The sequence below is a fragment of the Acinonyx jubatus genome, chromosome A2 (assembly GCF_027475565.1).
Source record: "Acinonyx jubatus isolate Ajub_Pintada_27869175 chromosome A2, VMU_Ajub_asm_v1.0, whole genome shotgun sequence".
Lineage (NCBI taxonomy): Eukaryota > Metazoa > Chordata > Mammalia > Carnivora > Felidae > Acinonyx > Acinonyx jubatus.
In genome coordinates, this window is record NC_069383.1 from 154,109,313 (window position 1) to 154,179,912 (window position 70,600).

The 70,600-nt window shown below is 45.6% G+C and overlaps 6 protein-coding genes and 1 pseudogene across 6 annotated transcripts; 3 read left to right on the top strand and 4 right to left on the bottom strand.

Annotated features, from left to right (window-relative positions):
* Positions 1-1,347: 1,347 nt before the first annotated feature.
* On the bottom strand, positions 1,348-2,608 carry LOC128314649 (olfactory receptor 10H4-like). The gene has a single exon (XM_053217767.1). It carries the CDS (start codon positions 2,562-2,564, stop codon positions 1,557-1,559), a length of 1,008 nt encoding a protein of 335 aa, XP_053073742.1. The 5' UTR covers positions 2,565-2,608; the 3' UTR covers positions 1,348-1,556.
* A 55-nt stretch (positions 2,609-2,663) lies between these two features.
* On the top strand, positions 2,664-11,537 carry LOC106989066 (olfactory receptor 10H3-like; annotated as a pseudogene).
* Positions 11,538-18,191: 6,654 nt separating this feature from the next.
* LOC128314650 (olfactory receptor 10H3-like) lies at positions 18,192-19,208 on the top strand. The gene has a single exon (XM_053217768.1). The coding sequence runs from the start codon at positions 18,207-18,209 to the stop codon at positions 19,134-19,136; it is 930 nt and encodes a 309-aa protein (XP_053073743.1). The 5' UTR covers positions 18,192-18,206; the 3' UTR covers positions 19,137-19,208.
* A 9,788-nt stretch (positions 19,209-28,996) lies between these two features.
* Positions 28,997-29,956, top strand: LOC106987565 (olfactory receptor 10H2-like). The gene has a single exon (XM_015085857.3). The coding sequence runs from the start codon at positions 28,997-28,999 to the stop codon at positions 29,954-29,956; it is 960 nt and encodes a 319-aa protein (XP_014941343.3).
* A 10,955-nt stretch (positions 29,957-40,911) lies between these two features.
* Positions 40,912-41,859, bottom strand: LOC106987568 (olfactory receptor 10H1). Its single transcript, XM_015085858.2, has one exon. It carries the CDS (start codon positions 41,857-41,859, stop codon positions 40,912-40,914), a length of 948 nt encoding a protein of 315 aa, XP_014941344.2.
* A 13,129-nt stretch (positions 41,860-54,988) lies between these two features.
* Positions 54,989-56,147, bottom strand: LOC106987564 (olfactory receptor 24-like). The gene has a single exon (XM_015085856.2). The coding sequence runs from the start codon at positions 55,913-55,915 to the stop codon at positions 54,989-54,991; it is 927 nt and encodes a 308-aa protein (XP_014941342.1). The 5' UTR covers positions 55,916-56,147.
* Positions 56,148-60,397: 4,250 nt separating this feature from the next.
* LOC106987570 (C-type lectin domain family 4 member G-like) lies at positions 60,398-65,684 on the bottom strand. Its single transcript, XM_053219709.1, has 7 exons — positions 65,596-65,684; positions 65,320-65,425; positions 65,036-65,089; positions 64,865-64,954; positions 64,375-64,526; positions 63,406-63,509; positions 60,398-61,631 (listed from the first exon to the last, which is right to left on the bottom strand). The coding sequence occupies exons 1-7, from the start codon at positions 65,629-65,631 to the stop codon at positions 61,505-61,507; spliced, it is 669 nt and encodes a 222-aa protein (XP_053075684.1). The 5' UTR covers positions 65,632-65,684; the 3' UTR covers positions 60,398-61,504.
* Between the last annotated feature and the right edge of the window lie 4,916 nt (positions 65,685-70,600).

A 70,600-nucleotide genomic window follows, 5' to 3' on the forward strand; every position in this document is an offset into this window, starting at 1 on the left:
CCATGGATGGTTTTTCCAAGCTCTCATTGTCAGTGTTCATGAGCAAAAGTGTCTCATGAACTCCTCTGGAGTCCATGTTTCCCTCTGGCTGTGTGAAAGGGGTGTGTGCCTAGGGCTGCACCTGCCCTCCTTCCCTGAAAGGGGTCTCTTCCTTCTAATGACAGCCTTCTCCTCCTAGTCATGACCTCACTTCTCTCTGTAGACACCTGAGAGAGGCGGGTTCCTATTCACCAACTGCACACACGTGCACATTGTAATCGATTCCTGCTTCCCCCCTTCAAGGTGGTGTGACCCAGGACAAATTATCTATCAGATTTGCATTTTCTGTGTTTCAAAATTGTGAATAATAATAGAAGTGGGTCATATCTAAATGCGGAGAAATAATGATTTATTTTGAGACTTAGAAGAGTGAATGCATAGGAAACCCTTTCCACAACGTTTGGCAAATGGCAGGCACTCATATGCAACAGCCCTCCCTTGGTTTATTATTATAAAACACCTTCTGCCTGCAGCTCAAATATCTGGCCACAGCTTAAGTAAGAAATTTACATTAACAGAAGACCCCCTCCTGGATGCTCAGACATATGATTTCCCAAACCCTATCATGGAAGTTAGACCTAAAGTTGCATGTGACCCCTTCCTTCACATGTTGTGTGACCTTCACCAACATTTCTCATCTGCCAAAAGGGGTACCCACACCCTTGACCTTTCTTTGTGCTATCTTGAGATAGCACTGTGTCCTCCAACAGAGCCCGCAGATAGATGTAAGTACACAGGAATGAGAAATTGATGTTTTATTGAAAGTAATGTGGGGAGAAACAGAAAAGGGTTTCCATAAGCAACACCCTTTAAACATTCTGTATGTTCTTATCCAAGCACTGAACCGTCTCCTCCCCTCATTCTCTTCCCCTCCCTTCCTCCCACCCTCCCTCCCTCCCTCCCCCTTTCCCTTCACTTCTCATTCTGACATCCTTCACTCAACACCGATCAAGGTAGAAAAACTCCCTTAGGGTCTATCCTCTGCTAGGACAGAAGGAACTATATACACTGTCAACCAACTTCTTGGAGAGAAAGAGTTTATTTACTTTTTGTACATTTTTATATTAAAGGGTATATAAAACACTGGACACATGCCTGAAAGAAAAGCTGATGGCATTTATTATTATGCATACTTTTGTTCAGCCGTATGGTGATGAAGGGAAAGTCTTTCCTTCCTTCTCCATTTGAGAAGAACCATGGGCATCAGTGCCCAGACACGTCCATGTGATGCCCCCCCAACTCATCCACAGGTACATAACACATTTGTAGACAGAAGTAATGGGATGGAGTTCATCACATGGGGTCTTGAACAGGAGATCATGATCTCTAGATCCTATGCAAGAGGGAGGCACACAAATTGGAGAAAAACGAATACCTAGCAGGTATCCAACACCTATAGATGCATTCAACAATACTTACTCAATATTTTCTTATGTAGAATCCCTACAACAGGCTTATGGAGATGGACTTTATCATCCCCAACCCTACTGTCATTTTCCTCACCGCCAAACTGGCTGTCAGGAGCTTAGGGGACTGAATTTTCTCTGGAAGCTTTTCTTTATGGCATTCTTGAGCTCCTTATTCCTGAGGCTGAAAATGATCGGACTGAGAAAGGGAGTGAAGACTGTATAGGTGGTGGCCATCAGGGTATTACTGTCCATAGAATGGGGGCCCTTGGGCTTGAGGTAGATAATGGAAGCAAAGCTGTAGTGCACAATGACCACCGTGAGGTGGGACACACATGTGGAGAAGGTCTTGTGCCTGCCTTCAGCAGAGGGGATCCGCAATATGGCGGCCACGATGAAGACATAGGAGAGGACGATGAGGAATAAACAGCCCATCAGAGCTGAGACACACACCAGGATCACACCCAAGGTGACAGAGGAATTCTCATTCCCACAGGCCAATTTCAAAAGGGAAAACACATGGCATAGAAAATGGTGGATCACATTAGACCCACAGAAGGTGAGGTGAAAAACTATCAGGGTCACCATCATCCCCATGACTGAGCCACCAGCCCAGGACAAGGACACAAGGCGGGCACAGCTACGGTTGCTCATGAGCACATTGTAGCGCAGGGGGTGGCAGATGGCCACATAGCGGTCGTAGCCCATGATCATGAGCAGGAAGGAGTGGGTGAAGCCGAACGTGAAGGAGAAAAACATCTGGCTGGCACAGGCCGTCCAGGTGATGGTGTGGTGGGTGGAGAGCATGTCAACCAGCATGCGAGGGGTGATGGCAACGGTGAACAGAATCTCGGAGGTGGACAGGGCGCACAGGAAGAGGTACATGGGCGTGTGCAGGCTGCGCTCGCTCCAGACTGTGGCCATGATGAGCAGGTTCCCCAACAGCGTGAACAGGTACATGAGCAGGTACAGCAGGAAGAAGGTGGGCAGGAGATGCTGTGGGAAGTTAGAGAATCCCACGAGGATGAACTCAGTCACCATGCTATAGTTCTGACCAGGCACGGGTGCTGCATCTGGTGAGATCAGAAGGGGAATGAAGGTGACCATCATGACAATCATGAGTGTATACAACAATATATGAAATGGGGAGACTATAGACGCAGTATGTTAGGATTGGGAAAGTGACCCGGATACTCACTGGTTCTGCTGTTCTTTAGCATGGAACTGAAAGTCATGAGCAGTGCTATAAATAAGAAAAAGAAAGAAGGTATGTACGGATGGGAAGGAAAGAGACATGCTCCTTCACCCAGAAAAAGTAAAGAATGAAGACATAAGGTACCACAGCAATAGAGAGCACCGTCTGCAGAAGACAAGATCGGCTCGCAACACTCAGTATTTCTCACAGAATTACTCCAGCAGTAATCATTCAAAGTATAAGCTTTAAGCAAAACTAAGATAACATTCCCAACGGTGACACAAACTGTAAAGACACGGCTCGCCAACATTGTGGTCTGGTGATTTCTTAACACTCAAGAAAATGTGAGACTCTGATGGGTTCTTGTTTGGGTGCAGTACAACTCTCCGTTTTCACCATATTAGAAGTTAACACCGAGATTCTTTGAAAATACTTATTATGCACACATTCAAAAGAATAGTCACCTGCTCAATGTCAATACAAGTAACATGTTTTTAGAAAGTAACTACGTTTACAAAATTAACATTTGGTGAGAAGAGTTGCTGTTTTTTGTTTGTTTGTTTGTTTTTACATTTTAACAAACTTGGATGGGAAACAAATTGATGGTCATACCTGCCTCTTCATTCAGCCTGTGGCAACATGTTGTTTTAGTTGAAGCATATGATGAAAAATGGAAAAGTAAGGAAGTGATGTTCCCCCAGAAAGGGTCTCCAGGACCCCAGGGTCCTCATATCACACTTTGAAAACTTTTGCTATAAAATATCTAGGAATTAACGAAACACATGCAATACATCCAAATTCAGAAATGTTAACCATTAGTAAAAATGTAGGAGGTGATCTGAATATATGGAGGGCAATCTACACTCTTGGGTGGATGAGTGAATATGGTAATGATTACATCATCAACACACCTACATTATGTCTATAGTGAGTCTACTGTACATTTGATAAAAGTTTCCTTAAGTTCCTTCTGAAAAATAAAGTCAGTGCAAAACTATACCATTCTTGCAAAAATCAGCCCTGACCAGGTACAAAAAGATTGAGATCATACCATGCATATTTTCAGATCACAATGCTAGGAACTTGAAATCAACCACAAGAAAAAATTTGGAAAGCCCTCAGATATATGGAGGTTAAAGAACATCCTTCTAAGGAATGAAAGGGTTAACCAGGAAATTAAAGAAGAAATTTAAAAACACATGGAAGCAGGGGAACCTGGGTGGCTCAGTTGGTTAAACATCGGACTTCGGCTCAGGTCATGATCTTGCAGTTCATTTCAAGACCTGCGTCAAGCTCTGTACTGACAGCTCAGAGCCTGGAGTCTGCTTTGGATTCTGTGTCTCCCTCTCTCTCTGCCCCTCCTCTGCTCACGCTCTGTCTCTCCCTCTTTCTCAAAAATAAATAAACATCAAAAAACTAAAAAATAATACATGGAAGCAAATGAAAATGAAAACACAACAGTCCAAGCCCTTTGGGATGCAGCAAAGACAGTCCTAAGAGGAAAATACACTGGAATTCAGGCCTGTCTGAAGAAGCAAGAGAGGTCCCAAATACACAACTTAACCTTACACCTAAAGGAGCTAGAAAAGGAGCAGCAAATAAAGCCCAAAGCCAGGAGAAAAAGGGAAATAATAAAGATTAGAACAGAAATAAATGATATAGAATAAAAAAAAAAAACCCAGTAGAACAGATCAATGAAACTAAGAGCTGGTTTTTTGAAAGAATAAGCAAAATTGATAAACTCCTAACCAGACTTCTCAAAAAGAAAATAGAGAGGACCCAAATAGATAAAATCACAAATGAAAGAGGAGACATCACAACCAACGCCACAGGAATACAAACATATATGGGAATACTATGAAGAATTATATGCCAACAAGCTGGACAATTGGGAAGAAATGGACAGATTCTTAGAAACTCATGCACCACCAAAACTCAAACAGGAAGAAATGGAAAATATGAACAGGCCCACAGCCAGGAAAGAAATGGAATCAGTAATCAAAAATCTCCCCAAAAAAAAGAGTCCTGGGGCAGATGGCTTCCCAGGAGAATTCTACCAGACATTTAAAGCAGAGTTAACACCTATTATTCTCACACTGTTCCAAAAAATAGAAATGGAAGGAAAGCTTCCAAATTCATTCTATGAACCCAGCATTACCTTGATTCCAAACCCAGACAAAGACCCTCCTAAAAAGGAGAATTACAGGCCAATATCCCTGATGAATCTGGATGCAAAAATTCTCAACAAGATACTAGCAAATCGAAGTCAACAGTACATTAAAAGAATTTTTCACCACAATCAAGTGGGATTTATTCCTGGGCTGCAGGCCTGGTTCAATATTCACAAATCAATCAATGTGATACACCACATTAATAAAAGAAAGGATAAGAACCCTATGATCTTTTAAATAGATGCAGAAAAAGCATTTGACAAAATACAGCATTCTTTCTTGATAAAAACCCTCAAGAAAGCAGGAATAGAAGGAGCATCCCTTAACATCATAAAAGCCATATATGAAAAGCCCACTGTTAGTATCATCCTCAGTGGCGAAAACCTGAGAGCTTTCCCCCTGAGATCAGGAACACAACACAGATGTCCATTCTCACCACTGTTGTTCAACATAATGTTGGAAGTTTTAGCCTCAGCAGTCAGGCAACAAAAGTAATAAAAGTCATCCAAATTGTCAGGAAGAGGTCAAACTTTCACTCTTCACAGACGAATGATGCTCCACAAGGAAAATCCAAATGACGCCACCAAAAAACTGCTAGAGCTGATACGTGAATTCAGCAAAGTTGCAGGATATAAAATCAATGTACAAACATTGACTGTGTTTCTGTTCACCAATAATGAAGCAGCAGAAAGAGATATCAAGGAATCAGTGCCATTTACAATTGCACCATTAAAATGGATTAACTAGGAGAGAAATGCCCTGGCAGGGGAAGACGCATTATAGACATTATACACATCATTGTCAATTTCAAGTGTGACCCTGGAACAGACACCAACACCGATCAAGTTGGCTGCACACCTCAGAAAGTACCCCAGTGTGATGCAAAACTTGATATATGATAAAGGTGGGACACAAATCAATGGAAAAAGATGGATTGTGTAAGAGTTTGTGGTGAGAAAATCCGTCCCATTTAGAAGCAAAGTAAATGTGAATTTCTGCCTATAAACACATGCATGGGTGGAATCCAATTGGGTTTCTGACATAAATATGAAACATGATGCTATGAAGTTAATAGAAGAAGGTGGAGGAGAATAATTTTCTTGAACTAGGAGTGGGGATCTTCTTTTGTTTTGTGTTTGTTTTTGGTTTTGAGAGAGAGAGAGAGTGAGCAGGGGAGAGGGGAAAAGCCAGAGACAGAGAATCTGAAGCAGGCTCCAAGCTCAGTGTGGAGCTTGGCCGGGTCTTGATCCAATGGCCCTGGGATCATGCCCTGAGCTAAAATCAAAAGTTAGACACTCAGCCGACTGAGCTACCCAGGCATCCCAAGAAGGACTTTTTAAACAAACTCCAGAAGCACAAACCTTACATGATTTTGAAAGATACAACGACATCAACAAGAAGCATTTTTGTCCAACAGAAAATATTCTGGATCCAGTTAATGGAGACAGAAAGGTGAGAAAAATCATGTTCATTGTGCAAAAAGGACCAAGGAATACGATCTAGAATAAACAAGAAACCAGTTACATCTACAACAAGCAAAAGCTCCATACAGAAATAAGCAGAGGGAAAAGGAAGAAAAATGAGCAAAGGTTTGAGCAGAGAACTTACAGAGGGTGTAGCACAGGCAAATAAAAACATGCTAATAAGAAAAAAGAGAGAGAGGGACAGAGAGAGACAAAGGAAGGAAAATGCAGTGGAAATTCAGTGTATATCTATTCAGTGCCCCAAGTTAGAAGCTCCCTGGTGTTGATAAGTTTTGGGGAGAATGCAACCCTTGTGCACGGCCTGTGAGAGCGCAGAATAGTGGAAATGAGGAGTGCACACACTCTGTGCCCCAGCACATGTGCTCCTGAACATCTATCGCGATTGCTCAAAGGCATTTACAGGGGAGCATGTCAGAGGGGGTTTCTGTAGCACTGCTTTTAGTGGGGAACTGGAAAGCCTGCTTGTCCATTCTTTGGAAGGGGGCAGGACCCATGGGCTGGATGCAAACCCTGCAGCCCCAGCCAGGAGATCGATGCACGCACAGCAGCATAAATGAACCCATAAAATGTGTTGAATGAGTGAAGCAAAAAGCAGACGAACGCTCCAGCATAATAACATTTCGGCATATTAAAAATAGAGCAGCTGACACTATTCTGTAGGATGCTGTAAAGGTGGATACATGCCATTATGCATCTGTCAGAATCCACAGAACCCACGACACAGACAGTGAACCCTAATGTATCCTGTGGGCTCTAGTTAGTAATAATGTAGCCATATTGGCTCACCAGGAACAAATACACTATTCCAAGAGGTAAAAGAGGAAACTGTGTGAGGGAGAGAGGAAGTATGTGTTTTCCTGCAAACTTATAATTTTTCTATAAAATCAAAAAGTAAAAATTTTTCTATGAAATTTAAAAGGATACAAATAATTCACAGCACATATATGCACAGAGAAGACAGTACGCATGTACAAGAGCACATGCAAATCAAAGCGCATACCTTTAGTATGGGAGAAGGGTTGTTGACACTGGAGGGAACAGGTGGTCGAAAGGGAATGTGAGCAAAATAAGAGAAGGACGTGATGAAAACCAATGCTTGTCAAGCGCAGCGACCCAGAAATGTCATTGACTCAAACCTCTGCACCTGACATCCACCATAAAACAAAACAAAAATGTTTTTATGAATAACTTGAGCCTCGATGTCGCCCACAGCTCCTGACACCCTCGGCTCTGGGGCAGAACCCAGCCATAATTGCACCCCCTGGTCTTACTGATGTGTTGTTCCAAAGGATCCCCCACAATAGGGGTCAGCCTGGAGCCTAGAGGACACGGAACCAGCAGGACAGGGAGGGACTTTCCCAGAGTGAGGAAGCCTGGGCTGGTGAGCTGGAAATAAAGCCTTCTGACCATGCAGCCTTCCCCCCTCCCCAGACCAGGAACCGGGACACCCGTGTCAGCCCCCTTCTGTGCCTCAACCCCCATCACTCAGCACCCTCTCCCCCTGCTAAATAGCTGTCTGTGTGCTCTCCTCCTATCCATATGCATGGCTCCACCTCCCTCCCTGCACTGCTCACTGCCCCAGGCCCCTCCTCTACTCCCACTGCACTCTGGCTTCCAGAGAGAACTGTCTGAAACGCACCCCAGGTGTGCAGTCATCAGGGCCAGGGTTCAAGCCCCAGCTTTGGTATGTGTGTCTGAGAAAGAACGTTCTAGCCCTGAGCCTCCTCTCCCCAGCTGAAAAATGGGAGTAAGCAGAGAACTATCTTCAGAAGGTCCAGAGGATTCATGGAAAAGGCTCCATGTTTACCTAACATGGGGGGTTATCCCTGATGCTGATATCTTCCCTGTCCTCTGAGCTGCTTTCCTGTCATCAGTCTGTACCAGATGCACCAGTTGGTCACATTCCAAACTCATGGCCTCTGTAGTGCCATTTGCACTAGGCTGAGTGAAAAGCCCAGGACCCAGCATGGGCACCCTGAGAAGCCCCCCTGGCAGGTGTCCAGAGCTGAGAATCTGTCTTACAACCCTTCAACCAGGCCCGGTTCCCATCCACTGTCTGAGTCTTGTTCCCAACAAATGTCCCATTATTGCCACCTACCCTGTCCCTCCTGGTCCCCCTCGTGCTGGGCTGCCTCTTCCAGGAAGCAGCCAGCAGGGCAGGGAAGAAGACACTCTCCTGTGTTATTCTGTCAGCAGCACACAGGGGCAGGTGTGAGGCCAGACCTCTGGGCTCCTGGAACTGATGCTGTGTGCTTTATCCCTGCTGCAGCTTCCCAGCAGGCTGTTCCCCAGGGCCTCCTCAGGGTCTGGAGTGGCCAAGAGGATCATCAGAGGATCTCTGGGGATGTGCAGCCCCTACTCCTTCCTCCAACTCCCCAACACAACCAAGACTCCCTGCTGTCTCTGTCTGCCCTGAGAGCCCCAGTCCTTGCTGAGGACTAGGAGCTCCCAGTCTTGGGGGAAACAGGGCTGGAGTAGATGCCCTCAGTCCCTTAGGGTCAAGGAAGAGTCAGAGGGAAAGCAGGAGCTGGTGCAGCTCACAGTGGGAATCCAGAGCTCTGCTCTGGGGTCAGGGCAGCTGGAGGGTGTCCCAGAATAAGGGTAATTTAGAGCTGGGTCTTGGGGACTGATTTCCTTTGGTCAATAGAAGTTTTCAGTGTCTCCTGGTCACACTGGATAGCCCCACCTCCCCCCACTGGTCAAGTTCTACCCTATCCCTGTTGTCCTGGTGATCCGAGCCAGAACATCTCCATTAGTACGTGCATCCTTGGGCTATAATAACACATTTGGTCTTTGTCCACTTCATGACACACAGCTCCTAAAGCCCTTGTCTCAGGAGTGATGATACTGGATTTTGCATGCTAAGGAGATGCGTGGTGGTTGGGGGCTCCTGGATAGTCTAGGAAGGAGGCTGCTCCCCTGAACGGCCAAGGTGAGATCAGAGAGCTGGGACTTCCAGGTGGGGAGAGGGGCTATGGATTGATATTCAATCTCCAAGGACCAATGATTTAATCAATCATGTCTGTGTAACAAAACCTCCACAAAAACTCCCTAAGCAATGGGAATCAGAGACCTTCCCATTTGTCAACACGTGGAGGTGCTAGGAGGGTGGTGTGTCCGGAGAGGGCATGGAAGGTCCTCGGTCCTTCCTCCACACCTTGCCTGATGCACCTGTTTCACCTGGCTTTCCTGACTTGTGTCTTTTATAGTAAACTGGGAAGAGTAAGTGTTGCATTTTCCTGATTTCTGTGAGTCATTCCAGCAAAGTATCCAAAATGAAAGGGGGGAATTTAGAAACCCCAACTGTGAAGTCCCACCAGACAAAAGTGCAGGTACCCTGAACACTGAAAACTTGTCACTGGCATCTCCAGGTAGTTCGTGTCAGAAGTGAACTGAATTATGGGACTGCAGGTTGGTGTCTGGGAAGCTGAAGAATTGTTCATTGTTGTGGGAAGAACTCACCCATTCGGTCTTAAGTGTTAGGCGTAGAAACAGCTCACTTCCTGTGTCCCTCTGTCCAATCAGCAACACAGTCCATTCTGCCTCTGAAATCAACCTCCAGTCTGCCATTCAACCCAGTCCAGGATGCCCACGCACACCTCTGCCCATCTCTTCCTGCGTCTACCCACCCTGCTGGCCCTCAGCAGCCTGCTTCCCTCACAGTAGCCAGGGGGACTCCCTACAAACAGGAATCTGACCATGGTGCATGGGCTTAAAATGTACCTCTTGGTATAATTACTTTGGAAATCCATTTGGCAGAATCTATTCAAGCTGAACATAGGTATCCCCTATGACTCAGCATTTACACTGCTAGCTTCAGATCCAACACAACATGTAAGTATTAATCCACGAAGGAACATGTAGTAGACGTCATAGGACCCCCAAGTGGAAACATCTACAAATATGTTGACATACTCAATTACCATACACATCTTTTCTGCGTATTTAAATTTTTTTTTAATGTTTATTCATTTTTGAGAGAGAGAGAAAGGGAGACACAGAGTGTGAGTGTTAGGAGGGGCAGAGAGAGAGGGAGACACAGAATCCAAAGCAGGCACCAGGTTCTGAGCCGTCAGCACAAAGCCAGATTGCGGGGCTTGAATCCACGAACCGTGAGATCATGACCTGAGCCAAAGTCAGATGCTTAACCAACTGAGCCATCCAGGCTTTCCATCTTTTCTATATGTATTTAGAGAGTATTTAGAGTTCCTCACTTTCCTTGGAACAAACTCTTTAAGTGGACGCCATGGTCTTGCATGATCTTGCCCTACCCACCTATCTGCCTTCACATTCCAGAATTCCCCTAGGCACCTCCAACTCTCTGGGCTGTGCTAGACAACGATTGTCCCCAAATGCACCATGCCTCTGTCACCCTGAACCTTTGCACATGCTATACTGTCAGGAAACCCATCTTCCACCTACCTGCCTTGCCTGAATCATACTTACACTCCCTCATATCTCAATGTAGACATCACCAATTGCCAAAGTCTCTAAATCCCAGGTTGGATCTGTGACCCATGCCAGCTTCTTCAGATCCCTAGGCTGCCTTCATCACATCTCTGACCATTCTGTGCTGTCATCTTTGGTTATATGACAGATTCTTTCACTGGACCATGAAAAGAGAGAGCAGAGACCTAGTTCTTGGGTATAGCTGGATCCCATCACCTATAATATTTCCATATGAAATAAGTGTTGAATAACATTTCTTTACTATATGAATGTGAATGAATAATGAGGGCAAAGTGATGTGAGGACACAGAGCAGTCCTTTCTGTTCATGATCATGGGCTATGACTGCTACATAGCCATCTGCCACCCCCTGTGCTACAATGTGCTCATGAGTCCCCACAGCTGCCCCTGGTGCTGGGCTGGTGGTTCAGTCATGGGGATGATGGTGACCCTGATAGTTTTTCACCTCACCTTCTGTGGGTCTAATGTGATCCACCATTTTGCCTGCCATGTGCTTTCCCTTCGAAAGTTGGCCTGTGGGAAGGAGACATCCTCCATCACCTTGGCTGTGATCCTGGTGTGTGTCTCAGCTCTGATGGGCTGTTTATTCCTCATCGTCTTCTCCTATGTCTTCATCGTGGCCGCCATACTGAGGATCTACTCAGCTGAGACCTTCTACATGTGTGTGTCACCTCACTATGGTCATTGTGCACTACGACTTTGCCTCTATTATTTACCTCAAGCTCAAGGGCCTCCATTCTATGGACAATAACACCCTGAAGGCCACCACCTAGATAGTCTTTACCTCCTTTCTTAGCCCAATAATTTTCAGCCTCAGGAATAAGGAGCTTAAGAATGCCATAAAGAAAAGCTTCCAGAGAAAATTCAGTCCCCTAAGCTCCTGATAGCCGTTTGCTCATGAGGAAATATGGGAGAAGAGCTGGGGATAATAACTTCTGTTTTCATAGGACTGAGGTAAGATATCACTCATCATCAGGGAAATACAAATCAAAACCACAGTGAGATACCACCTCACACCAGTCAGAGTGGCTAAAATTAACAACTCAGGAAACAACAGATGCTGGTGAGGATGTGGAGAAAAGGGAACCCTCTTGCACTGTTGGTGGGAATGCAAACTGGTGCAGCCTCTCTGAAAAGCAGTGTGGAGGTTACTCAAAAAATTAAAAATAGAACTACCCTACAACCCAGCAATAGCACTACTAGAATGTACCCAAAGGATACAGGAGTGCTGATGCATAGGGGCACAGGTCCCCCAAGGTTTATGCCAGTGCTTTCAACAATAGCCAAATTATGGAAAGGGCCTAAAGGTCCATCAACTGATGAATGGATAAAGAAGATGTGGTTTATGTATACAATGGAATATTACTTGGCAATGAGAAAGAGTGAAATCCTGGGGCGCCTGGGTGGCTCAGTTGGTTGAGCGTCTAACTTTGGCTCAGGTCATGATCTCATGGTTCGTGAGTTTGAGCCCTGCATCGGGCTCTGTGCGGACAGCTCGGAGCCTGGAGACTGCTTCAGATTCTGTGTCTCCCTCTCTCTCTCTGCCCCTCCCCAGCTTGCACTCTGTCTCTCCCTCTCTCAAAAATAAATAAACATTAAAAAAAAAGAATGAAATCCTGCCATTTGCAGCAACGTGGATGGAACTGGATGGTATTATGCTAAGTGAAATAAGTCAGTCAGAGAAAGACAGATACCATATGTTTTCACTCATAGGTGAAACTCAAATAAATGAAAATATACATATCGTTGGGTGTTGGATACATGCTGGGTATTTGTTTTTCCCCAATTTTTTACACCCCTCTTGCATGGGATCTAGTGATCATGATCTCTTGTTCTTGACCCCATGTGATGAACTCCTTCCCATTACTCTGCCTAAGAATGTGTTATCTTCTTATGGGCAGGTGGGGGGCATCACATGGATATGTCTGGGCAGTGACGCACAAGGTCTTCTTGAATGTTCATGCAAGGGAAGATTTTACCCTCCTCCAACATAAGGATAAAGAAAATTAAGCAGAGTAATTATATATGACTCAGCATTTCATCCAGCACTTTACCAATGGTTTATACTACTGTCTTTTAAATTATAACAAATGCACAAAATAAATTAAACTTTTAGTATCTAAGAAGATGAGTTACTATGTATAATTTCTCGCTGGCTTGGAAGGGATAGATTCTAAGGGAGGTTTTCTATGTCAAATTGGGTTCAGAAGGTGACCTGGAGAGAGAGAGAGACAGAAAGAGATACAGAGAGATAAGTAGTGGCATAGGAATCCTTTAAATTGATCTGAACAGACACTTGAATAAAATTGGATATGGGGCCAAATCTGGGAAAGGAATGAAGAATGAGAAGAAAGTTGGTAGCAGGGTAATTTTCACATGAGGAAAGGAAAGGGAAGGGAGAGTGAGAGAGGAAGAGAGGGGGAGAGGAATAGGGAGGAAAAGAGAGAGAAAGGGGAGGGGGATCAGTGCTTAGATAAGAACATAAGGCATGTTAAAAGGGTTTTGCTTTCTGACAGCTTATGGAAAGTCTTTTCCCTTTTTCCCCACATTACTTTCCATAAGCATCAATTTCTCATTCCTGAGTTTGGAAGAATCTATTTGAGGGATTTGTTGTAGGCACAGTGCTATCTCAAGATGCACAAAGAGAGGTCAAGGGTATGGGTACCCCCTTTATGCAGATGAGAACAGTTGGTGGAGGTCACACAACATGTGAAGGAAAGGGTCACATGGAGATTGAGGTCTGTCTGACTCCCATTCTGGGGATTGGGAAACCATAGGTCTGAGGATCCAGGAAGGGGGCTTTCTGTGGATCTAAACTACTACTCAAAGGTGAGGCCAGATGTTTGAGTTGGAGGCAGAAGATGTGATATAATGTTAAACCCACAGCTACCAGTCACCTCGTGAGCATACAAGACTCTCCTCGGTGGTCAATAAACAAGGACAACACAGGAGACCAAATATTTGCTTGATTATATCACAGAGAGGCTTATGTTGATGTGGACTCTCAGGCTTGGATCACCAGGATGACAAGGAAAGGGTAGAACTTGACCATGAGGTGAGGTGTGGTGATCCAGAGTGTCCAGGAGACAGTGAACACTTCTATTGACAAGGAGAAATCGCTCCCTATGACCCAGCTCTAAATTACCCTTATTGTGGGAAGCCCTCCAGCTGCCTTGACCCCAGGGCAGAGCCCTGGATTCCCACTGGATTCCCAGTGGATTTCCACTCTGGGCTGCTCCAGCTCCTGCCTTCCTCCTGTCCCTGCCCTGACCCTAAGGGATTGAGGGCATCTACTCCAGCCCTGTTTCCCCCAAGACTGGGAGCTCCTAGTCCTCAGTAGGGACTGGAGCTTAGGGCAGACAGAGACAGCAGGGAGTCTTGGTTGCGTTGGGGAGTTGGAGGGAGGAGTAGAGGCTGCAGGTCCCCAGAGGCCCTCTGATGATCCTCTTGGCCTCTCCAGACCCTGAGGACAGCCTTCCAGATTGGTGTCCCAAGGAGGCCCTGGGGAGCAGCAGGATGGGAAGTTGCAGCAGGGATAAAGCACGCAGCATCAGTTCCAGGAGCCCAGAGGTCTGGCCCCACACCTGCCCCTGTGTGCTGCTGACAGAATAACCCAAGAGAGCGTCTTCTGTCCTCCCCTGCTGGCTGCTTCCTGGAAGAGGCAGCCCAGCACGAGGGGGACCAGGAGGGACAGGGTAGGTGGCAATATTTAGGCAGTTGTGGGGAGCAAGCCCCGGTTGGGGGTGGGAACAGGACTGGGGAGAAAGGTGGTAAGACAGGCTCTTAGCCTTGGGAGCTGATGGGACTTTTCTCGGGTTGCCCCTGCTGGGTCCTGGGTTCCTCACTCAGCCTAGTGACCTTTGCAGCTTCTAGGTCACTATTGTTGATTGGGACTGATTCTGTCCCCCTGAAGTATTTGCACATGCCCAGAGGCCCTTTTGTTGTCGCAGCTCATGGGGAGGGAGGGATGCTACCGGCATCTGGAGGGCTGAGGCCAGGGATGCTGCTAAACGTTGTACAATCTGGTAGTAGTGTGGGGCGTTTGTTCCACTGGTGAACCAATCAGGACACGTTATAGTAACTCCGCCCACATTTACACTAGGGCTCACTGTCTGTGTTGCAGCCTGTGGGTTTGGAGCAGCGGATAGTGGCATGTAGACAGCGTTCCAGCATCCCACAGAACAGTGTCAGGTGCTCTGTTTTTAATGCGCCCAAATGCAATTATGCTGGAGAGTTGAGCTGCCTTTTGCCTCATTCACTCGGTGTCATTTTACGGCTTCATTTATGCTGCTGTGTGTGCATGGAACTCCTGGCTGGGGCTCCAGGGTTTGCATCCGGCCCGTGGGACCTGCCCCCTTCCCAGTTACGGTTCCCAAGCAGGCTTGTCCATTCCCGCACTACAAGCGGGGCTTCGTCCCACAGGCTCCGCCCAGGTAGGTGTGCGCCATGGAGATAGAGGTTCAGGTGCACGTGAAGGTTGCCCTTTTCCATTCTCGGTTCTCACCCGCAGGCCGCCGGACTGCTCCCTCCCCGTGTAGCTGTGGGCACTGGGCGCTTCCTAATCTGGGGAAATGAATAGGTGTACAGGGACATCTCAGGGTCGTTTCCCCTTCCCTTTCCTTGTCTTGAAACCATCTGTTCACTTGCCTGTGTAACCCCTTCTGTGGGTTCTCTGCTCATGTCCTGGACTCGTTTCTGCATGGAGTCTCTACTTCTTAATGTGAGTCGTTTCTTATTTACTCTGGACAGTATTCCCTGGTCAATTTTTGTCAAGGCACCGGCTCCTTTCCCAAATTTCCATCTGCCTGTTCATGTATCCTGGATATCCTTTGTTGAACAAAACCTTTGTGGAAGTTTTCATGCCTATTTCTTTTTCCAATAGTTAAAATATATTTAATGAGAATGGCGTCAGCACTCATAGAAGATATGCTGATGAAATTCAAATACTCCTTTGTGTGTGTGTGTATGTATGTATATATATATATATATTAATTAATTAATTTATATAGAATGCATACATACATTTCATCTTTTTTTGAAGTTTTTATTTAAATTCCCGTTAAGTTAACATACATGTAATATTAGTTTCAGGTGTACAATACAGTGATTCAGCACTTCTGTACATCACCCAGTGCTCATCACAGCAAGTGCACTCCTTCATCCCCATCACCTAATTCACCCAGCCCCCCACTCCATGTCCTCTGGTCACCATCAGTTGGCTGTCTAGAGTTAAGAGTCTCTTCCTTGGTCTGCCTCTCTCTCTCTGTCTCTCTCCCTCTTCCACTTCTCAATTTGTTTTGTTTCTTAAATTCCACGTATGAGTGAAATCATATGCTATTTGTTTTTCTCTGACTGGCTTATTCACTTAGTATAATACCCTCTAGGTCCATCCATGTTGGAGATGGAAAGATTTCAGCCTTTTTTTATGGTTGAGTAATATTCCGTTGTATATATTATATATATGTATAATCTTATATAGCCATATATAGATATCTCAGTAGTTACAGTTTCTGTCCTTGGAAGTACTGCATTGTGTGATTAATTCCTAGATATTTCATAACAGAGGTTTTCAAAGTATGATATGAGGGCCCTGGGGTCCCAGAGACCCATTCCGGGGGACTACCAAGTCCTCACTCTTCCAGTGAAGGTGGGGATATATTTTCATCATATGCTTCAAATTAAGAACATATTGCCACAGGCTGAATGATGAGGATACCGCATCATCTTCTATGCCATCTAGCCAGCACTGGACAAATTTGCTAAAATTTAAAACAAAGCCACACTTTTCATTAAATAAGGGTTTTTTTTATCTTTATTCATTTTTGAGAGAGAGAGAGAGAGAGAGAGCCAGAGCACAAGCAGGGGAGGGGCAAAGAGAGAGGAGGAGACACAGAATCTGAAGCAGGCTCCAGGCTCTGAGCTGCCAGCACAGAGCCCAATGCAGGACTCAAACTCACGAACCGTGAGATAATGACCTGAGCTGAAGCCAGACACTTTGAGCCACCCAGGTGCTCCGTCATTAAATGGGTTTTTTAAATATGGTTACTTTCCTTAGTTTGAACCAAAGGCTGATTATTATTCTTTAAATGTGTCAAGAACTTTGAGCTCCTGGGTGGCTCAGTCAGTTAAGCATCCAACTCCTGGTTTCGGCTCAGGTCATGATCTCCCGCTTCATGAGTTCTAACCCCTCGTGGGCCTTGCACTGACAGTGTACAGAGCCTACTTGGGATTCTCTTTCTCTCCCTCTCTCTCTGCCCCTCCCCAACTCATGCTGTCTCTGTCTCTCTCAAAATAATAAGTAAACTTTACAAATGTGTTAGAACTAAATATGTTCAAAGAATCTCAGTTTTAATTACTAATATGGTAAGAATGGAGACTTCTAACTCACTCAAACAAAAGCCCTCTAGGGGACTCACGGGTTTTGTTTTGTTTTGTTTTGTTCATAAAGAAATCTTGAGACCAAACTGTTTGAGAGCTGTCTCCTTATAGTTTGTGTCACTATTGACAATGTTGTCTTACTTTTTCCTTAAATTCTATCTGGTGTGTGATTATTATGGGTGAAATTCTATGGGAAACACTATGAGTTTGGGAAGTTGATCTGTCTTCCACAGCATGTGTTCTGTCTTTGCTCAAAGATTTTCTGCCTTCTTTCTTGCACCTTTCTAGGTAGATGATCTCGTCTCTTTCCATCCAATCCTGATATTCCTTCTTTCTTTATCATTCCTCAAGCACCGCTCCCGGCTTTCATTTCCCTGCTAATGAACAGCAGAGACAGTGAGTAACCTTGGCTTGTTTCTGATGCTAAAATAGTGCATCTAGGGGCGCCTGGGTGGCGCAGTCGGTTAAGCGTCCGACTTCAGCCAGGTCACGATCTCGCGGTCCGTGAGTTCCAGCCCCGCGTCAGGCTCTGGGCTGATGGCTCGGAGCCTGGAGTCTGTTTCCGATTCTGTGTCTCCCTCTCTCTCTGCCCCTCCCCCATTCATGCTCTGTCTCTCTCTGTCCCAAAAATAAATAAAAACGTTGAAAAAAAAATTTAAAATAGTGCATCTATTGTCTCCCACTTCTTGCTAGTTTTCTAGTGTATATTCTTAGTTATCTAAGAAAAGTCCAGTTGATTTCATATTTAGAAGAAACTTCTAAAAAATCTTTAAGATGTGTACATATATCAATCATTATACTGTATATCTAAAATAATACAATATTTTATGATAATTATGTATTAATTTTTAAAATCATAAACAGTAATTGAACTTTAGCAATCCAGGATTGCTGCCTGAATTGATATAATTATATGATATTTATTTTAGTTTATTCCTGTGACTGATCACATGATAGGTTTTCTGACACTGAATCATCTTTGTTATTCATGGGATAAATTACGCACCCTCATTCCCTTTCTGATCTCACCAGATGCAGCACCCGTGCCTGGTCAGAACTATAGCATGGTGACTGAGTTCATCCTCGTGGGATTCTCCACCTTCCCACAGCATCTCCTGCCCGCCTTCTTCCTGCTGTACCTGCTCATGTACCTGTTCACGCTGTTGGGGAACCTGCTCATCATGACCACAGTCTGGAGCGAGCGCAGCCTGCACACGCCCATGTACCTCTTCCTGTGCGCCCTGTCCACCTCCGAGATTCTGTTCACCGTTGCCATCACCCCTCGCATGCTGGTTGACATGCTCTCCACCCGCCGCACCATCACCTGGACGGCCTGTGCCAGCCAGATGTTTTTCTCCTTCACGTTTGGCTTCACACACTCCTTCCTGCTCATGATCATGGGCTACGACCGCTACGTGGCCATCTGCCACCCCCTGCGCTACAATGTGCTCATGAGCAACCGTGGCTGTGCCCGCCTTGTGTCTTGGTTCTGGGTTGGTGGCTCAGTCATGGGGATAATGTTGACGCTGATAGTTTTTCACCTCACCTTCTGTGGGTCTAATGTGATCCACCATTTTGCCTGCCACGTGCTTTCCCTTCTAAAGTTGGCCTGTGGGAAGGAGACATCCTCCGTCACCTTGGGTGTGATCCTGGTGTGTGTCTCAGCTCTGATGGGCTGTTTATTCCTCATTGTCCTCTCCTATGTCTTCATCGTGGCCGCCATATTGCAGATCCCCTCTGCTGAGGGCAGGCACAAGACCTTCTCCACGTGTGTGTCCCACCTCACGGTGGTCATTGTGCACTACGGCTTTGCCTCCATTATCTACCTCAAGCCCAAGGGCCCCCATTCTATGGACAGTAACACCCTGATGGCCACCACCTATACAGTCTTCACCCCCTTTCTCAGCCCGATCATTTTCAGCCTCAGGAATAAGGAGCTCAAGAATGCCATAAAGAAAAGCTTCCAGAAAAAATTTAGTCCCTTAAGCTCCTGACACTGGAGGAAATATGTTGGTGAGGAAATATGACAGAAGGGCTGGGGATAATAATGTCTCCATAGGACTTTTTAGTGATTCAATATATGAAAATATTGAATAGGTATTGGTGGGTGCATCCATATGTGTGGAGGCATCCTACACCTTTGCTTTTCCTCAATTTGATTGCCCATCTCTTGTATAGGCTCTAGTAAGCATGATCTCATGTTTAAGACCCCACGTGATGAGTCACATCCATTAACTCTTCTAAGAATGTGTTACCTACCTATTGGCTAGTGAGAGACATGACATGGATGTGTGTCAACACTGATGCCCATTGTTCTTCTTGAATGGAGAAGCAAAAGAAGAATTTCTCCTCCACCACTTTAAGGATAAATCAAAATAGGCATAATAATAAATGCCTCCAGTATCAGGGATTTTCTTATCAGGCACTGTGTCCACTGTTGTACAAGTATTACCTTCTAATTATAACAAATGCCCAAAAGAACATTAAATATTTGTCTCCATGGAGACGGTTGAATGTTTACGGTTCCTCGCTGTGTTTAGAGGGGATAGACCCTAAGGAGGTTTCCATTTTGAGCTGGGTTGAGTGAAGGATGTCGGAATGTTTAGTAGAAGAAAAGGTAGAGATAGAGAAATGGAGACAGAAACAGAGACAGAGAGAGAAAGGGGAGAAGATTCAGTGTTTGGGTAAGGACATACAAAATGTTTAAAGGGTGTTGCTCTCTGACATGTTATGGAAATCTTTTTCCCTTTTGCCCCACAATACTTCTGGTAAAACATCAGTTTCTCATTCTTGTGTTTACTCAAATCTATCTACGGGCTCTGTTGGAAGACACAGTGCTCTCTCAAGATGGCACAAAGAAAGGTCAAGGGTGTGGGTACCTCCTTTATGCTGAGACAAATGTTAGTGGGGGTCACACAACACGTGAGTGAAGGGGTCACATGCAACTTTAGGTGCGTCTGACTCCCATGCTGGAGTTGGGAAACCATGTCTGAAGCTCCAGGAGGGGGCCTCCCATTAGTGTAAATTCTTACTTAAACTGTGGTCAGATATTTGAGCTGCAGTCAGAAGATGTTTTACAATACTAATCTAAGGATGGCTGCCACATATGAGTACCTGCCACTTGCTAAATGCTGTGGGAAGTGTTTCCTATGCATTCACTCTTCTAAGTCTCAAAATAAATTATCCTTTCTCCACATTTAGATATGACCCACATATATCACTAATAACATTTTTGAATGCAGAAAATGTAAATGTGATAGATAATTTGTCCCAGGCCACAGTGCCATGAAGGCAGGGAGCAGGAATCAAATACAATGTGCATGTGTGTGCAATTGGTGAACAGGAGCCCCCCTCTCTCAGGTGTCTACAGAGAGAAGTGAGGTCATGACTAGGAGGAGAAGGCTGTCATTAGAAGGAAGAGAACCCTCTCAGGGAAGGAGGGCAGGTGCAGCCCTAGGCACACACCCCTTTCACACAGCCAGAAGGAAACACGGACTCCAGAGGAGTTCATGAGACACTTGTCTCATGAACACTGACAACGAGAGCTTGGCAAAACCGGCTATGGCAGTTTTGGGGTTCCATTCATCATTTGCTCATTATCGGTGTTACTGAAAGATGCCCCCACAACCCCCCCCCCCCACCACACACACACACAGGATGTGCTTCTCCAGAGCCTGTGGCTGCGTTCCCTTACCCAGCAAGAGGGAGTGTGCAGATGAGATGCAGTTAAGATCTGAGACAGGGGATTACCCTCATCACCCAGATGGGCTGCTATAATTGCAAGTGTCCTTATACAAGGGGGCAGGAGGGACCAGAGACAGGGAGCAGTAGGGGATGTGACACCGGAAGGAGGAATTGGAATAGCTGAGGCAGGAACCACGAGCCAGGGGATGCGTGGTGCCCTCGAAGCTGGGAAAGCAGGAGACACATCCCTCCCCGGATCCCCCGAAGGATGCAGCCTTGCTCACACCTGGACTCACACCTGGTGACCCTGATTCAGCTTCTGGCCTCCAGCATAGAAGAGGATAGATGTGTGTGGAGTCAGGGCACGAGATTTATATGCTTTGATACAGCAGCCCCAGGAACTGACTCGTGAAATGGCATCCTGACGTTAAATGTTATTGGGTTTCACTTCACAATTAGTTTCAAGCCAGATTCTTAGGCCATTCTTCTTTGTGGAGAAGACCTGGGGCGTTGCGATGGCTCTCGAGAAGTGCTGAGTATCCTTGGAATTTGGTCAACAAAGGTGAAGGAGTCCCGGTAGCCCAGCTGCAGGGTTTGCTCTTTGGGGTGTGTTTTGAGGACTCACCTGACCGTGTAGCTGCAGGGGCCCCAGCACAGGGGCTGGGGTGCGGTGTGCCCTCAACCAACACTATTGGAGCAGGAGTTGGAGGACAGCAGGAACGGTCTCTGTGCTCGACGTGGACCGTGTGACTCAGGAGGGATGCTCACCCTCCTGTGTGATGGGGCCCCTGCGTTAGAATAAAGACACAGCATCACGCACATCCTCAGAGAGATGCTGAGTTGCAGGGGCTGAACTGGGGGAAATGCTTACCCACAGGACAAACCACCAGGGATCCTGAGGTCTGGGTCTCATCTCTTTAGATGGAAAAGGGACATTTTTACAAGGCCTCTTTTTCTTTTAAGGCTTTTGTGTTAGTCAGGGTTCCCCAGAAAAACAGAATCATTAGAATGGATGTGTATATACGCATGTGAACATATACACCATATATACGTAAGTGTATATAACATATAACATATGTAATAATGTTATAGTATGTTTAAATTCATCTTTTTACTGCTTTTTGCTATTTTCTTTTCCGTGACCAATCAATCTCCAAGCACAAATAACATTTTTCCCTTGGTACTCTAACAAGTAGTCTTGTGGCTAAAGACTAAGTGGTTCCAACTACTAAGCTAATGAAATGCAAGATGTATAATTTAGTTCACAAATTATAATGCCTTTCCTTTTGGGCACTACTTTTAAAACCGAACAAAAAGCTTTGAAATCAATATCAAAAGAAAAACCCACTTGGCACATAGTAGAAGTTTACTAAATATTTGTTAGTTGACTACAACACTCAACTTACTGAATAAATATTGTTCTGGTGCAACCACAGTATATTATATATTATAGTATGTCATAATTGTGTTGTTCCATTTTATAAAATGTGATATGTCTGCATCCAGCTCTTCCTGTCCCCACACTGAGGGTTTTTTTAGTGCCAGGTTACATCAGTGTTGTTTCGGATCCCAAGATTCAGAGCGGGTCCCTTAGCTAGAGCTCAGTGAGGATGTGATGGATGGATGAAGGAAGGAGAGAGGATGACAGAAGGGTGGAATGACTAGTGGGGAAGAAGAGAGGGAGTGGGAGGGAGGGAGGGAGGAAGGAGAGAGAGAAATATCCACAGAGGAAGGGGCATTCCCAGGGCCCCAGCAGCCTCCTTGGACATGGAGGAGTTCTAACCCGCATCCCAGTCTCAGGGGAGAGGCTCCCAGGAAACCCGCCTCAGGGGAGGCACCTGCGGAGATAGAGCTCCTGCCCTGCTCACCAAGCAGCAGGAGGGGTGGCCCCAGGCTGGGCTGCAAACAGAGCATCCCAGACAGACAGTCTTCACGCCAGGCGAGAGGAACTCGGTTTCCCAGGAACAGGTAGCAAGCAAGGTGGGAGCTGAAGGGGGAAATTGTGGCGACCACGGAAAGCCAGAGCAGAGGGAGGCTCTGGCTGGAGGAAGGGGTGGGGAGTCGGATGGGGGCAGGGGTTACGGCCCCAGCAACCTGGTCCCAACCTGGCCCATGCTGCCTCCTTCCCCCAAAGCCTGGACCCACAGCAGTCAGGGATTGTCAGGGTCCATTCCCAGGCAGGAAGTAGTCTCTGCACCAGGTTGAGCCAGAAGGGTGACCCTGGGCTTGTCACCGTGCACGGGTGCTCATTTCTGCAGCACAGTGCCTGCTTCTGCGTGCAGTGTTTGTGTACATGCAGCTGCATTTGCCTGGATCCGTTTCCTGGGGCTGCTGTCACAGAGGACCACAACCAGGTGGCTTTAAACAGCAGAAATTTATCCTCACAGTTCTGGAGGCTACAATCCAAAACCAAGGTTTCTGCAGGGCCATGCTCCCTCCAGAGACTCCAGGGCAGAATCTTTCCTGGCCTCTTCCAGCTTCTGGTGACCCCAGCCGTTCCTTGCCTGCAGCTGCATCACCCCAATACCTGCCTCTGTCTGCACACAGCCTGCCTCCCTCTGTGTGTCCCCTCCTATTCCTGTGAGGACACCAGCCATTAGATTTAGGTCTCACCTTTACCCAGTACGGTCTCACCTTGAGCCTTACCTTGATTATATCTGCCAAGACCGTATTTCCAAATAAGGTCAGATTCTGAGGTTCCAGTGTATGTGAATTTGAGGGGGATGCTATACAACCCACCACGGTGTCTGTGTGTCCCTGGCTTATCCCAGTCCCAGACAAGCTCCAGGCACTGGTTAGTGCTCAGTAGATGGGTTGCAGAGCCAGCAAGCGTCTCTGCTCCTGGCTGTGTGTTTGCTGGGTTCCACTGCCCGTGTGTATTTCAGAAGCCATGTGTACATGTGCATTGGTGTTGGCTCTGTCTGCTTGTGCTCCTGTGAGCACAGTCTTGAGTCTCTGACAGTGGTGTAGAAGCAGAGAGAGCAGAGTGGGTTCCATAGTGTCCCCTGGAGGTGAAAGTGTACAGGAGCAGGATCTGGGAGCCAGCCTGCGTGTGCCCTGGCTGGGGGTTCTGGCTGAGAGCGAGAGCTAGAAGGTGGGCCTCTCTCCCCCGTTAAGTCCAGACCTATACAGCTGACTTGGGGAGCTCCCTTGCAGCATATGCAGCGGGGCTGTTCTGGGAAGGGTGAGTGCCCGAATGAGTGCCAGAGAGAGACCCGGAGCCAAGAGAGACCCCTTTTATGGTACTATTTGTGGATTTCAGAGCACATGCCTGGGAGCCTGCTCGTAGCCAGGAGGGAGGAAGGGGTGGGTTCCCCAAGGGGGTGGGGATAGGAGGTGAGTAGGGGGCACTCGCCTGCAGAGCAGAGATTGCCCTGGACCCCGGGTTGGCATGACTCCACAAGGTGTGTCTGTGTCAGGAGCTGGAGTCTGGCAGCCAGAGGAGGGTGGAGTCGAGAGGGGAGGTCAGCGGGCACAGTGCACCAGCAGACGGGGCGTGAGGCCAGAGCCAGGGCTAGACCACGGCACACAGAGGCCGGCAGTGGGGGCCAGAGATGGTGGCTGAGGGATGAGGTCCAGGAGGAGCTGAGCCTGGTGCCCCGGGATTGCTGGGCCGCCCCAGGCCCCTGCTGCCCCCAAATGCTTCTTTCCTGCATGAGAGAGAGACCCCATCCTGACACCCAGCCTAATCATCCACTTTCCAGGTGGGGTCCTGGGTCCTCCAAGCATTGGCTGACTTGGCTCTGAGATAACACTTGGGGACAACCTTCTGGGGGCTGGGTGAGGGGGCAGAAGCAGTGCTGTGATATGGGGGTGAGCCCTGCCCCAAGGTAAGTATTTGAAGCCTTGTCATCAAATCTCAGTGATATATGTAAATGACAGATTGTGTATCATGGATATATTAGTATGTATCATCGAGATGCATGTGTCAGTGATGCAGATACAAATACGCATACCTGTGTGTACCTCTTTTCCAATTTTTCACCAGAGCTGCGGCTTCAGAGCCATCCCCTGTGCTCTGTGGCTGTCAGGTTTGTTTTTTCTATATGCCGTGTAGAGCTTCGTGGCTCACGCCCACCCCATGTTACTTGGCCCTGCCCCCAGGTGAGGGTGGGGGTGTCTCTGACTGCCCCGGACTGTCTGCCATCACAGGCAAGGCTGCCATGAATGGCTTGACCACGTCCCCTCGCTGAGCTGAGTTTCAGATGGAGATCTAGAAGTGTTTGCGGGACCTTGGGCAAGTGTCCCCTTAATCTGGCCGTGAACCACCAAGTGAGGACGTCTTCAGTCTACTCATCTCACATCTGGGCCAACACAGGGCGGATCCAGATTTCTAAGTCTTGCCGCTCTAGCAAGCGGATGGGGAGCCTGTACCCACTGTGTTCACAGATTGCTGCTGTTTTATTATTTTTTTTAATGTTTATTCATTTATTGAGAGAGAGACAGACAGACAGACAGACAGAGCGAGCATGAGCAGGGGAGGGGCAGAGAATCCCAAACAGGCTCCACCCCATCAGAGCAGAGCCCAATGCGGGGCTCGAACTCACGGACCATGAGATCACGACCTGAGCTGAAACCAAGACCAGGATGCTTACCCTACTGAGCCACCCAGGCGTCCTGAGTGTTGCTGTGGTAAACCGAATTCCTCTCCTTGCTAATGAGCCGCTCATGTCCTTGTTTGCTGCTGGCCTAGTGCGTTTCCTCAACCGCAGATCACCTGTGCCCCCCTCTTGCCCACTTTCTATCATGATGCCTGTCCTTTTTCTCATTGGTTTCCTCATTTCTCTTTTTTCTCACTGTAGATTCTAGATATTACTCTCTTGTCAATGGGTTTTTTTCAGCTTGATTGAGGTATACATAATATACAAAGAGCTGCGTATATTTAATGGGTACATTTTGATGACTTTGGACATACGCCTCAATTGTGATACCATCCGCACAATCAAGGTAATAAATGTTATCTACCACCTCCAAAGATTCCTTATGTCCCCCCTTCTGTGTGTGTGTGTGTGTGTGTTAGTAACTTTAAAGGACATCTACCTTCTTAACAAGTTCTTTTTTATTGAAATCTAGTTGACAAATAAACTTGTGTGAATTTAAGGTGTACCGTGTGTTGAGTTGGTATGTTTATTCATTATAATGCGATTGCCATTGCGCTAATAGCTAGCATGTCTATCAGGTCACGTGATCATCATGTCTGTTTTAGTGTTGGGGATAAATAAGATCTCGTCTCTTAGCGAGTTTGATGATGAGAATACAATATTGGCGTCTATGTTCTTAACAAGTGTTTAATTGTGCACTATCGTCTTGTTAACTCTAGCTTGTAGGTTGAACGGCAGAGCTCAGGAACTTATACAGCAAGTAGCTCTCTGTTCTCTGTCATCTGTAACCTTTATCCATGATGCTCTTTGTTAAAAGGATTCAGAATTTCCATGTAATAGAACTGATCTTTTTTACTGAAGGTTTGCGCTCTTTTTTCTTTTTAAGAAACGTGTTTCCTGTTCTTGGAGCACAAAGATCCTATTACACTTGCTGTCATTAGCTATGTTTTTATCTTTCACAATTACGTTTTCAATCTATCTTGATTCTCTTTTTGGTGGGGTATTGGGAGTCTAGTTGTGGTTTTTGTTTGTAGAGAGAGGTACTTTCCTCAACAGCATCCCCTAAATAATTCACTTTTTTTCCAAATGATTTGTGGTGTGACCTTAACCATACATGAATGGCTCTGTCTCCCGGCTCTGATTCCAGAACCACTGGTCACTGTCTGTCTTTGCACTGATCCCACACTGCTTTGTTTCCAAGATGCTGTCGCGTGTCTACAGAGTGCAGTCTCCCCCCACCTCCTGTCATTCTTCATTTCCAGATGGACTCAGTTATTCATGGGTCCTTATTTTTGATAAACATTTTGCAATACGTTTATGCTCTTTCTCAAGAGTCCAACTGGATGTTTTTGAGGGCATTACATTGAATGTATAGGTTAAATTTGGGGAAGAATGAACATCTTTCTGATATTGTCTTTTGCTTTCATCCATTTTGTTAGGTCATCTGTCATGTTTCCTGTCTGTTAGAGGTCTCATAGTTCTCCATGAAGCTCCTGTGTGTACTTGTTTAAAGTAATTCCTAGACTGTTGTCGGGTTTTGCGCAACTTTGAATGATACCTTCTTTTGTAATGTTTTATTATTAACTAATTTTAGACTTATGAGAAAGCTGCAAAAAGCATACAGAAACCTCTCATCCTCCCCCCACCAACCCCTTTGAATGCCAGGATCTTCCAGAACCAGGACAATGATGAGACCCAGGGCACGAACGCTAGTATATAACACTGTATAGCAAACAACAGCTCTTACTAGAATTCTTTCGACTCTCCACTAATATCCTTTTTCTATTCCAGGACACAATCCATTTCATGTAGCTGTTATTTCAAGTTTGCATTATCATTCACTTCTAAGTATCTCTTAATTTCCCTTTTAGCCAGATGATTAACGACGAATATGTTACTTTGGCATTGTTAAATGGTTCACCCAATATTTACATTCTAAATACATGGGAATTTTGAGGGGTCCTTTTCTTATTAAAGTCCAGTTGTATTGCCAAATGGTCAGATATCTGGGGCTTTGGGTATTGGTACTTGGGAATGGAATGCACCTGCACTTCCTTTATGGCCTCACACATGGTCTTTTTTGGTGATAGGTCCATGCTCCTAGTGTTGGGGTTTTTGTTTTGTTTTGTTTTGTTTTATTTTGTTGTTTGGTGTATTGAATAGGAGTGTATGCATGTTTGTGTATATTTATACAAGTTAAATATATGTATATAAGTATATATTAGCTTTTGCACATATATATACACTTATGTGTGTATATATACTTGAGCTGTGTGTGTGTGTGTGTGTGTGTGTGTATTAAATAATGTGACAGAAACACCAGGAATTACAAAAGTGGTAAATGCATTAAATGCATAATCAAAAAAGAGATACAGGGGCACCTGGGTGGCTTAGCCAGTTGAGCATCTGACTCTTGGTTTTGGCTCAGGTCATGGTCTCATGGTTCATGAGATCGAGCCCTGCATCAAGCTCTGCATTGACAGTGTGGAGCCTGCTTGGGATTCTCTCTCTCCCTCTCTCTCTGCCCTTCCCTCTCTCTCTCTCTCTCTGTCTCAAAATAAATAAATAAGTTCCCAAAGAAAAGATTCTCTCTCTCTCTCCCTTGCCCTTCTCCCCATCTTCCATGCTCTCTCTAGAAAGAGAGAGATACAGCCATAGTTGCCACATTTTAAGGGATTCTGATTCTGGTCATTCACGCACTTCCTCATTCTCAGTGTCTCTAGTGTTTACTCTATTTCACACCCCACAGTAAGTACATTAAGCGCATAATCTTACTTCTCATAACAACCTTGTCAGCCAGACATTATTATGATCAACTTCCTTTATGGAGGAGGAAACTGAGGCTCAAAAAGTTTAAGGAACCAACCCAATGTTGTTGTGGTTGGTGTTGGTGTTGCAAGAGTGTTTTAAAGCAACGTCTCAACTTTATTTAACTTAGGCAGAAAACATGGTAGAGTTTTGTCTAAAAAGAGAGAAAAGCCACCCCATAATACTTAGCAAGCCTGGCAGGCACTAAGGAGATACAACCTACAGGACATATGATGGCGAGGTTTGCGCTGTCCTTTCAAAGATGGAACACCAACCAGCAGCAGGTTGTTCCAATTCAAAATATTTCATGGGAGACCCCAGCATAATCACTGTTTTAAAAAAGAAGACTGAATTGTGTTTTTCTTTATTTTTCCATTCCCTATTAGCACAATGATTGGAGGCACTGACAAGCTAGTGGTGACTCAATCCAGGTGTGGCTGAGTAGAGACCCAGAGCTCCTATCACTGGGATTTTAAAATACTAGTAGCCATTATTATTAACAGTATTATTATTATCATCGTGTCCTGAGTTCTTACCGCGCACCAGGATCATCGCTAAGCACTTGAGGCCCACAATCTTCCGTGAACCCCGCGCAGCTCAGAGGAGCGCTGACCGTCCTCATGAGCAGCCTGTGGCCGAGGGACCGGCCATGGCCTGCGGGGTGAGGGGGTACCTCCTCGGGGAAGTCCTCCCAGGCTGGGCTCAGCACACACCCATAGCTCCCGCCCACCTGGCCACCCTCGCTCTCTCCCCACCCAGGGATGGCCGCCACGCTGGGCCGAAACCACAGTTCCGTGTCCGAATTCATCCTCGTGGGCTTCTCCACCTTCCCAAGGCATCTCCTGCCCGCCTTCTTCCTGCTGTTCCTGCTCATGTACCTGTTCATGCTGCTGGGGAACCTGCTCATCATGGCCACAGTCTGGAGCGAGCGCAGCCTGCACATGCCCATGTACCTCTTCCTGTGCACCCTGTCCACCTCCGAGATCCTCTACACCTTGGCCATCACCCCGCGCCTGCTGGCCGACCTGCTCTCCACCCGCCGCACCATCACCTGGACGGCCTGTGCCAGCCAGATGTTTTTCTCCTTCACGTTCGGCTTCACCCACTCCTTCCTGCTCATGATCATGGGCTACGACCGCTACGTGGCCATCTGCCACCCCCTGCGCTACAATGTGCTCATGAGCCCCCGCGGCTGCACCTGCCTGGTGGCCTGGTCCTGGGTAGGTGGCTCGGTCATGGGGCTGGTGGTGACCACGGCCGTTTTCCACCTCACCTTCTGTGGACCCAATGAGATCCACCATTTTTTCTGCCACATGCCTCCTGTGGTGAAGCTGGCCTGTGGAACTGATGTACCAACTGTGGCCCTGGGTGTGGGGCTTGTGTGCATCATGGCCCTGCTGGGCTGCTGTCTCCTCATCCTCCTCTCCTATGCCTTCATCGTGGCCGCCATCTTGAGGATCCCCTCAGCTGAGGGCCGGCACAAGGCCTTCTCCACCTGTGCGTCCCACCTCACTGTGGTCATTGTGCACTACGGCTTTGCCTCTGTCGTCTACCTCAAGCCCAAGGGTCCCCAGTCTCTGGAAGGAGACATCCTGATGGGCATCACCTACACGGTCCTCACCCCCTTCCTCAGCCCCATCATCTTCAGTCTCAGGAACAAGGAGCTGAAGACTGCCATGACCAAGACCTTCCTCAGAAAACTCTATCTCCAGAGCTCCTGAAGTGGCTCCTTTCGTGGCAATGATGTGTCAGGTAGAGGCACTTCAGGCTTCTATCTGTAAAATGGGAATGATTACACTTCACTGGTGATGATTCTTATATGGGAATTACCCCACCTCCCCACTTTGCAAGTACTCCGAATTCTAGATGTGTGTGTTCTTTCCTTTCTCTCAATCTGGTTGACCTTGTTCTTCCTGGATTCACTGGGGTGTCGACCTTCCTACTATAGACCTAGTATGTCACCTTCTTCCAGGTTCCTGTGCCTGATGGTGGCATTGGGGGAGGGGGTGCCCACGTCGCTGTGTTGGGGAACCTGTGTTCATGGTTTATCATGAATGTGTGAATGAGGGATGTCGACTCTACCCAAAATGAATAAACTGTGATTGGGCACCTGCTGTGTACCAAGCATTGTGTCCTCTGCCTCAGACACACCATTGCTGTCATTCTGAATACCACACTGAAGAAAGGAAAGCATTCTTGATGAAGAAAATGATTGTTCATTTTTAATTCTTCACATTTTTGGAGGAAAGGTGTCTCCTCTTAGGAGTTGCCTTCATTGACTGAGCTGAATGACTGGTTGAGGAGAAAGAAAGAGGAGGGATCTGAATTTCTCCTTGGGAGAAAAGCTATGTGTGGACACATGGAGTTGAAGCCTTCATGGGAAAGGGATAAGGAAGTGGAGAGGGAGAGGGATAAGGAAGTGGGGGCTGAGCTGAGAGAAAGGGTCGGGTCAGGAAGAAGAACCAGTTGCTGGCCCTTAACCTCCAGGACGTGATGGGCCCAGTGACTGGTGAAAAAGTTTGAGAAATGAGCAGGCCTGTAAATGGGCATTTTATAAGGTTTATGAGGTTGCCATAAAGTGCCTGATATAATTCCCCCTTTCCTGACTCCCTTGAAATCCTCAATAAGAATCCATTTCTCTTTCACGTGTTGTGTACTCAGATATATTGAGGGAAGCATCCACAGGCTGAGTCTTGCTTCAAGGGAGGTGCTCAGGTGGAGTCAGGCAGCCCCTTTGGGTTGCACCTGTTTTTTAAATGAGGAAATGGACACAGTGAAGCTCAGATTTGCCCACGTTCATGAAACCAGACAGGTGCAGGGATGCGGTATGCCACCAGCCCAGTGAGTCCTCTGTGGCAATGGAGCTCCAAGGTGGGGGCACATCACAGTCCCCTGGAGGGCTGGTTAGGTCACAGGCTGCTGGGCCCCACTCCAAAGTGTCTGGTTCAACAGGTCAGGGTAGGGTTCTAGAATCTGTACATCTAACAAGCTCTCAGGTGCTGGGGCTGCAGGTCTGAGGATGAAATTTTGGGAACCACTGCCCTACAGAATCTTTAGCTCAAAGATAAAGCCAGATATACGAGTTGGAAACAAAAGCAATCAACTTTCTTTCTTTCTTTCCTCCTTCCTCCCTCCCTTTCTTTCTTTCTTTCTTTCTTTCTTTCTTTCTTTCCCTCTTTCTTTCTTTCTTTCTTTCTTTCTTTCTTCTTCTTCTTTCCTTCCCCCTCCTTCCTTTCTTTTTTTTTTGAATTTTTTTAATCTTTATTTTTGAGAGAAAGAGGGAGAGACAGAGTGTGAGCAGGAGAGGGGCAGAGAGAGAGGGAGACACAGAATCTGAAGTGGGCTCTGGGCTCTGAGCTGTCAGCACAGAGCCCAACGTGGGGCTCGATCTCAGGGACTGTGAGATCATGACCTGAGCAGAAGTCAGCCACCCAACCAACTGAGCCACCCAGGCGCCAGCCCCCCCTTCCTTCCTTTCTTTCTTCCTTCCTTGTTAATAGTTATGCTGATAACAGCTTCCATTTTTCCCCATGGTGGGGGGAGGGAGGGACATTTATCATCAGCTAGGTAAGGTTTAAAAAAAATAGTTCTATTGAGATATGATTCACCTGTTTAAAGATATGTGTAATCCAAATCAGTCAATTTAGAACATTTTCATCACCTCCAAATAAAACCTTATAGCTTTTAAGTGTCATCCCTCTTTCCTCTCTTCCCTTCAGCCCTAAGCAGCCCTAATCCACTGTATTTATAGATTTGCCTGTTCTGAACATTTTATATAAGTCATATATATAAGTCATACAATATTTATCCTTTCGTGTTTGGCTTCTTTTACTCAGCATAATGTTTTCAAAGTTTATCCACATGTATCAGTATTTCATTCTTTCTATGGCTGAATAATATTCCATTGTTTTGATAGGCCACATTTTATTTATCCATTCATCTGTTGATAGATATTTGAGTTGTTTCTAACTTTTGGCTATAATGAGTAATGCTGCTCTAAACATTCATGTACAAGTTTTTATGTGGACATACATTTTCATTTGGGAGGTGTGTACTTAGGAGTGGAAATGAGGGGTTATGTGGTAACTCTATGTTTAATCATTTGAGGAATTGCTAGACTGCTTTCCAAAGTGGTGGCTCCATTTTACATCCCCACCAGCAGTCTCTGCGGGTTCCAGTTTTTCCACATCCTCGCCAACGCTAATGTATCTAACTTTTTTATTATAGTCATTCTAGTAGTATCTTATTGTGGGTTTGATTTGTATTTCCCTGGTAACTAATGATAGATAGGTATAGTCCTTTTTTAAATTTAATTTTATTTATTTCAGGAAAAGAGACAGGCAGAGAGAAGGAGAGAAAGAATCTTAAGCAGACTCCATGCTCAGCACAGAGCCTCAGGCGGGGCTCAATCCGTTGACCGTGGGATCAAGACCTGACCTGAGATCAAGAGTCAGATGCTCAACCAACTGAGGCACCCAAGTGCCCCAATAATAGGTATGGTCTTAAATGATTTAACACACGTGGGGTCTTTTTCTTCACAAGGAAGATAATATTATCAGCTCCATTTCAAAGATGAGTAAACAGGGCTATAAAGAGATTAAATCCATTAGTTAAAGGTCTTGCCCTGAAGTGGAAAAACTAGAATTCTTTATGCTGGAACTTGGGGTCAGAAGCATACATTTCTCAGGAATTATGAGGAGAGGAAGCCAGTGTGTTCCAAGAAGAGATGGAGACATGAAGGTGTCGATTGCAAGGAGAGGACCAATTGTAGCAAGCCCTGATAAAACAAGCCAGAACTGGAGATACACGTTCTCGGGGGTTAGGAGGAAACCCCCAGCATGAGAGGATCGGTGAGACACATGGTAATCTCGACCAAACTGGCTGAACATTTCTATGTTTTTATTAGTAGATGTATTAATATGCAAAATATTGTTATATTCAAACATGAAATTGTTTGCTCTAAAGAAATGCTGATCCCTTTAGGGGCGCCTGGGTGGCTTAGTCAGTTGAGCGACTGACTTCGGCTCAGGTCATGATCTCACGGTTTGTGGGTTTGAGCCCCGCGTCGGGCTCTGTGCTGACAGCTCAGAGCCTGGAGACTGCTTCGGATTCTGTGTCTCCCTCTCTCTTGGCCCCTCCTCTGTCTCAGAAATAAACATTAAAAAAAGATTAAAAAAAAAAAAAGAAATGCTGATCCCTTTTGAAGCCAGATTCCTAAGTTATACTGAGAAGATTCAAGGCAGTTAGCTAGCAATATTTGGTGACATCCTTTGCCCCCCTTACAAACTGAGAAAGAGTCCAGATGGTAAGATAGACCCCTCTTAGAGTTGTCCTGTAAGAGGTATGTTTAAGTGGCCAGCATAAGTCTTGGGGTGTAGCCACTGCTCCTTAGCTGGCTACAGATCCAGAGACGTCTTGGAGTATACTGGTTGACCTGGGAAACAGGTGAGAGACTGTGAATTTTAAAGAGCTGATGGCAAACATGGCTTCTGGATTATATCCAAAAACTGTAAGTGTGGTTCCCTGTGGTCATCAGAGAAAAAATCCACTTCCTCTAATTGGACTGACAAATGTCAATGCACTCCGAAATGTAAAAAAAAAAAAAAAAAAAAACCACGTTTTTAATTCTTTTGATTTAGTATTAGTTGCTTTGAAAATTTAAAACAACCAAGGAAATTGAAGTTAGTGAATGTATGTTGTTTCTGTAGGTGACAGATTCTAGACCCCAAGGGCTGGATCAGGACGAGATGTTTGAGGCAGAGCTATGAAAGCTCACCGTTACATCCCATCTTTATTTAAAATGTTGATGCGCTACTCATCATACATTTTTTGCATTAATTTTGGTTTTAAAAAGGTTGCATTAAATACGATTTATCTTTTTTAAGTTTATTGTGAGAGAGTGAGCAGAGAGAGAGGGAGAGAGAATCTTAGACAGGCTCCACACTATCAGCACAGAGCCTGATGTGGGGCTCGAACCCACCAACGGTGAGATCATGACCTGAGCTGAAACCAAGAGTCAGACACTCAACCGACTGAGCCACCCAGGTGCCCCAAAATATGATTTATCTTGATCACTGAATTCTTTGGTGGCCCCTTAAATTTGGTGGTCAAGGTGAATGCCTCACTTGCTTGACCCTAGTTCCTGCCTTGCTAGACTCCCCTTCCTTGCCACCCCAAATAATCTTGCATTTATTTTCCCTGAAAAAGACCAAAAAATAGAAGCCATAATTAACTTATCTGGTGATAGAAAATAGAAGTAGGAATATGTGCCAAAAGTCAGTGTAAACACATCAGGGTTTTAGGTTAAGACCCTCCACATCAGGGGAGAGAGCCCCGCCCCTCTGCTCATTAGTGTTGGCCAGGACTCCACCCCCACGCCCAGGGGAAGTGTCCCACCTCCTCGCCAGGATTCAGCTTCCCCTTTTAGAAGTTGCCCCCACCCTCTCCATTCCTCACTGTTTGCCATTCCTTGCTAATAGTCCCCTTTGTGCCACATTCTTTGGTATCCCCAAGGCATAGCCAGAGCCCAGAGAGGTGATTAAAAGGCCTGGAGCACGGAGAAGGGCTGTTGATGGCGAGATCTCCAGACTTTAGGGGACCCCTCTCCCTGCACTAATTAGAGCCACCAAGTGTTTCAGTGCTAATTTCTGGAGGCAAAGGCCAGCTTGAGAGATGCAGTTTGCTGCCTTAACTCCTCTTGTTCTGTTCTTCCCCAGTGTTGACTTGACCCCCTTGCCCTTGCCAATTCCCTCCTCAAGGGTGTTTTCCTCCTCCCCCACCCCCAACCTCCCAGACTATCTCTGTCCAGAGGCCAGAGGGATCTTGCTAAAGGGAAAACCTGAAAAATCACCAGTCTATTTATATACTCTTGAGATACATTACAAACTGTAGTGTGGTTGGGTCACTGCTTCAACTCCAGCTTTATCCCACAGCCCTTCCCAGCTCTCCTGCCCCTCTAGTTCTCCAGCTGTTCGGGAATAAACCAAGCATGCTCAGACCTCAGGAAGTTTGCACAGACTGCTGCTTCTACCTGAAATACCTTGCCTTAGTCCTACGTATCCATAGGTCTGGCTTTAAATGCCACCTCCTCAGGAAAGCCTTTTCTGACTTCCCCATACTGTGTCACCACCCCTATTATGAGCAACTCCTATCACAGCAACTCCCTTCTTTTCCTCCTAGCTTTTATCACAGTTTATCATATATGTTCATTAGGTTATTTGTTTAATATTCACGTCTTCCTCTCTGAAGTACAAGCACTGAAATCAGGGGTCATGTCTAATGAGTTTAACATTATATCCCTAGTGGCATCTAAAAAAGTGCCTGTCAAACAGTAGATGCTCAATAAGTGTTTGTTGAAGAAATACAATAAGATTTGTCATCCTTGGCATGACTGACATTTGGGGATGGCTCATTCTTTGTGGTTGGGTCTGTTCTATGCATTGTGGGGTGTTGAATGTCATCCCTGGCCTTCGCCCACTAGATATTGTGACATATGTCTCCTTCAGCTTTAACAACCAAAAATTCTCCAGAAACTTCCAAGCATCCACTGGTGGGCACTGGTGAGGGTCATGCCCCTTTGGTGACCCTTAGCTCTTGGTCCATATCTTGGTGAGAGCCCTGATGTTTCTCTGTCGTTCCACCAAGCACCTAGAAACAGGAAATAGCAATGTACCCATCTCTGTGCTCCCAAACTAGCACAGGAATTGAGACACATTTGAAAGCTGCAAATAATTACTGAACAGATCTTTAAAAGCTGGCATTGAGTGCAATCGGATGCCAGTCATCGTCAATCACCCTACATACATGATGTTATTTAATTCTCAGAACAATCCTAACAGGTGACTACATTATTATTGAACCCATTTTAAAGATGGGAAACTGAGGCCAAGAAATGGGATGTAATTCAACCAACACCACTTTGCTTCATCACTTAACCACTGCACAGCCCTGTCTGCAATTCAGAGCACCTCTTTGTCTCTTGAGAGAGCCAGGTGTCATCACCTATCTCCAGTCCCATTAGCTGTTGCCATGGTGATGAGTCATGGGGACCATGCATGGAGGCTAGGAGCCACAGAGAGGAGGAGAAGAAGATTCTGGGAGAAAAAGGCTAGGTCAGAAAGCCTAGCTGGAGCAACCCTTCTCCCAGTGGTGCCCCCTGCTGGACCCCAATCCTCTCCACTGAGGTCCTACTCCTTCCGCAGCACTGATAACCAAGATGGATACATCAAAGTTGATGGCTCCAGATGGTCATTGCTTCAATTCACACCTCTCCCTCTGATCCCAAACTTATAAAAAAAAAAAACTTGAAATTATAATGCCATCCTAACTCCTGTGGCTACCATTGCGCCAGGCACCATGCTAACCATGCTAAACCCTTTGTAAGCATTGTCTTACTTCAATCTTACAACTGTCTTAGAAGGTAGGTGCTGTTACATTCTTTCAGTGTAGGCTCAGAGAGGGGAAGTGACCTGCCTAAGCTCAAACAACAAAGTGTGACAGCCAATTTCCCCACACCCACTCCAACAGTGTTAATAAACTTGAAACATTTTTTGTCCATCTTATTGTGTAGACAAAAACTGTACCTCACAGTTATATGTTCATTTGTCATCATTCTTTTTACTTAATGTCTTCAACAAATATTTGAGAACTTACCGCATTTTGTGTAGGCATATAGCAGTTTGCAAAATGGACCAAGGGTCCCTGACTACCTCAAACAACATTCTATTGGGCAGAGACAGACAATGTCTAATAAGCAGGTATATTCCAGGTGGTGATAAACACATGTCAGACAAATAAAGCTGATCAAGAGACATAGGACATGGCCAGGAGTGTATCTATTTTGTGTAGTGTGGTTAGAGAAGGGCTCTATGATTTTTGAGCAGAAATGTCTTCAAGGAATTGAGATTGAGTTGCTGTGTTCTGAGATAAGAAAGACTGTGGAAGAATGTGTGTGTGTGTGTGTGAGAGAGAGAGAGAGATAGAGAGAGAGAAAGAAAGAGAGAGAGGGAGGGACACAGAGAAAATGATAATGGCAATGAAAATGTCTAAGAGTTAGATTTTGGACACATTAAGTTTGAGATGCCTACTAGATATCCATGTAGAGATGCTGAGTAGGCTATTGGATAGGGATGAAGATAAGAATTTTGGGGTCACCTGTGTGTAGAGTGTACATAAAGTCCTGATACTGGATAGGATCCCCAGGGAGAAAGGACATTGATGAAGTCCAAGGATCAAATTTCTTTTTTTAATCTTCTGTCATTTATTTGTTTTTTTAATATAATTTATTGTCAAGTTGGCAATAACTGCCTTGTGTTTCAAGTATGAATGAACAAATGTTCATTTAACAATCCTTCACTAATGGATATATCTAATGCTTTCCAATCATAAATTTCATTTCTCTGAATATACTTTTATTTACACAAATGTGGAATATATCTGTAAGAGATTGATTGAATTCGGTGGAAAAATGGGAAGCAAGTTCAAACCCAGGTCAGTTTGACCTCAAACACAGCTCCCCCTACACCATCTCCCACTGCTTTGGAGGGCAATGAGGCTTCTTACAGTAAATATTATAAACCAATATTCTGGTTTGTTTCAGTACTGTAGGGAATACATAGGTCCACCCAAGAAATATTTATTAATCAATTTATGTCTTCCTAATATCATGTTGATGCTGTGTGATGGTAAGCAAGATAGACAGACTTCCTGACCTCAGGAAGTGGATAGCCAAGGGATCAAAATAAGTTAGCATAAGACACTGGAGGCCTGACTCACACTGGCCCACCAACTACCTTCCAGGTTCTCTGTCTATTCAGATACCAGTAGGATCAGAGGCCAACTTGGCCTTTAATGAAGAAAATGAAAGAGACTAGCTTGTATTCTTGTCCAGATTGGCTTTGCTGTTGGAGAAGAGGAGCATCTTGGCTCAGTGTGATAAGAATTCACTGCAAGATGAAACTTATTTTAAAATCAGGAAGTAGACCTGAATCTATAGAAATAATCCATCAGTGTCCCAAAGCTCACGCATGGCGGGTTGCGAGGGCCTGCCTGTGGTTTAAAAGTCTCTTAGGATTGTGGAGTGTTTGGTTTGAGGGTGGACTAGTCCTCCATGGACAGGCACCCCACAAAACCCACCATAAGAAGATGTGTGAAGCATTGGGTGGCCAGGACCGGGATACACAAAAGACCTACACCAGAAACTTGGCCCTACCAAGTTGTGTGATCTTGGATGAGTCATACAACCATTTTGACCCTGAGTTTCCCCTCTGTCAAAGGGAATGGATGTGTTTATGTGCCCTGATCCCCTTATGTGGCTATGATGAGATAATGTTCGTGAGGGGTAATAGGAAACATGCAGTGCAGTGTATATTCTGCAAAGAAGGATGGTCTGGATTTCCCACATTTGACTGAAATTGTTTCCTACATCCTCACACTTCATGATAAGATGGGATATTTTTACCACTCGAGTTATAGAGAAAGACTGAGTCCAACTTTAGGACAAATGATGAATAGTTTATTATTCAACATAAACATGAATAAACATTTTCTTTATTTTAGCTTTAGGTAATTTAATTTATTGTTCATGCACTTTAAATATTTTTTAAAGTTTATTTACTTATTTTGAGAGAGAGAAAGAGTGGGAGCAGGGGAGGGGCAGAGGGAGAGAGAGAATCCCAAGCAGGCTCCACGCTGTCAGCATAAAGCCTGAAGCAGGGCTTGATCCCACAAACAATGAGATCATGACCTGAGCTAAAATCAAGAGTCAGATGCTTAACTGACTGAGCCATCCAGGAACCCCATTCCTCGTACATTTTAATTACATCTGTTGTTGTGCACAACAGTATCACTATAACCTACTGTCCATTAAGTATTACTATAAATTATTGTTTTTATTTATTTTTTTAAATGTTTTTATTTATTTTTGAGACAGAGAAAGACAGAGCATGAGGGGGGGGGCAGCGAGAGGGGGAGACACAGAATTCGAAGCAGGCCCCAGGCTCCGAGCTGTCAGCACAGAGCCCAACGGTAGGGCTCTAACTCACCGAGTGTGAGATCATGACCTGAGCTGAAGTCGGACGCTCAACCGACTGAGCCACCCAGGTGCCCCTATAAATTATTATTTTTAAATGAATGCATAGATTCATATTCAGAAACAATTTAAATTTGTCAAAGAAACTTTTTTTTAAATTTCATCTTTAAGTAATCTCTACACCTAGCATGGGGTTTGAACTCACAACCCCAAGATCAAGAATCACATATTTTACTGGCTGAACCAGCCAGGTGCCTCAAGAAAAACTTTTTTAAATGAGATATAATCGATACATAATATTGTGTAAGTTTAAGGTGTACAGTGTATTGATTTGATGCATTTATATATTGCAATATGCTTGCCACTGTAGCATTAGCTAACACCTCTATCATGTCACATAATTATCATTTCATTTTTGTGGTGGGGACAATTAAGATCTAGCCTCTTAGGGACTTTGAAGTTACTGATACAATATTGTCACCTATAATCATTATGCTGTGCATGAGACCTCCAGGACTTATATATCTACTGGTTGCAAATTTATACCCCTAAACAACATCTCCCCAGTTCCCTCACCCCTCAGTCCCTGGTAACCAATGATTCTACTCTTTGTTTTTATGAGTTCAGCTTTTTAGGCTTTGCATATAAATGATATTATACAGTATTTGTCATTCTCTTGAATACACTTATTTTCAACAAAGTATAAATACTATGTAGTATGACCAACCTTAAATCCCCCTCATGGCCACAGGGAAGCATTAAGCTGGTCTGATCATGAGGTACACCTTTATCCTGGACTCTGAACTCAATGTGGCTCAACAAAGAGTTCCACACTGGCCCATGTGTCACATCACTCTCTAACACAGCAGGCGATATCTCATGGTGGGACTTATTATAGAGACTTCTCTGTGTCCCTGCAGCTGCTCAAGATTCACACTTGAAATGCAGAGGTTTCCTTGACTTTTTCTGTGAGTCTGCTCAGTTACTGTTTCTAACTGTTATTGTACAGATCTGTGCAATGCTGAAATTTAGGGTGATTTGCTCTCCTCGGCTATAATCTGGCTTAGTTTTTTGTAGCCTTACAAAATCCATGTTGGAGGTACCCATTACTGCCTAGTAGAAGGTGGGGACCTGACATCTTCCATTTCTCCTAGCAGTGTGGACTAATGGTAGTGGGACTAATTAGACCACTCTGGCTGCTGTCAGGAGAAGAACAGATCCCAGGTTTGAGGCTGCCTGATAAAATGTCATGCAGCAGATGAGAATCATGAAATCTGATTTTCTCTGTGTCATCATCTTATACATCTTTCCACTCTGAATATACTCTTGATGCTGATTAACCATTGTGTGTGCATTTGGATGTTGCCTTCAAGGGTCCTTGTAAACCTTAAAGCATCAGATAAATATAGGTTATTACATGTTTACAAGGTGCCATTTCTTTTTCCTCTTTTTTTTTTTTTTAATGTAGACTCCACGCCCAGCATGGAGCCCAATGTCGTGCTTGAATTCAAGACCCTGAGATCAAGACCTGACCTGAGATCATGAGCCGGGTGGTCAACCAACTGAGCCACCCAGGTGCCCCTCAAGGGTGCAATTTCTAAGTTGGTAACCCAACTTAGCTGTTTCCAAGTAATTCCTTCCTGATCATCATATTTTTTCTGGGTAGAGTTTTCTGAGGAAGGTCTTGGTCATGGCAGTCTTCAGTTCCTTGTTCCTGAGACTGAAGATGATGGGGCTGAGGAAGGGGGTGAGGACCGTGTAGGTGATGCCCATCAGGGTGTCTCCTTCCAGAGACTGGGGACCCTTGGGCTTGAGATAGATGACAGAGGCAAAGCCATAGTGCACAATGACCACAGTGAGGTGGGACGCACAGGTGGAGAAGGCCTTGTGCCGGCCCTCAGCTGAGGGGATCCTCAAGATGGCAGCCATGATGAAGGCGTAGGAGAGGAGGATGAGGAGACAGCAGCCCAGCAGGGCCATGATGCACACCAGCCCCACGCCCTTGGCCACTACTGGTACATCAGTTCCACAGGCCAGCTTCAAGAGAGGGGGCACGTGGCAAGCAAAATGGTGGATCTCATTGGGTCCACAGAAGGTGAGGTGGAAAACGGCCGTGGTCACCACCAGCCCCATGACCGAGCCACCTACCCAGGACCAGGCCACCAGGCAGGCACAGCCACGGGGGTTCATGAGCACATTGTAGCGCAGGGGGTGGCCGATGGCCACGTAGCGGTCGTAGCCCATGATGGTAAGCAGGAAGGAGTGGGTGAAGCCGAACGTGAAGGAGAAAAACATCTGGCTGGCACAGGCCGCCCAGGTGATGGTGCGGCGGGTGGAGAGCAGGTCGGCCAGCAGGCGCGGGGTGATGGCCACGGTGTAGAGGATCTCGGAGGTGGACAGGGCGCACAGGAAGAGGTACATGGGCGTGTGCAGGCTGCGCTCGCTCCAGACTGTGGCCATGATGAGCAGGTTCCCCAGCAGCGTGAACAGGTACATGAGCAGGAACAACAGGAAGAACATCATCTGAAGGTGGGGGAAGGTGGAGAAGCCCACGAGGATGAATTCAGTCCCTGCTGAGAAATTGCCTTTCCGCATGGAGACTGTGCCTGGGGCGAAGTGTGAGAGACAGAGCTCAGCTACTACTTGGTGGAGAAGGTCTTCCCCATCCCGGGGTCTGCTCAAGAGGGTGCCCCGATCAATGACAGCTGGCATTTGTAAAAATTAGCAGTGGGAAACCTCACTAAAATGCAGTCAGAGGTTTTGGCAGGAAGAGAGCTCACACCCTGTCCCTCCTAGTCCATTGCAAACTTGACAAGGACAGGAAGAGATGGACTTGACCTTGGGACTGGCTACTACTCCCCACCCTCCCGGTGAGAAGCCACCATACTTTGAGCTCTCGGTTCATTCTAATGGACTTTTTATAACAGCCTTTCCAACTTACCCCTTTTCTCCTTAAAAAGTCTACCTTTCCTTTGTTCCCCCCACCCCCCACCTGCCTTTGGTTTTGTGGTGGCCTGTTTGCGCTGGATTGTGGTTCCATTTTATTTCTGAATAAACACATCTCTTGCTGGTAAAATAACTGGGTTTTTATTTTTAAGGTTAACACACTGACTGAGTTCCCACTCTGTGCCTCTTAAGATTTAACCCTCTCAGGGTGCCTGGGTGGCTCGTCGGTTGGGCGTCCGACTTCGGCTCAGGTCATGATCTCACAGTCTGTGGGTTCGAGCCCCGCATCGGGCTCTGTGCTGACAGCTCAGAGCCTGGAGCCTGCTTCCGATTCTGTGTCTCCCTCTCTCTCTGGCCCTCCCCTGCTCATGTTCTGTCTCTCTTTGTCGCAAAAATAAATAAAAAAACATTAAAAAAAAAAAAAGATTTAACCCTTTCATTAACCTAGTAACAGAGGTGCTGTTTTTATCACCTGCATTTTGAGTATCTTGAGCAGACTCACGAGAATATTGGTGTGCATGGAAGTTAGGCAACTTGCTCTAGGTGAAGCTGTCAAAATGGCAGAGTTAAGACTTGAACCTATGCCTGGCTGTCTCTAAAGACTGTGCCTTTCACTATCCTTCTGGGTTGCCTCCCAGAATGAAAACATTCCTCCCCTGGAGCTTCCAGCCATTGTCATTGTATCCTTCTACTGCCTTCTGATAAATCCTGTTCTTCACATAGCTCAGTAACCACAAGACACCCTTACCCCATGTCTATAATCCTTGGACCGGCAGGCATCTCTAACTTAATACAAATCAGATTCTTTCTCTGGAGGTATCTCTTTAGGGAGTCAGAGGTAAGAGGCTGTGTAGAAGTAACACTCTGGGTGTTTTCCAGCTCCCATGAGGCACATCCGTATGTTCTAGGACAATGCAACATAGACATCCGACAAAGGGACGTGGGAGCCAACCTGAATTCTTGTTCTGCCAACTGTGTAAAAGTGAGCATGTCTCTTCATCTCTCTGTACCTCCATGTTCCCCTGCCTCCCTCAGCATTGTTTTGAGAAATAAATCAGTTATTCTTGGAATGTGACCTGACACCCAGCAAGTGCTCCCTATAAAAATTAAATCAACACACTAAGTGAGCAAATGTACATAGTCTGTGATCAGCAAATGACTTCAATTTCATGAGATTTCAGTGTCTCTTCATGAATAACTTCACCATTTTTAAATGATCTTTTTTATTAGGCAGTATAAAGTTTTAAAGGCTATAAATCCCCAATCTGCTTTCCATCTCTATTTGCCTATTCATCGAAATGAAATCATACAGTATGTGGCCTTTGGGGTCTGGCTTCTTTCGTTCTGTGTACTGTTTTTGAGGCTCACCCACATTATAGCATGTAACATTCTGAGAACCTGGTTGCTTTTCCATGGTTGACCAGTACTCTGTTGTATGGATAAACCACATATTGTCTATTTACTCACTGCTTAATGAACATTTGGGTTGTTTCCACTTTTTCACTGTTGTGAATAGCGGTGCTATGAATATTCATTTATGTAGGTGTTTTAAAGCATATCAGTGGTTGCCAGGGGCTGTGGAGGGAGAATGGGGAATGACTGCTAACGAACACAGGGTTTCTTTTTGGGTTGATGAGAAAGCTCTGGAACCAGACGGAGGTGGTTGGTTCACAACACTGTGAATGTAATTAATGGCACTGAACTGTATGCTATAAAATGGCTAAAACGGCAAATTTTATGTTATGCGTATTCTATGGCAATAAAAAAAAATAGGGGAAAAAAGTAGTAAGTGCCCTATTAGGTGGGTGCAGTTCCCTGATCAAGCCCTGACAGGCTAGTAGTGAGAAATAAAGAAGGGAACAACTGCATTGGTGACTGGAGGCTGCGTTCCCCAAATATCACCAGTTTCCAGAGTTTCTTGGTTTCCCTTCCCTGGAGTCCCTCGTATCCTTTCTCCACTTTGGGGGCAGCAAAAATAAATAAAATAAATAAATATAAATAAAAATAAATCCTCTGACACACAGGTGCTGGAAGCATGAATTAGCACAGCCTCTTGGGAGTTTAATTTGGCAATTCTTCTTAAATTTAAGAATCATATTTCCTATGCCCTGATCATCTCACTATGCCTCTTGGAGGAAAGAAGTGCCCCTTCTGAGAACCACAGGCTAGGTCTCTCTTGTCACTCAGACCTCCATCTTGCCTTACCTGTCTGCCCCCATCCTGGCTGTCTCCTTTTAGTGAACCTCCTTGGTTTCCCTTCCCTGCATCCTCCTTCCCACCTCAGCCATCTCCTACCTGCCTTGTCTCTCCCTCTTTTCATCCTTAACTCCTCACCATCACTCCATCTGTCCCTAGGACCTCCCTGATTGTTTACACTCCCGGAGGTGGCTGGAGGAGCCTCTCAATCCTGAATCCTCCTATCTCTGTCTTTTCTCTGCCTCTCCCTGGTCCTTTACTATTTGTTTCTGGGCAGAACAGAGAGGAGAGAGGTGAAAAGCCAGACAGGTATCCTGGCTAACTTTGAGTGGCAGCTCTTCTGTCTCTGAGCCTCAGTTTCTCACCTACCGATGAGCCTCCCTCGTAAGGCAATGTGAGCTCCAAAAAAAGATAATGCCTGTGGAGGAATCATCCCACTGCCTTGAAGCTAGGAAGAGGAACCCCACCTGCTGCCCACATGCCATAGACTCAAACTGTACAAAGGATTATGTAAACACGGTAGCTTCGCTGAGTCTAGGACAGATGCTGGTTCCACAGGTCTCTCCTATCCAGGTGGAACGTGGGGAAGGTGACTCACCTGGGGTCAAGGCTCTGCATCTGTCTCTGACTCACTCCAGCAGGAGGTCCTGAGTTAGTGTTTCTCTGAAGATAAGGGTTGTATAGGTGAGGGCTGGGTGGCAAGGCAAGGAGTTTCCACTCTGAGCCTGCCAGCCAGGCAGGGGAGCTTACCTGAGCATGACCACCATTATTTATGCCGCCTCGGCTCCCACCTGCTACCTTCTCTCACTGTGGTCCTACTGCCTCTGCCTCTGCTACAGGGATGCTGGAACCCCTTGGGACCCTATAAGGGAGGGGGCAACCTCAGAGAGAGTATGTCCTCACTTTCCTTCCCTCCCTGCCTGCCAGGAGTAAGTCAATTACCTGAGCTTCTCAGGGACTCAAGTAGAGTCTAATTCTCTGCAAATTTGGAATTTGGGGCCCTGGCTTCTGATGTTGACAGGAGAGTAACCCTGCCATGGCCCACTGGGGCCAAAGAGCCTGCCTAACGTGCCCTCTTGATCTTCATCTTTCTTTCCCTATCCAGGTCATTTGCCCAATTAAATGTCTTTTTTAAGGATTTAAAACACCAAAAAACCCACAACTATTTGTATCTCCTTATTAAATAATTGAAATGCCACAAATAAGGCTAAAAGTCATGCAATGGCCACCCATTCAATCATGATGACGAATTTGATGGGCATCTTTCCAGACCTTTGTATGCATGTGACCATGTGAACAAACACAAATCCATAAGATTACTCTTATGAGTTTTTGCTATGGTTTAAGATAGATATCTTTCTGTCACTTGTGTGTTTTTGTTGTTGTTGTTTGTTTTTGTTTTTGTTTTTCCTCAGCATTGTTAAGTGAAATCCATGTTAGTTTATAGAGACCAAGGTCTCCGGTCCCTGGCAGTATTGACATTTGGGGTTGGGCCATTCATTGTGGTGGGGGTTGTCCTGTACATTGCAGGAAGTTTTACATCATCACCCAAAGTCTCTACCTGCTAGATGCCAATAGCCTCCCCACCCCAATTACAACAAAAATGTCTCCAGACAGTGTCAAAATCGCCCCTAGGTGAGAACCACTGCTATAGAACCACCCCATTTTTATAAAATCAGTTTAATATTCAATTTTATGAATATGCACAGTGTATGTTTAACTGATAAGCACCTCAGCTGCTTACAATTTTTCACCTTTATTAGGAAGAATGCAATACATACCTTTGTATGTCATCTACTATCCACAGGCACTATCAGATACAAATTAAGTAGTGAGATGATCAGGGCATAGAAAATATGATTCTCAAATTTAAGAAGAATTGCCAAATTAAACTCCCAAGTGGCTGTGCTAATTCATGCTCCCAGCACCTGTGTGTCAGAGGATTTATTTCCCCACACCCTCACTAATGCTTGATCATGTAAAACTTAATTTTGCCAATATGGTTGCCAAGTGGTCTTCCATTGAGGCTTTAATTTGTATTCCCCTAGAAGCAGCTGGGTGGCTCAGTTGGTTAAGAGTCCAACTTCGGCTCAGGTCATGATCTCACGGTTCGTGGATTCTTCTGCTCAGGTCATGATCTCACGGTTCGTGGGTTCAAGCCCTGTGTCAGGCTCTGTGCTGACAGCTCAGAGCCTGGAGACTGCTTCGGATTCTGTGTCTCCCTCTTTCTGCCCCTCCCCTACTTGCGCTCTGTCTCTCTCTGTCTCTCAAAAATAAATAAGTATTAAATTTTTTTTTAATTTGCATTCCCCTAATAACTAGTGGTGTTGAAAAAATCTCCATTGGTTACTAACCATATGAGTTTCCTCCTTTTAATATATCTTTCCAAAGCCTTTCTTCATTTTACTGCTGGATTGTCTTCCTCTTATTCATTTACGGGCATTTTTGAAGAGATTCTAAACACTAATTTTGTCTACCAATCTTTTTCCTTTGCCTTCTGTTTCTTGTGCCTTACTACTGTTCCTGTCAGGAACATTCTCCTTGGTTTCTTCTAATGCTTTTACACTATAGTTTTAGGGTTGAAAAACTACTGTCATAGATTTTCTGTTTCTATAAATGAAGTTTTATTGGAACACAGCCATGCCCATTCATCAACCATGGCTATTTTTGTGCTCTGGGGGCAGAATTAAGTAGTTGTGACAGAGATAGTGTGGCCTGCAAAGTTGAAAATATTTACTGTCTGTCCATTTACAGAGAAAGTTTGCCAGCCTCTCAAACTTTAATCTACCAAAAAATATTGTGAAAACATTTCAGGTTGGGTTTTAACTTACTGTTTGGGACTTTTTTTTTTTTTTAGAGCAGCTTGAGGTTCTTAGCAAAATTAAAAGGGAGGTACAGAGATTTCCTATAAACCCCCTGCCATGCACATGCATAGACTCTCCCATTATCAATATCCTCCACCAGGGTGTGACATTATATTCGTTTCAGGTGTACAACATAAGGATTCAATATAGGTATATATTGAGAGTAGGCATTCTTATCATTTCTGATGTTAATGAGAATCTTTCCATATTTCACCATTAGGTAGATTGCTTGATTCTTTCAGTTCTGTAAATCTGGGTGCAGTAGGCCTCACTTTTAATGCCCTCTGTCCCTTCCTGGCAGACTCAAACTCTATCTGCTGTATTTCCTGTCATAAACTATTAGTGGCTAAAGGTTGAAGCTTGATTGGATTCAGTTTCTAATTTTTAGGCAACATTACTTCATAAGGGGTGTTGTGTGTTCTCTGTTGCATGATATCAGGAGTGTAACGTCCGACAGACACACTTTTAGTGGCACTAGGATTGATCAGTGGGTTCTGATGTGTGTCTGGCCTTTCCTTTCACGGAGTGGTTGCAACTTTCACCGATCATTATCGTCTAGAAGACTAGGGCTTTCATTACAAAAGGTATACAGTCTCTGCTGACAACGAGACTGGGGTGGGGAATAATTGCCAACCTTTTTCTGGCGAGTCCAGAACATCTGTGGCATGGCCACAGATCCCTGTGTGAGTGGGGAGGGCAAGAATCCGGCAACAGGTGGTTCTTACTCATAGGACTAGTCATACTCAAAAGACCTCATTCCCTGTACCTTGGAAGAGACGGGCTTGTTCAGATCTGTCAGCTTGGAGACTTCGTTTTGGGCTGGCTCCACTTGAAGGCTATATTGGGAGCTGTGTCCTCCCAGAACTCACATGTTCAAGTCTTGACCCCCAGTACATCAGAATGTGACTATATTTGGAGATAGGATCTTTAAAGAAGTGGTTAAGGCAAAATGAAGTCATATGGGTAGACCCTAATTCAATATAAATGGAGTCCTTATAAAGAGGGAACTTGAACACAGATAGAGAGGAAAGACCACGTGAACACACAGGGAGAAGATGGCATTTATCAGCCATGGAGAGAGGCCTCAGGAGGAAAAAAAAAAAAACAAACACCTTTCCAGAACAGTAAGCCTCCAGAACGGTAAGAAACTAAATTTCTGTTATCCAACACACCCAGTCTGCCGTACTTTGTTATGGAAGCACTAGCAAGCTAATACAAGCTGGATGCAGACTCTGAGTAATTGTCTCAGCCAGCTTCTCTTTGCCTCAGTTTCCCATCTGTGCAATCAGGATTGTGAAGCCGTACCCCCTAGTAAGGGCGTTGAATGAGCTCTGCCTATAAAACCCTAAAGCATTGTATGCGACCCACAGCAGGTTCTCAACAAAGGGAGTCTCCACTGTCATGAGAAAAACAGAGAGGAGTGACTCAGGGAGACTAATAGTTGATACTGGGAACAAGAGAAAGATGAGAAGGGCATCTCAGTGGTAAGAAGAGAACAAACCAAAGGCGGTAACCAAGACACTTGGATTTCCCCATCATTTGTTTTCCTGGCTCATTTCTACTCGTCTTTTGGGCCTCAAGTTAGACAGTAGATGTTCCACCCCCTGGAAGCCTTCCACACTCTCTGATCTGGGTCATTTGGCCCCTTGAGTTTCCAGAATGCCCTCATAATTTCCCCATCACTGATCTGTCTGTATTTACAAATGCCTTATCAGCTTGTCATCTATCCTATGCACAAGATCGGGCCTGCTCTGTTCACCAGGTGTGTCCAGCCCGTACCACGGTGCTTCACATAGTAAGTGTTCACTGAATACATGCCATTGTCAATTGCAGAGTCTGCCGTCAGGGGCGGACCTAAGCAAAACCGTTTAGGAATAAATGCTGCATTCCCTTCTGTTACCTGTCTGTTATACCTTTAAGTCTACCTGGCATATCCTTGACCCACACCTTTGGCACAGAGGGAAGAACGTAAAAAAGGTTCTAGGCAGTGTTTTGTTCCTTTCCTGCTTCTCTTTGGTCTTGCTTTCTCCTTTGTGGAACTTATGGTTCTTTTTTTTTTTTTTTTTAACTTTTTAAAAAATATTTATTTATTTTTGAGAGAGAAAGACAGAGTGCGAGGGGGTGAGGGGCAGAGAGAGAGGGAGACACAGAATCTGAAGCAGGCTTCAGGCTCCAAGCTATGAGCACAGAGCCCGACATGAGTCTCGAACCCATGAACTGTGAGATCATGACCTGAGCCAAAGTCGGACGCCTACCCGACTGAGCCATCTAGGCGACCCTGGAACTTCTGATTCTTGACATGGCTCCTACCTTCATGAAAGCCCAGTGGGCCCAGCCAATCCTCTGTTCTATGAGGGTGGGGGTGGGGGTGCACCAGATCTGTGCTTTCTCCATATCGCAGCATCTAATACGTCCACTTCCCAATTCTCCTTCCCCACCAACACTTCTTTTCTGGTGTCCTAGTCCCTCAAGGCCATGACTTTTCACCACACTGATTTATACCAAAGTATGAATGGTTGTCTTTGGTGTAATGGGCTGGTATTTGTATTTGTCAAAGGATATTAATATGTTAACTCAGGGGCACCTGGATGGCTCAATCAGTTGAGCATCCAACTCTTGATTTCAGCTCAGGTCATGATCCCAGGATCATAGGATAGAGCCCCACATCAGGCTCCTGGAGCCTGCGTAAGATTCTCTCCCCATCCCATCCCTCCCCCTTCATGCTCTCTGTCTCTCTCAAACTAAAAAAAAAAAAAAAAAAAGAGAGAGAGAGGAAAAATATGTTAATTCAAAAAAATGAATCCCAGGGTATTTAGACATATTGGAAGGGTCTATAGAAGTAAAGCATGAAAGTATGTGAACAATTATGGCCTTAAAATTTTTGGAGGAATTTTAAAACTTGGGAATGATTAGGATAGAAGGAAGAACTTTGACTTGAACAATTCGCATCTTACCTATTGCAGCAACGCATAAAAGAACTAGTCTGGGTTTAAAGACATGCTCACACTAAGTCAGAAATATGCAAATATTTATTGAGCACTTACTATGTACGTGACACCAAGATGCAAAGATGAAGGAAGCCAGATGCCTTCTTCTGTGGAGTACACAGTCTGATGAGGAAGACAAAATTATGAGAGCTACGGTCCTAATATGCTGTGATGGATGCTGAGCCAGCATGCAGTGGGGCCAGGACCAGGAAAGCTCCAGCATCCAGAATCTTAAAGCATGAGAAGAATTCATCCAATCAGAGGAGAGGGGGCAGAGTGTCACAGGTGGGGTGTTGGTCTAAGGAGCTATGGCTTCCTCTTGAAGTCTGGGGGAGTCAACCCAGAGTTTTAATCATGAAAGTGACATGATCAGATGACTGGAGGATATGGGTCAGAGGGAGATGTTCAGCGACGTGCTGGAGGCAGCCCAAGCCCCCTCACAAGAGCCAGTTGTTAAATTTTCAGGAATTTTGTGAGCCAGTTGTTAAACACAGCTGTCATTAAAAGTAAACTATCTGAACTTAAAATTAAATAAATGAGGGTAATCTGGGACTGAGCCCCTCTTCTTACATCTGTCACTGTTGGGGAGGTTAACTTGATGTTCTTAGCACTGAAACCAAAGGATGACGGTCTTATGAAACTACAAATTACTACAAATTATGAGACCGAGCCTTCTATCTGAAAGTATTGGAAGTTCTTAGAGATAATTTGCTTAAAGATTGAGCAAGTCAAAAAGTAATAAAATCTAGAACCTAAACTCTAAAATAGTAATAACCGTTCAAAAGCCATTACTTCCCAATTATTTTATTTCACTTCACTATTATCTGTACTCTTGGGGCTCTTCATGACTATTGTATGTGTATTGTGGAATTAGGATGTAATGGCATGCCACTGTGCATCTCTATGAGTACTTCAGCCAAGGGGCAAGATTTATAATACGGAAACTGGCAAATGCTAACGTACCAGTGGAGGTGAACCCAGAGGCAGGAGGCAGGGAAGAGGTTCACTGAGAGACAGAGATTTGGGAATAAATAGAAGGAAGATCATTACCCTAAAGAAATCCAGAAGGTAAGTGGATGGGATTTGTTCACCAAAGTTCAGTTCTGGCAAGACTTTTGTTTTCCAAAGTCTGGTAAGGTGATAAACACAAAACATCAGCAGATACATAGGACTTGTTGAAAGGATTAACTCAAAAGTAAAAACAAAGTAACAAAAGATACAGTCAAGGAGTCTTTTCTTGTTTCTTTCTGTAAGTCTTCTCTTTAAAAATAAACACTTTATATCTCTATCTGGCACAAAGGTGGGCAATAATTCTCAGAAACACCACACAATCTTTGATTTTACAATGTTGATGTTTTCTTCCATCCTGAATCCTGTTACTCTTCATGAATTGACAAAGCCTCAAATTCTGGGTTGTTGGTTTTTTTTTTCAGTGTCTTCTGGCTCCATTAGAAAAGAGTTGAGGGGTGCCTAGGTGGCTCAGTCAGTTGAATGTCTGACTCTTGGTTTCAGCTCACATCATAATACCAGGGTTGTGGCATCGAGCCCCATTTTGGGCTCTACACTGGGCATGAAGCTGGTTGGGATCCTCTCTCCTTCTCCCTCTGCCCCTCCCCTATTCATTCACTTGCACCCTCTCTCCAAGAATGAAAGAAAGAAAGAAAGAAAAAAAGAAAGAAAGAAAGAAAGAAAAGAGTTGAAACCATTTAAAAATCAGTTCTGCAAATAACTTTGCAACTCTTGTTTGAAAAAAAAAACACTGCTGATGACGATCAAGGATAGTTCATTTAAAATACATTTTTAGCTTTTTAAAATTGTGATGTCTATCTTTTTTGAGCCACAGAAGTCTGATTGGTCCAATGCTTATTATGCACGGAGTCCTTTGATAAGTGATTTATGTTTTTTTTTATAGAATTCTCATGACCACCTGGAGAGAGGGGAACCATTACTAACTTCAGTTTACAGGTGAGAAAACAGTAGTGCTGAGATGTGAAGCTAATTGACTTACAGCAACAGGCTAGAAGGGATATTGAACAGCCTGCACTCCATGAAGAAGAAAACTCACACTCAAAGGGAAAGTGAGCAGATAAGAGACATTCAACCTATTCATGAGGGAGTGGGGAATTTGAACCCAAGTCTGTCAGGTTTTAAAGCCAGTGCCCCACCATCATGAAATCCCAGTGTTTTGCTCTTGACTCAGCACGTGCAATCTGTCTGATCCAGTATCTCCCATTCCTGTTATTTGAGTCAAAGTACATCCAGGTACTAGCAATGCTTTTATTTACTTGGTAGGGCTTTTTCTACTGAATGTTGTTAAGCCTTTAAAGTTCTTCATTAGAACCTAATAGATCACTATTGTACATAGAAAACCCAAACTATCGGACATAAATAAGTGTGCAAGCGAGAGCACACTTTATCTTTTCCCACCTGAACCCCAACTGATACAGAAGATAAGAGTAAAAAGAGAACATCTTAAAAATTAAAGAATATTGTTTAAATTCTAGCTAGCTACTGTTGCCTGCTGAAGGCTCTGAGCCAAAGACCCTCCTTCTCACTTTCCAAAGGGATGTCATGGGGAAAGTGTTGTAGGCATAGTAACATCAAATCAAAATATTCTCAGGGTGTCATCAAAAGGATTGAAGGAATGAAAAAGGGGATACCTTTTTTATGGGCACCTGGGTGTGTCCGACTTCAGCTCAGGTCATGATCTCACGGTTCATGAGTTTGAGCCCTGCTTCGGGCTCTGTGCTGACAGCTCAGAGCCTGGATCCTGCTTCGGATTCTCTCTCTCTCTCTCTCTCTGCCCCTCCCCTGCTCATTCTCTCTCTCTCTCTCTCTGTCTCTCAAAAATAAACATTAACAAAAATTTGTAAGGGGATACTTTTTTTAATTTTTTAATGTTGTGTCTGTGAACCAAGAAAAAACACCATGAAAAGCTTTTAATTTCAACTAAAATTCAACAAGGGAGCCAAAAACATCCAATGGAGACAGGATACTCTCTTCAACAGATGGTGTGTGGAAACTGGATAAGCCACACAAAGCAATGAAATGGGAACTCTATTTCACACCACTCACAAAAATTAACTTGAAATGGATCAAAGACTTAAGCATAAGACTCAATACCATAAAACTCTTAGAAGAAGCCCCTCAACATGGGTCTCGGCAATGATTTCTTGGATATGACACCAAAAGCATAAACAGCAAAAGCAAAAATCAGCAAACTCAAAGACTTCTGCACAGGAAAAGAAACAATTGACAGAATGAAAAGACAATCAAAAAATTGGGAGAAAATTTTTGCAAACCGTATATTGGATAAACGTTAACCCAAAATATGTAAAGAACTCATACAACTTAATGACAAAAACACAAACAATCCAACTTAAATGGGAGGGGGGGCAAACTAAATAGATATTTTTCCAAAGAGGACATCAAATTGGCCAACAAGCACACGAGAGGATGCTCAACATCAGGGAAATGTAAGTCAAAACCACAATGAGATACCACCTCAAAAGACAAAAGACAACAGGTGTCAGGGAGGATGTAGTGAAGAGCGAACCCTGGTGCACTGTTGGTGGGAATGTAAATTGGTCCAACCACTATGGAAAACAACATGGAGGTTCCTCAAAAATTAAAAACAGGTCTACTCTACAATCCAGCAATTCCACTTCTGGGTATATACCCAAAAGAAGTGAAAACAGAATCTTGAAGAGATATACGCACTCCTTTATTTAGTGCATCATCATTCACAATAGCCAAGATATGGAAACAACCTAAATGCCCATCAAGGGATGAGTGGGTAAAAAAGGTGATAGACACACACACACACACACACACACACACACACACACACGAATATAATTCAGCTGTGAGATAGGAAGATATCCTGCCGTTTGTGACAACATGGATGGACGTGAGTACATTATGCTAAGTGAGATAAGTCAGAGAAAAACATGCACTGTGCAATATTACTTACACTTGGAATCTAGAAAAAATAGAGTGGTGGTTGCCAGGGGAGGGAGGGTGCAGGGATAAGACTGGTGTTGTTTAAGAGTACAAACTTGCAATGAGTGGTAAATAAGACAGGTCTAATGCACAGTGTAATGAATATAGACAATCCTATACTACAATCATCAAACTTGCTAAAAGACTACTTAATTATCTCAGCCATTAACAAGAAAGGGTAATTATGTAATGTGATAGAGGTGCTAAATATTGCTATACTGGCAATCATATTACAATATATAAATGTATTGAATGAACATGTACAACCTCAATTTACATAATGTTCTATGTCAAATAATTCAACAAAAAATAAAATGCTTACATGAAGAATGAAGAATAAAATAAAATGCTTACATGAAGAATGAAGAATAAAACTTGGTTTCTACCTTTAAAAAAAAAGGGGGAAATGGGGCGCCTGGGTGGCTCAGTGGGTTAAGTGTCCAACTTCAGCTGAGGTCATGATCTCACAGTTCATGGGTTCAAGCTCCACGTCGGGCTCTGTGCTGACAGCTCAGAGCCTAGAGCCTGCTTGAGATTCTGTGCCTCCCTCTCTCTCTCTGCCTCTTCCCTGCTCACACTCTGTCTCTCTCTTTCTCAAAAATAAATAAAGCATTAAAAAAAATTTAATATAAAAAATAAAAAAGGGGAAAAAACACCCTGAGTTCAAAAATTGGGAAAAAATTAGTTTATTTCAAAAGGAATTGGGTCTAAAAAGAGTCTTCAAAGAGGCTAAGCCAAGTGGTTTCCTTTGAGAAGTTTCCTGAGGGCACTCTTCAGATCGCGGTTCCGAAGGCTGTAGATGAAGGGGTTCAGCATGGGGGTGACCATGGTGTACATCACTGTGGCTACCATGTCCCTCTGGGTGGTGTGTGTGGATGCAGGGTTGAAGTAGACCCCAATAATAGTCCCATAGAAGAGAGAGATGACACAAAGGTGAGAGCTACAGGTAGAGAAAGCTTTCCACTTCCCCTGGGCTGAGGGCACCTTCCACACAGCCACAGCAATAGGTGTATAAGAGGCCATGATACACACAAAAGACATCAGAACCACCGAACCCCCAAGGACCAGCATCAACATCTTGTTGACTTGCGCGTTGGAACAGGAAAGCTTGATCAAGGCATTAATGTCACAGAAAAAGTGTGGGATCCTATTGGTGCAAAAGGACAAGCGGGTCATCAGGATGGTATGGACCATGGAGATGAGGTTTGCTGAGGTCCAGGGCACAGTCACTAGCAAGGCACAACGAAGGGCGTTCATGATCGTCATGTAGTGCAGCGGGCAGCAGATGGCCAGGTAGCGGTCATAAGCCATGACTGAGAGAAGGATGCTTTCCGCTGCCCCAAAGGCAATGAAGAAATACATCTGGGCCAGGCAAGCCTGGGGGGAGATGGTGCTGTGTCTGCACAGATAGTTCACCAGCATCTTGGGGACGGTGGTGGAGGTAAAACAGATGTCCAGAAGAGACAAGTTGCTGAGGAAGAAGTACATGGGGCTGTGGAGGTGAGGGTCCAAGAGGATGGCCAGGATGGTGAGCAGATTCCCCATGCATCCGATCAGATACAGGCTGCAGGACATACCAATGAGCACCTGCTGCTGTAGGGGCTGCTCGGAGAGGCCGAGGAGGATGAATTCGAAGACTCGTGTCTGATTCTCCATATCCGGGCAGTTCTGAGGCCAGAAACAAGGGCGTCAACAGTGAGTGGACTCTGGAGGAAGAAATGGATCATCGCCTTACTGGCCTTCCCACCCAGCCTTCAGGGTTCCTCTCACTAACCTCTCTGAGCCTGTTTCCTCATGTGCTTAAGGAACTAATAATTCTAACCTCTTAGGATCATTACAAGGATTAAGTGATAAAACTGTGTACAAGGGCCTTAAATCCATACCTAACATGTAATGTGGACAGTTATTTTTATTACTGGGAATTTCCAGTGATGCTATCAAGATAAAGAGTGATATATGTTAATTAGCTTGATCGTGGTGACTATTTCACAGTTAGGCACATATCAAAGTATCAAGTTGTATACCCTAATTATATACATTTTTACCTGCCAATTATGACTCATGAAAGATAGGGGGAAGAAATAAACCAAATAAATAGCCTAAATAAAATACTTACTATTTCCAAGACTTGTTTAAAAAATACTAAAAATAAGGGCACCTGGTCACTTGGACATCCAACTCTTGACTTCGGTTCAGGTCATGATCTCACAGTTCATGTGTTCGAGCCCTGTGTCGGGGTCTGCGCATGGAGCCTGCTTGGGATTCTTCCTCTCTTCCTCTCTCTGCCCCTCCCCAGCTCATGCTCTCTCTGTCTCTCTCAATATAAATAAATAGACTTAAAAAATTAAAATGAAAATATTTTTTTATTTCTTTTTTATTTTTTCATTCATTTTTAATATATTTTCAATTGTGAGTAAGGGCATCAATTCTGAAGGCAGACAGCCTAGGGTTAAATCTTAGCTCTGCCTCTTACCAGCTGTGTGAGTTAGGCAAGTTACTTAACTTCTCTGTGCCTTAGTTTTCTCATCTTTAAAATGAGGCTAATAATAGTACCTGCTCCACATAGTTGTGAAGATGTGGTGGGTGAATACAGAAAATGCTGAACCTCATGAATTTTAAGACCTCTTAGTGGCCGAGAGCAAGGGTTCCAACAGACCCTGTTTGAATACCATCTCTGACACTCATTGGCTGTGTTAGCCAGTGACAGACACTCCCACAGCCTCGGTTTCTTGGGAGGAGTAAATGAGACAATTCGTGTGGAGCTCTACAGAAGCTTCTTTTAAAGGCACACTCTAAAATGTTACAAAGGACACGTATCTTTTCCATCAGTCTCATTGTCAGGCTGTAAGAGCATGCGCAGATTAATTATATCTTGGTGCAGGTTATTTCCAAAGGGAGCTAATTTCATTCATTTTATGCTTCTTAGCGTCAGTGTTGGAGACAATCTTTATTTGCCCACAAATTCTGGCCCCATGTCCCAGGCACTGCTTGCATTACCCGGACCCTGGGCAGCCCACTGACTCTGAGTCCACTTAGGCTAAGGTACACTCCAGCAACATACACGCCCAAATCTTGGTGGCTGACAGCACTGAAGGTTTATTTCTCTCTCGGGCTGCAGGCCCATCATAGGTTGCTATGGCTGTGCTTCGTGATGAATTCAGTCCAGAACTCAGGCAGAGAGACAAACCTCTGTGTCTGGGGCACTGCCAGTTATCACAGCAATGGAAAAAGTGAAGGGTAGGCTGGCTCCAAAGAGCTTTTACCAGGAAACAACCTTCTCTCACCTCCACCCACATTTCAGTGGCCAAGCCTGGTGTTAAGGGGGTGGGGTGGCAGAAATCTCACCCTGGGAGCAACATTACACATTTGTGAACGACAATAGACTCTCCAAAGCTATCCAGTCATCTTTATCCACGGAAGGCTGAGAAAAAGAGTGAATATCTGGGTTGGCTGGTGTTTTGTTTTTGTTTTTGTTTTTGTTTTTTGTATCTATGGACTCCCCCATGCTGTTCACTCTGCAATCCGCATACCATATGGCAAGGCATGTTCAGGGTACATCTGAGGTATGAAAATATTTATTTTGGGGTTTTGTTCTTTAAGTTTATTTATGTATTTTGAGAGGGAGAGAGCCCAGGAGGGGCAGACAGAAAAGAACTGCAAGCAGGCTCCACTCTGTTAGCCCAGAGCCCAACACGGGGCTTGAACTCTCAAACTGTGAACTCATGACCGGAGACAAAACCAAGAATCAGACAGTTAACCAACGGAGCCACCCACCCAGGCACCCCAGAAAATGTTTATATTACAGGTGGCAGGTGTCTTAGTGTGGGGGCATGGGGCGGCGGGGGTGGGGGGGCAGAGGGCGGTCTCAATTGTCTTCCATACTTACTTACACTTTTTATTCAATGGATTAAATTCATTCTGAATTTCTGACTCAGCATCCACCATCTTTTCCAATTCCTGCTTGATTATCCTGCTGTTTCCTGGACATCACTCCCAGACACCGCCCCCACCCCAGGCAATCCCGTCTCACGAGGTCTGAAATGGGATCCCCCTGCCAAAGCTGCTGAAGTTGGCCCTGGGAGTTTTTTTGCACTGTGGCATTCCGTGGGGTGCACAACCTGGACAACCAAGTCAAGCGCTGGGCACTGCCCGCCACTCCTGTCCTGCCTCTCACATCCCAGTGATTCTGAATTTGTGGACTTTTAAACATCATCTTAATCTCTTGGGCAGAAGCAGGAGGTTCATTCCCAGCGCGAGTTCACTACAGACTCCCAGGTAGGTGATCTATCATCCCCTGGTCTCCCCATGGCCACTCTCGCCTCCCACAGCCCTGCAGCCAGTGAGCCTGTGGAAATGCAGACCCGGGTCCAATCCAACTTCACAGCTCAAGCCCAGGGATTCCCATCCTGGAGTCTGCACACATTTGGGGCCAGATCATTTTTTGTGGTGGGGACCGCCTTGTGTATATTTGCAGGATATTGAGCGACACCCCTGGTCAGTAGCACCCCCTGCACTCCAGCTGCAACAAGAAGAAACATCTCAAGGCCCCTTGGGAAGGGATTGAAATTGCCCTCCATTGAGGACCGCTGAACTAGGTTGAAACCCCTGCTCTCTCCTCCCCCAGCACCTGCCCAAACTGACTAACTTTGAGCAGGACAATGATGCTTATTTGATGCAAATCCACAGTTGAGCTAACCCACTTGACATGTAGCACCCCCGCTGAACCCTCCACAAGTGCATGGGGCAGGCAGCTGAGGCTCCACACCTCACTTCTGCATGGAGTTAGAATTCAGCCTGAGCTCTGGCTGAATTCTCTTGACCACTCTCTTGACCAGCTCAAACACCCTGTCCACCCACGAGGCTATGACACCAGGCACTCTAAAGTTTTGGTGGGGAACACTGAGCAGGCAGCTCCCTGACCTTTGAGGAGAAGTTCCAGGGAGGAAGTTGAGACCTGAGACCATGCCTCTACAGCTTGTCTTCTTGACACACTTACTTGACCAGTGGCTGCTGTACCTCTGGCAGATCCCAGGACCTCTCAGCCCATGGGTGTTGTGTTTCCAGGGAGGAGGGGCCACTGCTGCCTCCACATTGTCTTCTGACTGTAGAGGAGGAGCATGTTTTCTCTGGGAGCCAAAGCAGGGGCACCACCAACAGGTTTATACCAGACTCTCTGACCTCCTGAGGCGTGATCCCCAGAGAATCTTGTTAGAGGGAATAAAACTAGCTCATCCTCCCTAGCGTGCCTCTGAGTCTAGAGAGCGTGCCTCTGTGGGAAAATGGTCCCAAGAATAGTGGCTTTTTTCAGATTCATCCCTCTTGGTTGACAGAGGAAGGTGTGGTACTCAATGTTTTCCATGATGAAACTTTTAAATATCTTATTACCAATAATGGTTATAATGTATTAAGTATTTGTTATGTGGGTAGAGCCACACTAAACATGCAATATCCCATCATTTCTGCTATAGTGAGTGCCTGTGTCTTCATGCATAGTCTCTAATTTTTCGCTTAAAGACATCGGAATGTCTGTGGTTCTGAAGGTCACTTAACGTTTTTGTGCAATGGTGTGATATTTTCCAAATATTTCTTTGTCTATCGATTTGCTCTTGGCTCATAAAACACAATCTCTATACCGACTCTGAATGCAGAAAATTTGGCACACACTTCTAAATTCTAAAGGTGTGAGCAGCAGCCTTGGTGTCTCTGTGAAAACAAGGGTATCGTGTGTGAAAACTGATGGTTTTGTATCTTTTTTCCCAAATTTTAATACTTTTGTTTCTTGGGGTTTTTTCTGGGTGGGGGGGGGGGGGAGAGGTATAGTACTGTTTTGTCTAGGACCCCCAGGATAATGTTGAAGAGAAATCCATAACTATAGAAATCCATACATTGTTCCCAAGCTAAAATGGAATGTTCTCAATGCCACACTGTGAAATATGATATTTATAGTAGGACTTTACATAGATCTCACTTCTAGATTCAGACATTTCTGTTCTACCACAAGTTTGCTGAGTTTCTTTCTGAATCATGTTTACCTTATACAAGTTACTATGAATTGCATTGACTAATTTAAAATTTTATGTGGAATGTTCCTGTAGGCACAAATTAGACAGAATAAATGATGAACTCCTGTGTCTCAAGGTTTAATAATTATAAACACTCGACCAATTGAGTTTCTTACAATCTTCCCCCTTATTTGGTTTATCATTTTATTTTTAAAATTATTTTTTAACATTTATTTATTTTTGAGACAGAGAGAGACAGAGCATGAACGGGGGAGGGGCAGAGAGAGAGGGAGACACAGAATTGGAAGCAGGCTCCAGGCTCTGAGCCATTAGCCCAGAGCCCGACGCGGGGCTCTAACTCACGGACTGCGAGATCGTGACCTGAGCTGAAGTCGGACGCTTAACCGACTGAGCCACCCAGGCACCCCTGGTTTATCATTTTAAAGAAAATCCCACAGAGTACACAAATGTACCCCTATGTATTACCCATGTTCGTGTTAGTATAGATTACTAACATATAGTGATAAATCTCTATCTATCTATCTATCTATCTATTTATCTATTCATCCATCCACCATCTGTCTATGCCATGCCATTAGCACACCTAACAAATAAATAAGAATGCCTTAATGTTTCCTGATATACAATCCATACTCAAATATTGTGATTTTTTTCAAGCTTTTTCTAATAAAAATCCAAACATGGTATACACATTAATTGAGTTACGTCATTAAGACTCTTTTATTTTTTTATATGAGATTCAAATTTTATTTGTGTTTTTAATTAATATGAAATTTATTGTCAAATTGGTTTCCATACACCACCCAGTGCTCCTCCCAACAGGTGCCCTCCTCAATGCCCATCACCCACTTTCCCCTCCTTCCCACCCCCCGTCAACTCTCAGTTTATTCTCAGTTAAGACTCTTTTATTTTATCTATTTATATTTTATTTTATCATATCTAATAATATGACATTTGCCTTTCTGTCATTTTTTTTCAAAACTAGATTATTTGTCTTGTAGAATGTCCTACACGATATATTTTGCTCATTGTTTCATCCTGGTGTTATTTTACATGTACCCCAACAAAATTTAGAAGTAAGGGAAAGAAAGGGAGACAACACTACCAAGAGGACTAGGGCTTTCAGGAGACCCCCTTTTCTGCAGCCAAGCTGGGGAATTGTTATGAGGTCACATATCAAGGCAATCTTTCCCAAGACTGAAGACAGAGGAAAGGGAGCATCTCAGCAGACCTGTGGCTTCTCACATATCCAATGATACCAATACGCATAGCATGTAGTAGAGGACCAAGAGCCAGAACCCATCAGGAAGGCACAGTCATAGTGAGAAGATCTGGTATCACGCCAGTTGCTGTGAAAACAAATACAAGGATCAGCCCGGTCCCTTAACCACAGTGCTGGGCAAGCCACACTCAGCCATGCCCAGCTGGGCTCACCAACAAGATCCCAGAAGAGAATAAGGCTACTGGCAAAGGTCTTTCCTTGGGGATATGTGAGTAATCCTAAAAGTAAAATATCCTAACCACATATTACAGCACTGTGTTTACATGAAGGAAATATTTACATAGGGAGCTTTATCATTATCTGTTGTGTGGGGCCATCCTGGGCACTGTAGGACATTGAGTGGCATGGCTGGTCTCTACCCACTCTCCATTGTGACAACGAAAAATATTGCAGTGCCAGTTGTCTCTAGGAAGAAACCACCACCTTTTGAGCACCACTGTTTTATAATAATCATCTGTTTTATAATAATAATCTTGAATTATAAATGAAACAAATGAGGCCAAACCGGACAAATGACTTAACATCCCTGGATCTCTGAGATTAAGTTTGAGAACATGATGCATTTGAATGTCTGGTGTATAACAGGTGACAAGTCTGTCAAATGATCCCATACTCTCTTTCCTAAACATTTCTTGAAATGCTTATAACACTCACTCACTCATTCATTCCAATATAGTTCATTGTGCACCTGCTGTGTACCAAGCCCTGTACTGGAAACTGGAGACACACCCATGTGTTGGAAGCCTGATCCGCCCTAAAGTAGCAGCCTGTCTGATGGGCAAGACATACATAGGCAAAGGAAGATCATAATTAACACAGCTACAAAACTCTACATAGGGTATGACTGGGATATTAAGGGAGTTGGATTAATTCACGCTGGGCACAGGATGGGTTCTTCTATGAAGCTTGACACGAGCCAGTGAAAGATGTTCCAGATAGATGACATGGCAGGAACAAAAGCATAAAGATAAGATACAAGACAATATCCAAAAAGATGAGTCATTTACCACATAGCTGTGGCAAGGGGGTGGAGAGCCCTTGGGAGTGTAGGAGATGCAGGTATAAAGATGAATTGGCACCCACTATGTGGGAATTGAAAGGTGCCATCTGAAGATTCTAGGTTATCCATGTGGCACTGAGGAATCGGGTGTTTCCAAAAAGTATATCAAGGGCGTGTTTTAGGAAGATGGCCCCTTGAACTTGACTAGAGCATGGGTGGATGAAGGTAAGACTAAGTACAGGATATACAGCAATTGTCCTGACCTGAGCTGAGGCAGAAGCAGTGGAGGTGAAAGAGAGCAGATGTACTCAAGAAGGTCCAGGAGGCTTAGCGTGTGGTTCTGGTCAAGTGTGTAGACACGAAAAAAGTCCAAAAACAGATGATGACCAGAATGTGAGGTCATTGAATCATACGTGGAGGGGTTAGGACTGGATCCCCTGGGCAGTGATTCCTTGGGTGTGTTCTATAGGACACTAGAAGCTCCAGATATATCCTTATGAGCTGTGCCTCTCAATAAGCTTGGTACATCACACACTGTCTACTCCCTCCTTAGAGTGTACAATTCTCTTCAATGTATTAAAGGCACTGAGACTTCCTACAATAAAGAACTTCCTATTTAATGTTGTTTAATTATGGTTTTTACACACACACACACACACACACACACACACATCTGCAGCTAACAAAATAGCAATAAGCATGACAACTGGAAATATTACAGGAAGTTTGGTTCAGGCCAAAATCAGACCCTTGAGGCAATTTGAGAATCTGTGGGAAGATGTCTTCAAGATTCAATGGGACAGACAAGCTCAGGTGTTCTGAGTCCAACAGAGACACTCACATGAAGGTAGGGACTGAGCCATCTTGCCACTTGTGAATGCCCTTTGGGTATTGTTTCCTGAGGCCAATCCAGTAGCCATTATTTTCCTTTGGACTCAGGAATTTCTGCATGAGAAGAAGGCAAAGTAAGTCAGGAAAGACTACATCCAGAGGTGAGAATGGCAGTGGAAGCCGTCCATGAAAGGGACTAAGACCTAGGGGACCCCATGGGCAAGGATGTCCTCCAATGTCACCATTGAACACATTGGCTTAAAGCTCTAGGTAGATGACCATTTCCACCATTATTATGACCTGTGTAATTAGCAAATTATGGACACTTACAGTCCTCAGGCTTTTCATTTGTAAAATGGGGATAAAAATGGCAGGTGCCTTCCAGGATTTTCTGAAACTTCAATGAGGGAAGAAGAGCCCAGTATGGCTCCTAGATGAGCACTGCCTGGTTAAAGGGTAGATAGGATTATTCAAGGGCATGGTTAACAGGGTGAGGAATCTGGACACTACTCCATAGAAAATGTTCTGGCAATCAGTTGGATTCCACTGACAAACATTGAGTCCGCTGAACCATACTGAGTGTGTCCAATCTGGTTCCAGGCAGTATGGACTCAAGAATGAGTCAGAGCCACCCCTAGCCAGGAAGTTCTCCATGTGCAAGGAGATGAACCAGGGATCTGGCAGCATAGTCCAGTATTAAGGAAGAGGGGGTGGGAAGGATGTTGAAGGACAAAGTTTGATCTGATGAAGAACAGGTAGGAGCTGTCCAGGTAGATAGAAGGAAGCATTCCAGACAGAAGGGCCACCATGAAGAATCATTCAGAAGCAGGACTGAATAGTGGGCAACGCTGCATGCTGAAACAGCAGAAGGACATTATGAAGGACAGAATGCAGGATTTGCACTGGATTCTACAGGGAACAAGGACATGAGATTGCAATGACTTGATGGGTCTCCAGAGCACCCCTCCCTGCTTCTCACCTGCTCTGCTTGGCTGTTGATGATGACCAGGTGAGCATCCTTCTCTGCACAGTGATCCTTGGCTTTGAACCAGCTCAGTTCTTGTGTGGAAAATTGATAGCAGGAGCCCTGAAATGCCGTCCAGTTTTCACGGCAGGGCTCGCAGGAGGATTCTGGAGAAGGGGGGGGGACATCAGCTCTGATGAGGCTACAGGCTGCACTGGCCTCCAGAGGTGAAATGATCCAAACCTGTTCATCCGTGCCTCTTTGCCAAAATGAGCACAGTAGCTTCCCATGTGTTCATGCAAGAGCCGGGCCTTACCAGATGGCAGAGTGATACATGCAAGGGGCCTCACACTTTATGTTGGCATCCACCTTGACAGAGGATCGATTAAAACAACCCAACACCCGCTCGGGTGTTATAAGAACCACTACCATCAGCAGGGCTGAAGACAACAGCAGTCCTCTTCCAACTCCCAGTTCCCACACCCAGCCCACCCTGCCTCCTTACCGTTGCCTGCCCGCACAGCTTCCGTTTGCCGGAACACCTCTCCCCACACGATGTCCCGCTCGTGCCCAGCATCTGCCAGACCCTGCACAACTAAGAGGCCCACAGAGAAAGGCGGATCAAGACCTGGTGGTGCGTGTGGGAAGGAAGCCCTCCGTTTCGTTCAGCACTCACATTGGATGTCCATTTGCTTGAGGTCTTCCTGCATCTTGTTGGAGAACAGCAGTACTAGGAGAGACACGTGCTGATGTGCTCTAGACCTTTCAGCACCTGGTTCTTTTCCCACTCCCCAAACTGCAGGCTAAGACGAGGAGGGCAGGTCCCCTCTAAAATCATGAAGTCCAGCAATGCAGTCCAGCCACCCCCTTACTGACCCATCTCTGCCCCAGCCCTGTAGGGCCTGCTTCTCAAGACTCGGTCCATGTGATCACCCATTTCCCACTGGCTCACCACCTTACCCTCAGCCAGGACCACACCTAGGATGAGGTCGAACAGAAGCAGCATCAGAGTCATTGCCAGGCAGAAAAACTTCCAGGGGTCATCCTGGGGCAGCCTTTGGTCCCTCTGTGCTGCGGGGAATGTGGCAAGTATGAGGCGGTGCACATGGTCTGCCAGGATCATGCCAGGAATGTGGAGGGATGAGGGATGGGCCTGAACCATGCCCTGGAGTGGAAAGCAAGGAGCAGTCGCTGGTACTGAGGGCACCTACTCCTGCCCTGGGCCTCTTGACTCACCCGGTTTCCCCTGGATGGGCGGATATTTCCTTCCATGGTGTGAGGTCCTGTGCGTGTGTTCACCTGTGGCTGCAGCTCCTTCTGGTCTAGCTACCCACAGCCCTTCTGGTTATTGTTGAAGACACGCCCATCCTATACTAGGAAATGCCACCCCCCACGTAAACCATCAGATGTTTCCTTCCTGGCTCAGTGAGGCCCCCAAGGTCTCTAGATGGCTTATCACCAATTCACGCCACCGGGAGATGGCATTAGCATCTTGGAAAAGGTGTTCTGTCCCAAGTATTCTCTGCAGCTGTCATTTCTCTCTCGGTTCGGGGGACAGTAGCCGCCCCAGAAATCTGCTTCAAAGTTTGTGGTGCATTTGCACCTTTAGGCTTCTGGTTCCATTTGTTTCAAAAAATCCCCCATTTTCTCAGAGATAAAATTGTAGTAATTTCAGCACTGGAGTTACGTTTATGCTCTCTCAGAGCACGTGGCCACTCCTTTCCCCACACGTTGGCTTTGTGACGTTACATCTTAAATGGAGAATGCGATGGGGTAAGAAGAGGCAAGCTCATGTTGATGGAGAGGCTTCTATTTACCAAACCCACTGTTAGGAAACGTTCGTACATCGTGCCATTTCACATGTCTTTTTCTCTCTGAGTGCCATTATGATTTTTCTCCTTTTCTTTGGTTTTCAGCAGGTTGCCTAGAGTGTGTGTGTGTGTGTGTGTGTGTCTCCATATGCTGTTTGGAATTCACCCAGCTAGGATTTTCTGAGTTCCTTCAATCTGTGCTTTGTTTATCTTTCATGATTTTTATAAAGTTTTCAGAGCCCCACACCTCCTACTCATTTACTCTGATGACATGTAATACACTCCCCTAACCTATCAACCTCAGTTTCCCTATTTATAAAATGGGAATAAGTATTCCCCACCGATCAGGGATGTTCTCTGCTTAGAGATCACGGTATCTGGTGATTCACAAGCCTCCCATACATACAGCTACGGGTATTTTGAGAGGCACAGTAATACTCCTAGACTTGGCCAAGCAGGACGCCTACCTGGGTCCTGAACAACAGGGGGCCCTCAGTTTCAAAAGCATTCCTCGAGGGAAGTCCTCCTCTGCTATCCAGGGTCAGACAAGACTGTCAGTGGCTTCCAGAAAGAGCACTCCAGCCCCCCAGGACCACAGTGAGTTCAAGTGGGTCTTGGCCATAGGAAAGAATTGTCTCAAACTTTTCACTCCCCTCTGGTGCCTGTCACCTTCCAGGGACAACCCTGGTCCCCATGTCTATTTTGGGGGGCACTCTTAAACCTCAAACACCACAAAAACACTACATCCATGAGTTTTATTACAGGATGTTCAACTCCAGACTTGAGAACTGCACTCTGGCCAGTGGGAGTGGCTCGGTCAATAAACTCCACACCAGGCATCTATTGAGTCTCTACCAAGTGCCAGCAGCTGTTACAGGCGCTGGGGACACAGAGATATATCGCATCCAGTCCCAGACCCAGCAAGGATGAGCCATCTTGCTCTGGGGCAAGGCTGTGAGGGCGACATCTGCTGGTCACCATGGGAAATGTGGTCCCTGGCGCTGGAAGGATGATGAAAAAGGCCTTCTCTGGGCTGATAGCAGAGGGAGGGGAATTCCTGCCAGAGGGACGGAGACCAGTAATGGAGAGAATGGGACACTGTGTGGTTGGGTTACGTCCACATGCTGGGAGAGCTTGGGGGAGATAAGCTATGGGCCTGAAAGCTGGACAATGGGGTTTGGAATGGATCCTGCAAAGGACAGGACATGCCCCTGCACTGTCTTGGAGAAGGGCCCTAAGGCCCACCTGTCCCCACCTGTTATGTTTGACCACTGGTAGTGACTAGGTGAGCACCCTCCTGTGCAAGGGAGACTTGCCTGATTCCAGAAAAGTTGTCTGAGGAGAAGTAGTAGCAGGAGCCCCCAAACATGGGCCAGGCATTTGTCTGGGCTCACAGGTGGATTCTGGAGAAAGGGCAGGTTCCCCTAAGGGCTGAATATTGGACATGTCTCCTTCAATTCTACCACCCTCATTTTGCATCTCTAGGCTAAAATGAGATGGGAGCATTTTCAATTTCTTGAATGTACCAGACTCTCACCCCAGGTCCCATCACATCCCTCATGCCTCCCTCCCATCTGCCTCAACTAACTGGTCTCAGATCACCTGCCACCTCCTCCAGGAAGCCTTTCGTGATTACTCCATCCCTAGCTGGGTCTGGTGCCTCTCTGACTCCTCGCTTCCCCGGAGATCCCCTATCATACAGTGTTGTCCTTACCTGGTTACGGGTCGCTGTCTCCCGTGACACTGTGACATCATGAGGGCAGGGACAGTGCCTCACTGGTTCCATGCTGTGTTCCCAACATCAAAAATGATTCCTGCACATAGTAAATGTTCAATAAAAATTCATTAAAGAAAACAGTGAAGGAAGGCATGCAGTGAGTGCTGTGAGACCCCACAGTGCAGGCGGCAAAGGAGGGACGTGCCATCTGAGCTGAACTCTGAAGGATGAAAAGTCTCCCGCACACGGTGCCAGGGACGGAACGGCAGGCAGAGGAACCAGCAGAGCCAAGGCATGGAGAAGTGTCCAGAATGGGCTCAGAGGAGGCTGGGGAGTCAGACTGGAGCCAAAATGTGAAGGGACTTGGAGGCACCGCAGGACCGCCCCTCTAGGGCCCAGGAGGAGAGAGTGGGCTGGAAAGAGGTGCCAGCCTGGACTGAGGTCCAGCCAACACTCTCCTCTAAGCTCTATCCCACTGGGACAGCAGAAGAGCCAGAATGTGGGGGGAATCTGGGGGATTTTCTGGCACAACTCAAATCGGGAAAGGCATCAGAGAAACACACGGTCAACCAAGAAATGAGCTCTGGACGAAGGAGAAATCTCTTTTATTGCTGCTTCTGGATGGCCAGAGAGGTCAGGATACCAGGCTAACATCGCACACGGGAGTCAATACCAAGCCCCAGGAGGAGTGGAGACCAAGGTCTCAGTTCAGCTGCAGCTCGCAGCCCTGCCTGGAGAGGGCGCTGTGGCCCCGGACAAGTGGTTTGGCCTCTCTGGGCCTCACCTGCTCTTCTGTGAAATGGGGCTGAATGAGGATAACGGACACCATGTGTGCAGAGCTTGGCACCCAGTAGGTGCTTGGTCGACACGAGCTCCTCTCCCCGCTCAGCGCCCATTTCAAATGTTTTCTTGAACGATGGGCACCCTGCTTTCGTTTGTCTCACAGGTATTTCCTGCGCACCTGCTGTGTGCCCGGCAGTGAGTGTGTGGCCACCGGAGATAAACGGCCAATAACCAAAGTCGCTTTGAGCCACAGCCTTGCAGCTCTGCTCAGCTGTTCTCCCAGACAGGCCCGTGCATTTCTGGGTCTCGCCACTGGGTCTGACCAGGGGTGACCGAGGAGCATTGTTCAAGTGGCTCTGTCCCCCAGACGACCATCAGCCCTTGCTGGTGCCAGAGCCTTTGCTCACAGCTGCAGACGGAGAGGTGGCTCAGACCCAGCCTGTCCCCAAGAGTAGCGCCCTGCACCTGCTTCCCTCCACCGCACCGCGCCCCTGTGCCCAGACACAAGTACAGGACGGCGCCCTCTAGTGTTGCTGGTGAGTTCACTGTCAGTGGCTTTCCTTCCTGGCTCTTTGTACCTGGATGGCTCTCAGGGAGGTCTGGGGGCTGTGGCGTCCTGGGAGTCGGTTGTATCTTCAGGGCATTTATCTCCCAGATTTGAATGACCTCAGCGCTCGCTTGTCTCCCCTTCCTGTCCAGTTGCTCTTAGAGGTGGAGCTCGGGTCCAGTCACTTTCCATCTGTAGCACAAACCAGGGACACCGTGAGTGTTTATAGGACAAAACTCCCACTGCGGATTGCCCAGTTAAGTCAAGCTGAAGAAGTCTTCAAATCCTTGGTCATCGTCTTGCTTAAGAAGTCCCCCTCATCCCCTCACGGTGCATGGGGGGAGGAAGCCTCATGCTTGATCTGCTCTTTGATAACTGGGTAAAGTCAGAACAGGGCACACCCGCTGCTTAGTTTGATAAGCATGTCCGGCCTCGGTACCCAAAGACTGTGCACGAGGTAACTCTTATCTCCAGCTCAGAGGAAGTCCAGCCCCAGCCAGCATGTGTCCAACAGCTGTGTATGCAATGCCTGAGCCCTTCGCCAGGGAGCCCACCATGACTGACATACCTGCTCCTGTGAACATTACAGTAGAAGGGCGAGGGTGGATGATGGATAACTGAATGTAGACGAGAGGGTGAGGAGTTTGAGGGAAGGAAGGCAGTTGGCTATAGGAGCCCAAATACCAACCCACAGAGAGTAGGGAGGGTACAGATGGGCATAGGGGGGCGGGTTCATGGATAAAGTGACATTTCAGCTGCAACATTTGTTCCAGGGGCAGAGTGAGAGGAGAGGGTACACCAGGCAGAAGGAGCAGCATGTCCAAAGGACCTGAGGCAAAAAGATGATTGTCTATCCAAGGAACAGCGTAAGGCCAACATGACAGAGTCTTGGGCAGCAAGAGGGGTGAGTGGCTCAAAATGGCCTAAAATAGCAGGTGGGGATCAGATTACAGAGTGCGTTACCCCATAACCCCAACAGGCAGTAGACGACACACAGTTTACAAGAGGGAGACTGGCTGTGATGTCAGTGAATTTCAGATAAATTGGGGAATAGCCATTCACACCTCAGGGGGACCTTGCAGCACACGGACTTCCCATAGGGTTGTAGTGAGAGGCTAGTGTGTTCTCTCATCCAGTTTTATTGAACACCGATTAGGTGCCCGGCTGGGGGGACACAATGCTAAGCAAGTTCAGATTGGTCCTGCCCTCTCAGGGCTGCCAGTGTAGTGGGGAAGGAGGGGCGGTGTTGGCCAGGTAATACCCATAACTGCAGTGAGCCTGCTGCAGAAGTAGAATTGTCAGCCGCCCTCGGAGCTCTGGACACCCCCACCCGCATAGTCAGCAGCGCTGAGCGATCACAGCGGCCACGATCGGCAGCAGGTG

What these genes read in the sequence shown, in the direction of transcription:
- LOC128314649 (XM_053217767.1), bottom strand. Translation starts at nt 2,564, where the DNA reads ATGATTGTCATGATGGTCACCTTCATTCCCCTTCTGATCTCACCAGAT.
- LOC128314650 (XM_053217768.1), top strand. Translation starts at nt 18,207, where the DNA reads ATGGTGACTGAGTTCATCCTCGTGGGATTCTCCACCTTCCCACAGCAT.
- LOC106987565 (XM_015085857.3), top strand. Translation starts at nt 28,997, where the DNA reads ATGGCCGCCACGCTGGGCCGAAACCACAGTTCCGTGTCCGAATTCATC.
- LOC106987568 (XM_015085858.2), bottom strand. Translation starts at nt 41,859, where the DNA reads ATGCGGAAAGGCAATTTCTCAGCAGGGACTGAATTCATCCTCGTGGGC.
- LOC106987564 (XM_015085856.2), bottom strand. Translation starts at nt 55,915, where the DNA reads ATGGAGAATCAGACACGAGTCTTCGAATTCATCCTCCTCGGCCTCTCC.
- LOC106987570 (XM_053219709.1), bottom strand. Translation starts at nt 65,631, where the DNA reads ATGGAAGGAAATATCCGCCCATCCAGGGGAAACCGG. An exon ending in GCCCATCCAGGGGAAACCGG is followed by an intron (nt 65,426 to 65,595) that starts GTGAGTCAAGAG and finishes CCCGCAGCACAG; the next exon opens with AGGGACCAAAGGCTGCCCCA. An exon ending in CAAGCAAATGGACATCCAAT is followed by an intron (nt 64,955 to 65,035) that starts GTGAGTGCTGAA and finishes TGGGCCTCTTAG; the next exon opens with TTGTGCAGGGTCTGGCAGAT.